At 45.9% G+C, this 72089-nt stretch overlaps 1 long non-coding RNA gene and 1 pseudogene across 1 annotated transcript; both read left to right on the top strand.

Annotated features, from left to right (window-relative positions):
- The first annotated feature begins 29019 nt into the window (after positions 1-29019).
- On the top strand, positions 29020-29340 carry LOC115381972 (uncharacterized). Its single transcript, XR_003930490.1, has 3 exons — positions 29020-29079; positions 29143-29213; positions 29287-29340. It is a non-coding gene; the product is annotated as an uncharacterized LOC115381972 (long non-coding RNA).
- A 25348-nt stretch (positions 29341-54688) lies between these two features.
- LOC115381284 (uncharacterized) lies at positions 54689-58230 on the top strand (annotated as a pseudogene).
- Positions 58231-72089: the final 13859 nt, after the last annotated feature.

The following is a 72089-nucleotide window of genomic DNA, read 5'->3' as shown; positions in this document are numbered from 1 at the left end:
TGCGGAAGTCCACAACCATCTTCTTGGTCTTCTGAGTGTTGAAGAAGAGGTTGTTTTCTCTGCATCACCATGTCAGTTCCTCCAGTTCCTGCCTGTACGCTAACTCGTGTCCATGGGTGATGAGTCCAACCGCCACTGTGTCGTCTGCGAACTTGACAACCGCATTGTTCGTGTGCCGAGCTCTGTAGTCGAAGGTCATCAGCGTGTACAGCAGTGGGCTGAGCACACATCCCTGGGGGAAACCGGTGTTCAGGATGATGTTGGAGGATGAGGTGTTGTTGATCCTGACACTGTGTGGCCTCCCAGTCAGGAAGTCCAGGAAGCAGTTGCACAATGATGAGGGGGTCCCAGTTCAGCCAGTTTGGACACCAGTTTCTGTGGGATGAGGGTGTTAAATGCGTGTAAAAGAAGGGACTTCTTTTAATTAAAGAATTTAGTTGCTCCATGCACTTGTCACCATACTGACCTCGAACTGACTTGCTAGCTCAGTGTGGCGACTTAACGACACCAACTACGCTCATGTTATGTATGACGAAAGCACGTTGGGGCAAGCCCTCCTGGAACCCATCGGGACTGTATTATAACGACTGAAATTAAGGAAAAATGATTTTACATGAGAGTCTATGAGAGCAGTCTGGGCAATTTTCATCTTGTCCGAAGTCACCCAAAAGGGGCGGTACTACATGAAGCGCTGCCCTGCACTGATTGGACAATGACAGAGAGAGCAATTCAGGCTGTCTAGAACTGTCAAAGCCCTGTAACACTGGAAGAATATGATCGAAAAAAATCCCTCCTTTTTCCCCTTTGGTGGGGCGTCGCCCAATCGCCTTTATGAACAAATTGTCCATGCTGAACACAGGTAAGAGCAGACACCAATACATCTTCAGACGTCTTAATGCATCTTCACTCAGACCAATTTGCGAGGTGGTCTGGCACGCAATCGTTCACATATGCTTTGAGGTGTGAACTTTTTGAATGGGTCGCAGACAGTGGCGCAACTGGAAAATACGTCATTCCCTGTGGAGCTGGTGGAGCTGGTGGGAAGTTTCTTAGGCAGGGGCTTCATCATTCTTCAATTTCAGCCCATATTCTCATTGTTAGTTTGCAGTGTGTTTATAAACACTGAGCGGCAGCCATTAACCTGCTGTGGTTGGTTTAATTTTATGTCAGTCGTTGTTAATCATGATATTGTGGAATTACACCTAAAGCCCGCCTCCTCGGAGTGAGTTTTCCTTCCCTTCGAGCTGTTTATCTGCTCTTTTAATACAAATTATTTATAGAAAATGAAGCACACGTTTTGTTAGTTAAATATAATTTAGTATTGGAGTTTATTTTTTATTTTTTTCTGTTTTGAGTTGAGGGTTGGGGGAGGCGGAGCCTGCACAATCCCTCAATGCAACAGTGTGATGACAGCTGCAAATAGAAACTGACTTTCCTGCACACCCAAGCAGCTAGCTTCCAGCTTCTAGCTTCTTCTGGAGAGATTCGTCATTGGTGTGGACACCTGTCACTCAAACATGCCCGACCAATGGAGAAGCATCCGCCCACTGCAGGACGTTTGTGTCAAAATGATTCAATCAAAAAACATGCTTCAAAAAAGAGGCTTCAAAAAAGAGGTTTCAAAAAAGAGTCTTCAAAACTTTTTTCACTTTGATCAAAAAAAAAGGTGTTTGAATGTCAAAACAAAGTCGAAACACTCCGAACATTTTTTTTTTTTTTGCTTTGATTGAAAAATTTTTTTTTTAATTGAAGTTATATATTTGATCGAATAATAAAGAAACAAATGTCCTCCCCATAATATGGCTCAAATCCAAAAATAGGACTTTAATCAAAAAATGTATTTTCAACCAAAAAAAAAAAAAATTCTATCAAAGAAAAAACGTGTTTATATGCAATTTTTTGGGGTATCCAATTCTTTTTTTTGGGTTTGAACAAGTTTTTTCTTTGATTGAAAACATTTTTTTTTGATTGAGTGAAGTTTTTTCTGATTGAAAACTTGTTTTGTGATTGGAGAAAGTTTTTTTTTTTTTGATTGAAAAATAAAGACACAAATTTACCTCCATAACAGAGAACTACTGATCTGAACCTGCTGGCCCTGCAATGTTGAGATGAGTTTCGCACCTTAGCCCGCAGCTGTGCTCCTATTACCTGACTTACAAGAAAAAGGCCATGTAGGGGTCTTTGACATAAACATGGCTTTGACTGTATAATATTATGAAAACAAACTTTAGAGCTTGGAACTGGAGCCTGAATTCAACTTAGATTTGATGTTGTAGGACTCTTGTCCGGGTACCTCAGCAGGAAATCTTGCTGTAGTTTTTTTGAACAACTGTGCGGGTGGTTAAAAAAAGTGTATAATGAATCATAACAATCCAGTCGAGATGAAAGAAAATATAGTATGGTCTGCATTTTTAGCGCAAATCCTTATGTACAGGTAAGTGCTGTAGAATTAATAGTCAGCCAGTCAGCCAACAGTGGCTGGTTGAATTGCAGTGAATCCCTGTGTGTGTGTGTGTGTGTGTGTGTGTGTGTGTGTGTGTGTGTGTGTGTGTGTGTGTGTGTGTGTGTGTGTGTGTGTGTGTGTGTGTGTGTGTGTGTGTGTGTTTTCAAAGTGAGAAAGAGAGGTGCAGACAGATAATTTGTGTATTGAGTTACTCACTGAAAACCTCAAGGAGTGTAGTTCACAGAGCAGGTCGACAGCTTTTATTTGAAATGGATATAAAACTGCACACTACACACACTTCTTTTATTCCTTTTCCTTTTTTTAGAGTCTAACAGTTGATGGAAAATTATTCCCATGTTGTTCTTTAAGATTTTAATGCCACTTGAGTGTGCAGGAGCTTCATTCTGGCTATGTTATTGATATAGTTGCTTGGAACCCCCTCTCCCCACCCCACCTCTTTCTCTCAGTTATATAACCATATAGCTTATTTATTATTTAGTTCTAGTCAAAGTGAATGGTAATTAGCCATGACCCTGTTTGATGCTGCAACTGGGGCCTGTTAAATTGATGCTGTGGAATAACTCTGGGACCAAAATGAACTCAGTTCAAATCTGTTCACTTATTCATGTCAGGCTCATCAGCAGTGCACTTACATAAAACTCTGCCTCTTTCATTGTTGCCAGGGCTTCTCACTTCTGTGTTATTGTTGTTGTTGTTTGTTTTGTTTTGTTTCCCTGTGCCCATAATTACACTTGAGAGCAATTCAATTCAGTACAATTCAGCTTTATTTATGAACATAGTCATCTCTAGACACTTTAACAGAGAAAACCCAACAGATCCACATGAGCAAGCATAAGTGATTGTGGAAAGGAAAAACTCCCTGTTAACAGGAAGAAACCTTTGCAGAACCAGGCTCAGAGGTGGCGGCTTTCTGCTATTCCGGTTGGGGTGAGGGGACAGAAAGAGAAGGAGACAGGACAAACAGTTTCTTGTATCTACATACAATTCATATATAAACAGAGAGTACATAGGCTTCAAGAGGAACAATCACCAGTGACATGTAGTACTAGAAAGAAAATACATTGAAACAAGAGAAAGGAGCAGAACTGGGAGCGTGTTCCACATGGTAGGAGCCCGGAGTTAAGTAAACCAGTTGCACCCACTGGGTCCGGGTTATGTCAATCAACCACTGGATCAGCTGTTTTGATTTATGCCCAGTTAGAAACTGTTTGCACCCGTTGAGTCCAGATTGTCTCATTAGGGAGAGAGAGAGGGAGAGAGAGTGAGAGTGAGAGAGAGAGAGAGAGAGAGAGAGAGAGAGAGAGAGAGAGAGAGAGAGAGAGAGAGAGCACTAGCTAGTTAGCAAGCTGGCAGCCTCCAACAACAATAAGAAAAAACATCTGGGAAAGCCTGAACCAGCCCTAACTCTAAGCTTTGTTAAAAAGGTAGGTCTTAAGCCTAGCCTTTAAAGCAGAGACTGTGTCAGACTCCCTCACAGAGACTATCTAAAAGCTCTACCTCCTGTTCTACTTTTAGAGAACCTAGGAACCTCCAGCAGACCAGCACTCTTAGATAGATAGATAGATAGATAGATAGATAAATAATTACTTTATTAATCCCGAAGGAAATTGTGTAGTCTGTTGCTCACATTCCTAAACCCAGAAATAGAAATAAAGTTAAAAAAAAAATAAAATAAAAAAAAAAAAAAAAAAAATATATATATATATATATATATATATATATATATATATATATATATATATATATGTTCGTCCTTCGCTGGCGACGACGACCACAACTTCTTGAATCACTTTGAATCACTGGGTCTTGTGAGTGCGAAGATGGCTGATCAGTCCGATCCTTGCTTGAAAAAGTCTGGCACAATGTGGACACGCAAGTGCTGGGGGAGAGCCAGGCTTAGAGGTGGTGCTCGCTCTGCATTTGCATTGCTGGCGTTTCTGCTCCTGCTTCTCCACACGCCTCTGTTCATAGTCTGACACACCAGAGCTGACCACGGTGCGCCATGCACACAGCGGTCTTGTGCCGTTGCTTCCCAGGTGTCAGGGTTGATACTGCAGCACTTCAGGGAGGCTTTCAGGGTGTCCTTGTAGCGCTTCCTCTGACCTCCTTGGGAGCACTTGCCTTCTTTCAGTTCGCCATACAGCAGTCTCTTTGGCAGACGCTCGTCGGGCATACGAACAACACGCCCTGCCCATCTGAGCTGGGAGCGCCTGAGCATCGCATGAACGCTCTCCATCTGGGCTCTCTGGAGTACCTCTGTGTCTGGCACTTTGTCCTGCCATTTGATGTGCAGCAGGTTACGGAGGCATCGCATATGGAAGGAGTTCAGCTGTCTGGCATGCTGGCTGTACACTGTCCATGTTTCACAGGCGTACAGTAGAGAGAGCAGAACAACTGCACTTTAACTTGGTCTGAAGGTTGATTCCTCGTCTCTCCCAAACTCTGTCCGAGTCAAAAGTACAGTTAAAAAGACAAATAGCAAGAGCCATAAAAAATAAATAAATAAATAAATAAATAAATCCAACAATAAAAAGTCAAATGGTACTCCATAAGGTGCTATGAAGTAAAAGTTAAGCACTAAAAAGCAAAGTACAGGACCAGCATCAGACTCTCCTGCTCCTCTCTGAAGTGGCTGCGTTATACAGCCTGATGGCATGAGGGACGAACAAGTTTTTAAGTCTTTCGGTGGAGCAGCACAATGAAAGGTACCTGGAGCTAACAGAGCTCCTTTGACCAGAGACCACAGGATTTAGGGGGTGGCTCTGATTGGACAGGATCGCCCTGATCTTAGAGAGCGTCCTCTGCTCCACCGCCTTTTCCACCGAGTCCAGGCCGAGTCCTACCACAGAGCCAGCTTTCCTTATGAGCCTGTTCAGCCTTAAAGTGTTCCTTTTCTTGGCGTTGCCCCCTCAGCACACAACAGCATAAAAAAAGAACACTGGATACAATAGACTGATAGAACATGTACAGTAGCTTAGAACAGACTCTAAAGGACGCCAGCCTTCTTAAGAAATACATCCTGCTCTGCGCCTTCTTGTACACAGCATCCATGTTTGCTGCCCAGCTCAGACTGTTTTCCAGCTGCAGCCCCAGATACTTGTAGGTGGAGACCACCTCCACCTCAGATCCACTGATGTTAATGGGCTGTAGAGCAGGGGGCGCCCAGCGGAAATCCAGCACCAGCTCCTAAGTTTTGGAGGTGTTCAGCTGGAGCTTGTTGCACTGGGACCACTCCACAAAGTCCTTCACCAGGCCCCTGTACTCTCCCTCCTCACCCTCCCTAATACACGCCACAATAACAGTGTCATCAGGGAACTTCTTAGAATGAAGCGTTCTATTGGGAAAATATGGGACTACTGGCTGTTTAAGATATGATGGGGCCTGGTTTTTCAGGGCTTTATAGGTTTTTTTTTTTTGTTGTTGTTTGTTTTTTAATTATTTTGCACATATAGTCAAAACAATGTGACTATGTGCAAGGAAGTGAAAAAAGCCAAAAGGCTTGTACAAATGCCGCTCCCGCACAAAGTCAAATTAGAAAAAAATGTACATGGAAACATGTTATGAAGTCCACCACAAAAATAAAGAGAAAAAAAAAACGCAAGAGAAAAGAAAAGGAAAAAAACCAAAACAAACAAAGATACTACAAAATAAACAACGAACACGCAGGTTAATAGAATGATTATAAATTCTATTCTAAATTTAACAGGAAGCCAGTGAAGAGAAAGCTAATATTGGGCTGATGCGGTCTCTCCTGCTGGTTCTTGTGAGAACTCTTGCTGCAGCATTTTGAAAGAGTTGAAGACTTTTTCGGCCCCCTGATAACAGGGAATTACAATAGTCTACTCTGGAGGTAACAAATGCGTGGATTAATTTCTCAGCATCGCTTTGAGTCAACAGGCATGTTTGAAAGTGAAGCTAAGATGTGATGGTACTGAAAGGAGGATAAAATGACTGCAAGATGCTATCAAAACCTTCCTTGCTGCAAGATTACAAGCTGTGTGAGCTGTGTGTGCTTTTTATTAAATAATTCAAATAAGATTATTAGTAAAGCCTTAAGGCCTATCAGATACTGTTAAACAACCCAGAACTGAAAATGAGGCTGACATAATTGTAAGTGAAGCTATTTACAGAATGACATGAGCCTATTAATAGCTTATACACCCCCCTTTTTTTAATCCACCATAACACATTAGTTGCCATTTTCATTTGCACCTAAAAATGTGTAACAGGGTCTTGAATGTTGGTTTAAAAAAGCTAATCTAATTTAATGTCTCTGATGTATAAGTTTCAAGATTCTCAAGAGCCAAATTTTATTGGGGAGGAATCTCCTTTTTTCACTGCTTTAGGCAAATATTCATCATAGTTTAATCATTTGCCGTAAAACATGCACATGGTAGTCGCAAAGGGTGGTGGTGGTGTGTGTGTGTTTGTGTGTGTGTGTGGGGAGGGGGGAGCAAATGAATATACTCAAGCTACCGTGCTCCAGGGGATATCACATATTCATTTAAAATTATTCATGTTTGTGAGACACAAAGATTCCCATGACTTCCACAGTGGAGGAGGACACACATGCATTGTAATGCTCCATTCTGATTACAATATCTTCAAATTTAAGTATATCATGAATTGCCTGCCAGTGTTAAAATATTGGCAAAACTATTCAGACCACCAGAAATTTCCTCACAGACAGACCACTTGGAAAGACTGGTAATAATGACAAACTATTAAAGAAAGCTCCCTGTGCTCAATGTGATGTAATGACCTGTGTGTTGTGTTCAGTTACATTTATACTTTATGCTACAAGGTGTCGTTGTTGTATGACGCTGACTATGATGCTGCTAAAATGCAGAAGTTTGCTCAAAGATGGCGATTACCTGTTACAACCTTTCTGTACGCCTTGGAGTTTTACACTGCTAAAGAGTGAAGAAAAAAGCTGTTCGACACCTTGCTGCCATCTTTGTGTTTCAACGTACATAACATTTGGGTGTCTGCTGCACTTTAAGCCAAAACTGAATGTTGTTATGGAGAGACACACGTTCAGAAAACGAGCACAAATGCATTATGAATCAATTCCTCAGTATGCTGCTGCATTAAGAGACCTTGCTTCAAAATGTGGATTTGAAGATAAAACTGAAGAAATGTTATGTGATCAATCCGAACATCAGATAAAGGCTGTTGCTTGTGCAAGATCTCACGCTGGAAAAACAGTTACAATTACGATTCAAATGGAGTCTGCTGTTCAGCAAGCCAAAGCAATGTCTTCAAATGACAACATACCAGTTCATGCTGTACAGCCTGCCCCTACAAAGAAACATAAACAGTTCAATCGTCCAAAGAAGTCACAGAGTGCCAGTACTACAGCCTATCGCAGCTGCTTCAGGTGTGGATCAGACAAACACTTGGCAAATCATGCTCAATGCCCTGCAGCTAAGCCTACATGTAACACTTGTCACAAAGTGAGACATTTTTCTGTTGTTTGTCGTACATTAAAGACTGTTAGTGTAGGTGAAGTAAAGCTTCCACATGTGACAGTTCTGTACTTAGAAGACCCAACCTTTGCTCCAAAGACACTCCTGTATGCTGATCAAAGCATCTGCATCATGTGCTATTGAACAGGAGTTAGTTGTAGACTCTGGGTCTGCTGTGTCTATTTTGTCAGAATGCATCCACAAAAACCACTTCAGTGGCATACCACTACTCCAGCCTACACGCCAGCTGGTGACCTACACGAGTAAGAGAGTTCCTGTGCTTGGCTGTCTACAAGTTCCGGTAAATCAATCTGCCATATCTATATTCTACATTGTGGAAAAAAAGTCACTCCTCTCATATGAAGAGATGTCATGGCTGCTTTATAAATCAGCATTAAAGGAAATACTGTTCTTCTTCCAACTGCTGAGTTGCTTGTTCCTGTGTTGACTACTGCCTCACCTGTCCCAATACAGACTACTCCTGTGCTTGTTTCCACCACATCAACTTCTAACATTGGTTGTGCACGTAACTTTGTACATAAGGTGACCCAACTTTGAAACCAGTATGCCAAAAATTCAGACGCTTGCCTTTTGCTGTAGGGGCTTCCGTCTCAGATGAACTGGAGCGCTTACTGAAAGCATGAGTTATCGAGATAATCGATGCATCAACATGGGTTTCACCAAAGTAGTCACAGGACGTAAAACTGGTGGAATAAGAAGGTGCACAGACCTGCGTGAGCCAAGGAGGTAAGGTGTTCTCTAAAATGGATCTTGGTAATGCATACTACCAATTGCCTCTTCATGAAGAAAGCAGAGACCTTAGCATTCAGCATTCATTACACATGAGGGACTTTTCAGAATTTGTTGAGTCCCATATGGTCTTGCTTCTGCCCCCTCTACGTTTCAGAAAATGATGGCTGGCAAGATCTTCCAGGCATCCAGAATGATTTGGATGATCTCTTCATCTATGATACAACCACAGAGGAACATGACCAGAGACTCAGCACAGTCCTACTGAAACTGAAAGAGGCAGGACTACTGCTTAATGACAACAAATGCCACATCAGAAAGCCTTCCCTGAGCTACTTTGGTCACATCATAACTGCCTTATGTCTTGGTACTCAAAGTTTTTGCCCAACTTTGCAACTGTTTTAGCACCATTGCCTGCGTGTGCTCATGAAAAGAACACATTTATATATACTCCTGCAGCACAGCTAAGTTTTGAAGTAGTAAAGCAATGTCTTATTGATAGCCCCGCACTTGCACTTTTCAGTCATTCTCTTCACCCTGTAATTTCACAGATGCATGTGACTATGGGCTTGGAGCTGTTTTTGCACATATACAGTACATCCTGACGGAACAGAGAAACCAGTTGCTTTTGCCTCCCGCACACGAAAAGAAAGAAAATACTCTACAGTTGAAAAAGAAGCATTAGCTTGTGCGTGGGCTACAGAGAAATGGAGAACATACTTGCAGGGACGTCACTTTACTCTCCATACCGACCATCAAGGATTAACAACTTTGCTCAGCACAAAAGGACTGGGTAAAGCTGGAATGAAAGTTTCTCAATGATCTGCACGCCTGCCCTGCTTGATTATGAAGTAATCTACAGATCAGGTTCTCAGAACTACACAGCTGATTGTCTGTCACGCCTGCCATTATCTGCACACTCTGACTTTCCCCAGGATGCTGAACCTGAGTTGGTGGCACAGATTTCTACTGCGCTGAGCACCCTCCCAGGAACTGACTTCGACGATGCCTGCTTAACCTGCCCTGAGCTTTCTGCCCTGTCCTCCTTTACGAATAACAAATGGCTGGCTTTCTTCAATAAAACCAGTAAATGACATGCTGATTCTACAGTACAAAATACGAGATGAACTTTCACTTAAGGATAACTACATCCTCAGAGGTACAAGGATAATTGTACCAAAACTAAGACATACACTGATCACACTTGCACATGAAAGTCATCAAGGAATTGCTCGCACCAAGCAACGCCTGCGTGACCTCTACTGGTGGCCAAAGATCGATTCACAAGTTCAGTCCTGCATTGCTTCATGTGTATCTTGTCAGTTAAATGATAAAACAGCCTGCACTCACCCTGCTCCCCTGTAACCCATTCCACTGCCGGATGGACCTACCGGGTCTTGATATTGTGGGACCCTTGACCCAGGCGCTCCTTCCTGCAGGTTTCCAATCACGCTGACAGATTATTTCAAGTGGCCTGAACTTGCTTTTTCACATACTGCTACCACTACTGACAGTATTCACTTTTTGACCACTGTCTTCAGTCATCATGGTAATCCAGCAACCATCGTCACAGATAATGGTCCACAATTCACATCAGCAGCTTTTTACCACATTCCTGGAAGTCAGTGGTGCTTTGCACACCAGAACGTCAATCTTATACCCTGCTGCTAATGGAGCTATAGAGAGATTCCACTGTTCACTCCGGAGCTGCACTCAGTCTGCAATTCAAAAATCAGAACCATGGCAAGAAACTGTAATGAACTCAAACAACTTCTACTTCACCATATGAACTGCTGTATGGCAGGAAGATGCGTACTAAGCTGGACAATCTTCCCCTGCAACCTGCCACGTCCTCAGTGGATGCACCTGCTCGTTTTTCAGTTCAGAAGCAACAGAACAAGATGAAGCGTTACACAGATGTAAAAGCACAGCCACCTTCTTTTTGACCAGGAGAAAGTGTGAGAGTAAAGAAACGTCACCGTGTCCCAAAAGCACATCCCAGATTTGCTGCACCTGTGACCGTAAAGAAAATAATGGGTCCAAACTCTTTCCAGCTGAGTGATAGAAAAACATGGAATGCTACTCACCTTGTACATTTCCCCTCCATGGCTCCTCAGAGAGGGAACAAAGCCATCAAAGCCATGTGTGTGTATATATATATATATATATATATATATATATATATATATATATATATATATATATATATATATATATATATATATATATATATATATATATATATATATATATAAATTTTTTTTTTTTTTTGTGTGTGGGGGGGGGGGCTTTTGTGGGTGTCATATATTGTACACAGAAATAATACTATAGAGATAAAGATTAATTGATGTGGTTTTAAACACCCCTTGGTTTTTGGTTCAGTCTGACCTGTTCTGATTGCTTGATTCGGGCTGAACTGGGCTTATATAAGAAGAGTCTCATGCAGTGGCCGGAGGCTCACAATCTGACAGGGAGACTGACGGGAAAGACTGAGACAGAGAGAGTCTGATTCCGCCAGCCTGCTCTGAAACTGAAGAACATACTGTGTTTTGTTACAGAATCCTTGAACATTGAATGTTCCAAAAAAAATGATTATTTTTGGAGGGAAACTTTTTCTTAAACATCCATCTCACTGTTTGGGCTGACCCCATCCAGGTTCAGGGTGACCACTCCACTTCCTGCACAGCTGAACATGTGTGTGTTCCCCCAGTGACAGTACAGTCTGTTGCGAGAAGTAATGTTTCTTTTTCATTTTTTAAAAATAAATATACAAAATAGCTTGATTCACACTCCGCTTTGAGCTTGTATTTTTCTTTCTACAATATTTCTTCCTGTTATGATACTACTTACTACAATGAAATTAAGCTGAAAAGCATTCATCACAACTCGAAGGCCCAAGACAAAAGCTCAAAGCCATCACAATCTCCACTTCTGTCAATTTTGCTAAACATCTTCCATTTCTAAAACTAGTTATGTAGACATTATTCACTCCAGTTTCTCTATCAAAAATCTCCATTCAAAAGTGAGCACAGATACATTTCATTAGTTTGGACTAATATTCTCCATTTATCATCCATTTCAAAAAAGAAAGAAAAAATGCATAATGCCATTAATCATGTTTGTTACCCACTGAAATCAAAGGCATTGTTATGTTACAGTAAAATTTATATAGGGGCTTCCTCACCACAGCAGCTGGCAGCAATGGCTGCTACTGACACATTCACAGCTTCCCATTTCACAACATCCTTTTATTTCTATTGGGGGATGATGTGGAGATTATGTGAAAGCTGTCAGATGGAATCAGGTTAGTCACCAGCAAGCTTGCCGTTTGGAGCTGTGACTGTGTCGCACTGACACATACTGTACCATGGACCCTCTATCTCAAGCTGATCACACTTGGCACTTCTCCCCTGATCACAACGTAAAGCAAATCAACAGAGGCAAACACGCCTGATACAAGAATAGGGGTGGGTGTGGATGTAGGCACAGCACCTGATAAATTTTACACTTCAAGTTTGTAATCATCAGCAAAAGCTGGAATTTCAATTACAGTGGTGGGCGATGGCTACATTATCAACTGCTATTACACAGAGGCCTCGGCACAGGATCTGTATAATACCACTCTGTGTGCAGGCCAACCATGTGTACAACTCATATTTGCATTGCTTTCGGTAATTTGATTCACCCCATGCATGAATGCACAAACTGCAAAACTCAAAATGAATAACCACATTTTAAATTGCTTTACTTACTGAACCTGTCCAGCCAGCAAACAGAGACTGGAGGGACAGGCTCTAAATTTCTGATCAGAAAAGACAGCAATACTGTTAAGCATCCCCTATGCAAGTTTAAATATCACTTGTGTTAAATTTGACCATAATTGTAAACAGTGTCATTCATTTGAATGAATGTGAATGTGTGAAGTTATTTGTGTCAATACTTTCAAAGGTTTTATGAAAAGAAAGGTCTTTATTCTACTTGCAGAAATTAAGTCAATATGAAACTGATTTACTACAGGATGTAAAAAAGAAAAGAAAAAGAATGAACATGATTTTTCAAAGTCACCTGAGTCTCTTATGCTGTGGCTTGAATTTCCCTGTCCTCAGAAACAGTATTGAGGGTACGGATGTGAAAGTTCCATCTATTGTTGGTGGACGTTGATAGTTGATGGGCCACCACTACGTTTTGAGAACCCCTGTTTGTTTGGGTGACCAGGAAAAAGCCTCCAAAAAAAAAAAAAACACTAAGGTCAGAAGAAAATATTCTCACCATGGGGATGTGAGAAGATCATGTTGAGTTGTTGTGCATATTCGTTGATATAGTGGGCATCTGGGTCCTCATCCTGTATCTTCCTCTGAACACCTGCAGTATCACCGCTCATCACAATGGATCCATCATATGTCAGGCAGATGAGTTTAATTTCTGCTCCATGGGAATGATGTCAGTAAGATGCTCTGTTAGTGCTTTAAGAATAGATTCAGCTGTCTGAAGACAGAGGCATGGACTCACACATCAATCCTGCATGTTGTTAGCTGCTATAACACAGCACAAGCTCAAACTGATATTGAGTGATCGTATCCATGGTCTCATCTGTCTGGACTGATTAAAAAAAAAAAAAAAAACAGTGCTCTGGGCTTCAGTTATATTTCTCCTTGAAATGGATAACCTACAGCTTATTCTGTACAGTTTTTGAAGTTTCCTAGAATACTGTATATTGGCATTGCTAATGTGCTCTTTCAAAGCTCTGTCAAGAGAAGAGACCAAATCCATCAACCCAAGAATTATTCTGGCCTTATCAGAGCTCCGGCTTTCATCATGGGCAAGTAAAGCCAACTCAGAGTTTCCACAAAACTTGACACATTCTATTATTCTGGACAGTATATGACAATTTTTGGTCACGTCTTCATTGCATCTTCTAACATCAACTCTGTAACCTTTATCTACCTAAAAGGTGTCCAGACTACGGCCCATGATTTCTTCAAGGAAATCTCCGGAAAATGTGTTTGTTGTATTTGGAGGGAAATTGTCGCTGTGATGAAAGGATATAATGTCTCTCTGCATTGTGAGACGAAACATCAGAGCTAGACATCATACAGTGGTGCTGAAGGCACACAGAAAGTCAAGCAGATGGCATCTAGTCTGCAAATTCAACAACTTTTTTTTTTTAATGCCAACAAGCTACATACAAATGCCATAGCAGCAAGTCATGAAGTTGCTAAGCTCATTACCCAGCATGGTAAACCTTTCAAAGACAGTCAGTTCATAAATCAGTGCCTCATCAAAGCTGTAGATTTAATGTGCCCAGAAAAAGCGCAGGGTTTTAACAATGTGAGCCTGTCCAGAAATACAGTGGTGTGACGAATCAAGGATTTGTTAGCTAACTTGAAAGACCAGCTGATAGACAAAGCTTGTGCTTTTGATTTTTACTCTATTACATGCGATGAGAGCACTGTTGCCACAGACACTGCACAGCTGTTACATTTTTTACAAGGAGTTGATGACAATTTCTGCTGTATGGAGGAGCTGCTCAATATGATGAGCCAAAAAGGCACACCAAAGGGGAAAGATATTTTTTAACTGGTGTTGGACACAGTTGGAAAGACGAGGCTAAAATGGGACAAGCTGTGTGGAGTAACAATGAATGGATCTCCGGCTATGACAGGCAAGCGCAAAGGAATTTCATCGACGGTGTGCTCCAAAATAAAAGAGAGCAGAGGTGAGACTGTTCGAATGCACTGCATAATCCGCCAAGAAGCACTGTGCGCCAAGACTGTCCAGCTGGGTGATGTGATGAACACTGTTGTAAAAACGGGCAACATATTTCCAGCTAGAGCACTGTACCACTGAGAATTTCAAGCTTTCCTCTCTGATATGGATGCTGAATACGGGGATGTACTCTACCACTATGACGTGCCCTGGCTCAGCCACGGCTCTGTGCTGCAGTGATTCTATTCGCCGAGATCAGAAATCGACCAGTTTTTGAGAGAGAAGGGCCGACCTCTGCATGAGGCATGCATCCTCTATTGCTTTTAGACCTGGCATTTTTAGTTGATCTTACTCATCATTTGAATACACTAAACATGAGCCTGCAAGGCAAAGACCAGGTGGTGTCACACCCATATGCGTATCTGAAACTCTTCTGTGTGAAACTCCACCTGTTGGCGACACAACTAAGACACATGAATGTTGTGCACTTCTCCACGCTGCCCGAAATTACTGTAAGTCTGCTTTTCCAAAGGCCAACATTTGTGTTAAAAAGGAAAAATATTTCCTTCCTGTGTTTGCATCTCTCATGACAGAGTTCAGCCAACGTTTTCAAGATTTCTCTGCCACAGAGAAAGATTTCAAGCTGTTCTCAACCTCCACCCTGGTGGATGCAGAAGAAGTGGAAGAGAGTCTGCAGTTAGAACTCATTGAGATGCAGTGTGATGATTCTCTGAAGAGTCAACATTAGTCTCTCCCTCCCTGACTTCTATCAGAGTTTGGTTAAGGCCAAGTGTCGTCTGATGAGACGCCACATGAAAAGAATGATGAGCCTGTTTGACTCATTGTTCATATGTGAACAAACATTTTCTATGTTAAATCAGAACAAAGGCAGACTGACAACCAGAATGACTGATGGCAATCTCTGTGAAGTCCTTAGTATCCCAACCAGCAAACTTGCTCTTGAAATGTCAGCAATCCTCCAGTCCAATGCATAGCATCACTGTTCCTACTGAGTTCAATGTTCATCACATTATAGGTGAGTGAGAAATACACCCAATATTATGTGTGATTGATTGATTGGATATGTCACCTCTAGTGTGTGGCCCGACTCTGCTTATTTTTCTTTATCTGGCCATCACTGAAAACACTTTGGACACCACTCATCTAGCTGTTCAGCAATGCTGAATCTGCCAAACAATTTTAGCTTCATGCTATTTTCAAGATGACTGCAATAGTCTGCATTTTTCAGAAATATGTTTTAGATCTTTCACTCCTGCTGCTGTCCACAACAGTTCAGTGACGACACTTTGCAGCACCAAGCAGGGAAAGCAATGAAAGGCACTGCTAACATCACATCCAGCTAGACAACTTTTATCTTCTTCTTCTGCTTTTTTTTTTGTTTTTTTTTGTTTTTGTAGCATGAACAAGAGAAGCCTTGGTGTAATTTCTTCAATGGTCACTTGTCTGTTGCGGGATTTTTAAATCTGCTTGATCTGGCCCAAGCTCCTCTATCCTCTGTTCTTCTTCAAGAGAAGACTGTATGAAAGGTTCTTTTAAAGAAATAACTGAATTTCCTCTGAATTTCTCAGAAGCTGCCGTCTTCTCTTCACATCACTTGCATCGATTCAGTTTGCCACTCTCTTCCTCCCCCAAGCGATGTGACATTTGTGCTTGCTTGGCAACAATTTTGAGAAAGTTTCATTTTCATCATCTCTGAGCACTGTTGCTCCCTGAAAAAGCTAAGTGTTCCACTTTCACTTGAAAATTCTTGTGAATAGGCCGTAAATCTCAAAATATATTTTCTGTGTTGTACCTCAAATGTCCATTTCATGACATAATTTTCCACATTCAATTTTAGTTATTTTTTTGTTTGACAGTATAGTGATTTGTTTTACCAAATTCAGATTTGTTTGCTGTAATGATCCAGTAGGAGTAATAATATCCACCACCAATACGTCCAGCTTCACATTTTTATGTTTGGACAAGATATCCCTCATAGTGTAATTTTGTGTAAATCTCCCTCAAAACACACAAATTGAAAGAGTATTCAGTTGGCGTGATGGTGGGATGTTTACTTTAAAGGGCAACTCCGGTTTTTTGACACCTGGACCTTATTTATAGGTGTGTGCATGCTCATATACTCACTCAGACAAACATCGTGCAGCTCCGAGTCCTTCAGAAGTTATTTAGATCCAACCGATTTAGCGGCGGCCACGGCAAGAGAGCTTCAGCGCTCATTTCAGCTATATTTTTTCATCCATCGCCAGTGTTATCATAAAGTCAGCTCATCTACCATCTTCAGGTGGGTCAGCTGACCCACCTGAAGATGGTCAGATGGCCAGGGGCGGCCGGCGCATAGCCCGACCGGGCCTGGAGGCTGGGCCACTGGGTCGGGGGAACCGTCCGCCACGGTGGCGGCGCTGGGCGCTGTGCCGGGCGGGAGCTCCCCGTGGTGGCACCGGGTGCTCAAAGCTCTGCTGTGCTGTGCTCTGCTCCGCTCTGATGGGATCTACTGCGCTTCGCTCTTCTCTGACACCTCCGTGCGGAAGAAAAGCCTCCTGCGGAGCCCCGCAGCCCGGCCCGGAGCGCGCATCCACCAGGCACCAGAGATCTGGGTCCTGCCGCTGCGGAGAGAGCATGTCCTGTGGCCAGCGCGCAGTGCGCATCCTCTGGGCACCGGAGCTCTGCAGCGTCCCAGCGTGGAGAGACATCCAGGAGCAGCCCAGCGGCCGTGCGCAAGCCGTGCGTCTCCGCCGGCTTTGGGCAGAGGACCAGCTCCGTGGAGCAGCTCCGGGCTGTTTTCCAACTCGGCCCCAACTCGGCCCCTGGAAGTCAGACGCCCGGGCGCCGTGACAGCCGAGGCTGACTCAAAGTGCCTCTCTGCTGGGGAGAGGAGCTCCGCAAAGTTCCCATCCGAGCCAATTGTGGCAAAGTTAGTGAAAACTGTCAGCTGAACCACCTGAAGACGGTAGATGAGCTGAATGAATGAAAATGAATGTCCCGCGCTAAAGCTCCATTGTCGTGGCCCCAGCTAAATCGGTTGGATCTAAATAACTTTTGAAGGACTCCGAGCTGCACGATGTTTGTCTGAGTGAGTATATGAGCCCACACACCTATAAATAAGGTCCAGGTGTCAAAAAACCAGAGCTGCCCTTTAAGTAGGATCTTTCGTTAATTAGATTCTGTGTGCTCTCATGCTTGGACAAAAAAATGAAAAAAAAATAAAAATAAAAAGAAGACATGCTTTTGATTTTGGATTTTCAGCTAATGGTTAAAAAATAAACTACCAGAAATCAAGACAGCAAAAATCTTCTCCACCTCCTTCTCCTCCTCCACCTACAATACTAAACTTCTATCTCAGTAATGTTTAGTTGGTGATTTGGATCACTTTATTGACCCACAGGGCAAGGTTATTTTAAGTCAGGAGTTTGATGTGCAAAAACAACCAGTTAAATGCATATTTGTCCCCTCAACATGTCTAAAAGTGGCTAAAGAGTCTAAATCGACTCCATCACTGCCAAAATGTGCACCACCTATAAATGTAAATTAAAAAAAAAGACAAAAATGGTCACGTTGGAATGTCATAGAGATGAAACCAATGCTCATGCCATTAGCCATTATCCATCTAAAACCAACAGGAAACTGACAATTTGTCTTGCAAAGTAAGGCTTTTGCTCAAATTCATTCCTCACGAAAAAATGATCTCCTCTGAAGGCATTTGTCGTAGAGATGTCAGAGTACTACTATGTGAAAGAGGAGAAGTTTCTCTGCAAAAATATAGAACAACTTTATAATAAGTCATTTGGTGTGGATTTTATAAGCCGTCAAAATTTTAACTGAAATCCTGTTTGGCTATTGGTTATTTTGGAGGCAGATGGGAGAAAAGGTTGACTCTTTCACTAACTCAGGCCTTTGGTGTTTAAACTAAAAGTCTGGAACCTCTGCAGACTGACAAACAACCAATTTTCCTGTCAGAAATGATCATTTTTGTCAAATTTGTTTAAAACTGGGAGCATTGAAAGAGGTCTTCTGCCGAGGAGACCCTTTTCTGTCTCTGGACTCACAGCTTGTTTGGAGCCAGCCCCTGGTTACTGTGATATTGCAAGATTTTGGTGAGAGAGCACGGCCGCTCGCCCAGGCAGAGGTGAGTTAGCTCTGCAGCAGCCGCCGCGCTTACCTCGGATGTATCCACTGTCTGCTGAACATCCACCGTAAACAGCTAAACATGTAGCATGCTGTAGGACTCGGAGGCTCTCATTTTCACCCGACGGATAATAGCATGCACAATTAAGGGGGCGTGGCTTGGTCGTTCATGAAAGCAGAGGGAAGGCGGAACCTGAGACGTTGGATTAAATAAAAACCTCTCTCTTTCAAAACTCCGGACACGAGCTTTAAGGTAACAGTTGCCAATGCACAATCAATGTTTTAGTCATATTACAGAAACAAGCTGTGCAGATTACTTATAATGTCAGATTTCTGGAACACACTCACAATCTCTATTCAGTTCAAACACATGAACACATGGTCTGATTCCAGGATAATGGCAGAGTATATTCATATTGTAATATTGACTTGTGACTGTTGTTCCCAGTCACATACCATGAACAACGTAAACCTGGATAGTTGACTCTACTTAAAAAAAACTTAAGGTTGCCTTAAAACAGTTAAGTAATGGTGGATTAGATGAACAAGTGAAGTGACCTGTCTTCAATGTACTTCAGCCGCCAAGATACACATACGCCAGAGTGCTGCAGCAAACAAAACACGTTGGACGCTACTTTGAAAAGTCATTGTGCAATGCTGTCAGGCTGTATATATTGGGGGATGTGAATACTCGGATCACCGAATGTCGTCATAGCGACCGAATATTCAGATACTCAGGACCAGCTGTACAGAGGTGTAGATGGATGGCATTGTTGTGTACACATCTGCCTGCTCTGAGCTGAAGATCCTCCAAGAGTTGTGCAGATGCTTAAAAGCTCTGTCGTTGACCCTTAGCTTAGCTAACTGTGAATTTGGAAATCCTGTGGTTACCTACTCAGGGAATCAGGTGGGCCAGCGGCAGGTACGCCTTGTGTTCAACTTATAGTTCGTTATATATAAAGTTATGGTTGTTAAAGTGCCTTAACACAGTGTTATGAATGAGCCAGCTATCTGTCGTAAGATGGCTGCCAAGAGCGGATCCACTGGCCAGAGGCACGAGTGACGTGTTCAGCCTTTATATACATATCTATGGTCACTGTAGTGGGGAGCAGAGCTGTCAACCGATCACCACTTGGTGGTGAGTTGGATTCGTTGGTGGAGGAGGAAACCGGACAGACTTGGAAGACCTAAACATGTTGTGAGGGTCTGCTGGGAATGTCTGATGGAGACCTCTGTCAGCAGGGTTTTCAACTCCCACCTCCGGGAGAGCTTCTCTCATGTCCCAAGGGAGGCTGTGGACATTGAGTCCGAGTGGACCATGTTCTCCACCTCCATTGTCAAAGCATCTGCCCGGAGCTGTGGTCATAAGGTCTCTGGTGCCTGTCGTGGCGGCAACACCCAAACCTGGGGGTGGACACCGGAAGTAAGAGCTGCCGTCAATCTGAAGAAGGAGTCCTGTCGAGCCTTGTTGGCTCATGGGACTCCAGAAGCAGCTGATAGGTACCGGCAGGCCAAGCAAACTGCAGCCCGAGTGCTTGTGGAGGCAAAAAGGTCTCAGAGGAGTTTGGGGAGGCTATGGAGGAGGACTACCTGTCAGCCTCGAAGAAATTCTGGCAAACCGTCCGGTGCCTCATGAGGGAAAAACAGGTCTCCACTAACACTGTTTACAGTGGAGGTGGGGAGCTGCTGACCTCAACTGGGGATATTGTTGGACGGTGGAAAGAATACTTCGAGGACCTCCTCAATCCCGTCGCCACATCTTCCATGGAGAAAGCAGAGGCTGAGGTCTCAGAGGTGGACTCGTCCATCACCCAAGCTGAAGTCACCGAGGTGGTTGGTAAGCTCTTCAGTGGCAAGGCACCAGATGAGATTCGCGCCAAGTACCTTCAGTGTCTGGATGGAGGAACTGTCTTGGTTGACATGTCTCTGCAACATCGCGTGGCGGTCGGGGATGGTGCCTCTGGATTGGCAGATTGGTGGTTCTCCTTTTCATAAAGGGGGACCAGAGGACGTGCTCCAACTATAGGGGATCACACTCCTCAGCCTCCCTGGGAAAGTCTATTCCAGGGTACTGGAGAGGAGGATTCGACCGATAGTCGAACCTCAGATTCAGGAGGAACAATACAGTTTTCGTCCTGGTCGCGGAACTCTGGACCAGCTCTATACTCTCCACAAGGTGCTCGAGGGTTCGTGGGAGTTCGCCCGACCAGTTCACGTGTGTTTTGTGGACTTGGAGAAGGCGTTCGACCGCGTCCCTCGTGTTGTAATGTGGGGGGTGCTTCGGGAAAATGGAGTCTGGGGCCCCTTGTTAAGGGCCGTCCGGTCTCTGTGTGACCAGAGTAGAAGTCCGCATTGCCGGCATTAAGTCGGACCTGTTCCCGGTGCATGTTGGACTCCAGCAGTGCTGCCCTTTGTCAGGGGTGGAAAGTAATGAATTAAATTTACTCACGTTACTGTAATTGAGTACTTTTAATGAGTAATTTGTAATTTTCTAAGTAGTTTTTGAAATATGTAATTCTTACTTTTACTCAATTACATTTTGACCAAAGTATTTTACTTCACTACATTTGAGCCCCCTCACATTACTGAGTACAATTATGATAATGAAAAAACTACGCGCCCTTCCTCTTGTATCATTTATAATCTGGATCGACATGTGGAAAGGTGGATGTTCTGAAGACTGGAGACGTTATTTGCACCGCCAGCCACTAAGGGGCAGTGTTGGCGGTGCTCACGGCTGCTGAGCACCGCTCCGTGTCAGAGAGTAAAAGGCACACGGAGAAGTCCGACATCAAAGTCTCAGCTGTCAGCGTATGGGTTGTCTCAGTATTAGTGTGCGTCCAGAGAAAGTACGTTGCCCTGTTGCAGTAGATGTTGTTTGTTGTATCTGCCAATGCGGAAGTGAATTAATTAGTGATCTGGACCAGGAAGAAACTGGTTCCCGAAAAGCCCCAACTTTTGGGAGGCGTGGTTGGTGCGAACAGAAGAACCGGTTCAATTTTGGGTGCCGGCCACGATTTGGCCCAGGAACCAGTTTGGTGGAAAAGAGGCTTTAGTGTCTTTCTTTGGACTGAGGCCTCATTCACACATACGCGGTCACTGCGCGGGCAAGGGGCGGACACGGAGACGGAGCGGGCGTTGGAGCGGCGTGTTCAGGTGTCCCTTTCACACCAGCGCGGTCTGCGTGAGCGGGTTGTCAATGGGCTACTAGTGTAATATGTTTGAAGTAATTCCAGATGCGTTTCAGGAGCAAAAGGATGTTTATTCCCAAGAGCAGGCATCCAAAAACGTGCATCAGCATCGGCAGCATAGATTGTAAATAAAGGATCGGTAGTCAAAAACACACAACACAATGTGGCTTCCGTAGCTCCGGCTTAAACTGCATAGACCTATAGATATAGAGCTCTAGATATATGTATCTAGACACACACATTCCTCTCAACTATGCCAAGTAGTAAATTCAAACGGAACATATATCTGCATATATGACAACTTGGCCCTGTCTTCATTTTTTTCAATGGGACCCTGCTCCAAGCCGTGCGGAAAAATAGACACAGCAGAACACTGGCAAAAGCCTCTTGTGTAGACCAGTTTGTGGGCAGACATGAGCTCAATGCATGCAAAGAATGCCTAGTTGACACGAGATGTGTGTTTATGCCATTGGTTTCAATGGGACACCACACACAGCCCGCTCAAGCCCGCGCAGAAAAATAGACTTGATTTCTATTTAGAAATCGCCGCGCAGATTCAAGTTGGAAACAGCTGGAAACAGCTGTGACTCTGTCAGGTCCTTAACAGCACAGACAGTGCCTGAGCATCAGCGACGGCGTCAGCCCACATAGTGTGAAGACCACAGAGGGTAAAGAACTGTGAGTCTACCTGCGCGAGTCCACCGAGCAAGGGCACCGGCTTCCACTAAAGTCTGTCTGTCACAGTCTCACTCACAATGTGCTTCTTACGTATCCCAGTCATTGTCGGCAACCGGAAAAGAGGTGTAGTCCTCCGCAAACCGCAGTCCACACGACCTGTCCGGTCTCTCTGGAAGTGGTCCCAGCCCACACTCAGTTACCTTTGGTCTTTGGAACTGTCAGTCTGCAGTTAATAAGACTGAATTCATCAGTTCTCTGATGAAATTCTCAGACATTCAGGTCCTAGCCCTGACTGAGACATGGATCCGCCCAGAAAACTCAGCTACACCAGCCTCACTCTCTGCGTCCGCTAAGCCACACCCCTCACTCTACTGGCCAAGGAGGCAGTGCTGGCATTCTCATTCCGGAAACTGGTCCTTCTCCGCACTACAGCCCGTCGAACAACAACACAACGTTTGAATATCATGCTTCAACGGTCACTACTCCCATCAAATCATATATTCTGGTTGTGTACCGCCCACCAGGGGGTAATCTGGATGGCTTTGTCTCTGAAATGGACATGTTACTCTCTGACATCCCTGATGATGGCACACCACTGATTGTCATGGGAGACATGAAGATTCACGTTGACAAACGTCAGGCACAGGACTTTTTGGCACTGATCGCTTCCTTTGCACTTGTACTGGCTCCGTCTCCTCCCACCCACAAAGCTGGCAAAATCCTTGACTTGGTGCTGAGCGTAGATCATTAATATAATGGATAGAGCTTTTGTGACGCCACCCATAGCGTTCCCAAATGCCGTTCTACAGACTTCAGTGTGTCCAGCAGAACGTCTCCATATTGAACATTTCAAACCGGATGTAAATGTGATTGGTCCAGCCCATCACGTGACCAAATCACAGGGACAGAGGAGGCGCTGTGATAGGGCGATTTATGCAAAATTTAACTAATATAAAATCAACAGATGATTTATCTGAAAATCAGAGTCTGGTGAACCCAGCATGGTTGTAGAAACTAGTGATAGAGACCAAAACATGTTCTGAAAGCGGGTGCTTTATATGTTTATTTTCACTCTGAAAATCTGCATTTTTGAATGGGTTCCCATGAGACTAGGGCTCTTTTTGAAACCAGCATCATCACCCCCTCCTGGAATTTCCCCAGAATTACAGCTTTTTTGCACTTCCACATTATCTTCACGTTTTATGAGCAGAGGTTGGCGCTTGGTGCTGACTCATAACTGCTCCATACCAGAGGTGACAGTTACTCCACTACACCTATCTGACCATTTCTTGGTTAAATTTGCGGCTGCCTTTCTGCCATTGAAGACACCGACACAGATGGTCTCCTTCCGCAGAAACCTGAAGTCCCTCACAGCAGCTCAGCTGTCTGAGGAGGTGAGCTCTGTCCTGCCGGACCACTCTCTCTTCTCATCACTTCCTGTTAATAAGGCTACAGAAACACTCTGTTCCTCTCTGGTGTCCTCTTTGGACAAACTCTGCCCCCGGGTGTCGAAACCAGCCAAAAAAACAAAACAAAACAAAGAACATGGCTCTCAGAAGTTCTGAGAGAACAAAGAGCTGGACTCAGGGCAGCAGAAAGAAGGTGGCATAAATCCCAAGAACCTGCTGATTTGTCCTCATACAAACAGAAACTTGCTTCCTTTACCTCCCGCTTGCAGTCCGCAAAGAAAGCTTTTTATCAGAACAAGATCTGTGCAGCTTCTGATTCCAGAAAACTGTCTATGGCATACTCCCCCCTGCTTTCTCCTCCAGCTGCTCAGCCATCCACTGAGCTGACTCCTGACATGTTTGCCTCATTTTTCACTGAAAAGGTGGCTGCAATCACCAACCAGTTCTCTGAGCCTGACCAGCTGAGTCATCTCAAACCTACTACTGTGCCTTTACCTGCTCTTTTGTTCCTCTGAGCGAGGATGAGGTCTCCAGACTGCTTCTGAGCTCAAAATCTACAGTATGTCCTCTCGATCCAATACCCACCAGCATTCTGCAGACCATCTTGCCCATAATCAAACCTGCAGTCACGCACATTGTCAATTCCTCCCTGGAAACCGACATTTTTTCCGTTACTTTTAAACAAGCCCTTTCTTATGTTCGATTCTTGCTTGTGTTGTACGTCGCTTTGGACAGAAGCGTCTGCTAAATGAAAATGTAGAATTGTAGAATGGAGAGTTTGGTAGTTTGTTCCACCATTTGGGAACAACAGAGGAGAAGAGTCTGGCAAGAGATTTAGAGCCGTGCTGGGCTGGAAGCACCAGGTGTCTCTCATATGCAGAGCGAAGTGGGCGCGAAGGAAAGTAGACCTGGATCAGGGAATCCAGGTAGGCCAGAGTCGTTCTTGTAAATGTTTTGTAAGCCAGGAGGAGAGTTTGGAATTTGACTCTGGCTGCAACTGGAAGCCAATGAAGGGAGATGAACAGGGGCGTGACATGAGCTCTTTTAGGCTGGTTGAAGACCAGACTTGATGCTGCATTCTGGATCATCTGTAGAAGTTTGACTGTGCATGCAGGGAGACCCACCAGAAGAGAGTTGCAGTAGTCAATGCGTGACATCACGAGAGCCTGAACCAGAAGTTGTGTGGCCTGTTGGGTCAGGAAGGGTCTGATCTTCCTGATGTTGTAGAGGGCATAACGACAAGATCGAGAAACTGAGGCCACGTGCACCTTAAAGGTCAGCTTGTCATCAGTCATGACACCCGGGTTTCTGGTTGAGTTTGTGGGCACAAGTTGGCTCGAGTGAAGTTGGACACTGATCTGAGGCTGGACAGATGGACAAGCTGGAAAGACCATGAGTTCAATCTTAGACAGATTTAGCTGAAGTTCCTTTTGCCTCGTAAACCAGCCCCGTCCACTCCTCATTCGCGTTTGGATTTGGAGTTGAGCTCAGTCTGGGTTGGAGCCCATAGAAGGGGATTTCACTCGGTCGTGAAACGGCCAAGTCAATCAGCATTGCTGCTTTTTGTTTTCAAATTTTTTTGGTGAATTCCGGTGGCTAAACCGGAAGTGACGCCATCATTGAGTGTAGCGGTGATTACGGACTTTAACTTTAACCATAGTCTGAAAGCTGCAATGAGTAAAGTTATAGGCAAAATAACAAGTATTACAACAATCACGCAAGAGCAAGAATCTGCGCTTGGTGAGTTTCTTACAGGAAAAGACGCTTTCGCGTGTCTTTGCGTTTAGAGAAGCTAGAGCTAATGAGCTAATACTAACCCTTACAGAAGCGAACGCATTATGAAGACGTATTTGTTTTGAAGCTCTGATTGGCTGAAATGCGCTGTCAGTCAGATGAGTAACTGACACCCCCTGTAAGAAGTTTCTATGGGCTCCTATCCAGACTAAGCCCAAATCCAAATGTGGATAAGGAGTGAGCGGGTCTGGTTTATGAGGCTAGCGTTCCTTCATCCAGGTGGAGATATCAGTCAGACATGCTGATATCAGAGCTGAGACTGTCATGTCGTCCGGTGGAAAAGAGAGGAAGAGCTGAGTGTCGTCAGCATAACAGTGGTAGGAGAAGCCATGGGAGCGAATCACTGCACCAAGTGAAGTGGTGTACAGAGAGAAGAGTAAGGGGCCAAGCACAGACTCCTGAGGGACCCCGTTGATAGACCATGTGATCTTGACACCTCCCCTTGCCATGACACTCTGAAGGATCTGCCTGTGAGGTAGGACCTGTACCACAACAGGACAGAACCTGAGAGGCCGAGGTCAGAGAGTGTGGAGAGGAGGATTTGATGGTTCACGGTGTCAAAGGCAGCAGACAAGTCCAGCAGCAGGAGGACAGAGGACTGACCAGCAGCTCTTGCCAGCCGTAGAGATTCTGTGACTGAAAGGAGTGCAGTCTCTGTGGAGTGGTCGCATCTGAAACCTGACTGAAAAGGGTCAAGTAGGTTGTTGTTCTGCAGGTGTTCAGAGACTTGGTTAAATACTGAGTGCTCATGTATTTTCAACAGGAATGGTAGAAGTGAGACTGGCCTGTAGTTTTCAACCTGGGCTGGGTTGAGATGAGGTAACAGGAAAAATGCTGGTTTCCAGGGAGGAATTGACAATGTAGGTGACTGCAGGTTTGACTGGGCAAGATGATCTGCAGGATGCTGGTGGATGTAAGGGTGGGTGCAAGGAGGAGTAATAATGGCTGTTAGAAAAAGCATTGTAAGAAAAAAGCACACATATTGGTTTGTCGAGTGATTTGGGTGTATGTGTAAGGATAAACCGTGACTTCTTGAATTATGATAAAGATGTATTGGTTTTGGCAGTATATATTCCTCCTTTCAACATAAGATATTCTGGTGTTACATTATTCAATGAACTGGCTCAGGTCATTTTGCACAACTCTGAAAATAGCTATGTGCTTGTGTGTGGTGACTTGAACGCACACACACAAGAAAATGAAGGTTTTTTTCAGTCTGATGACACTGAGGAAATGACAAGCGACGTGGGGACTACAGACTAGTTAGAAAAATTTGACATTCCATTACAAAGAAAATCACTTGGTTAAAATCATTATGCCAACTATGGCAAAACATTATTAGAGCTATGTAAAAACCTCTCACTGTGTATTCTCAACAGGAGATTTGGCAGTGACATACACGAAGGAAAAGCAACAACTACTGAAATTAGTCTGATTGACTATATGATCGGGTCACCATTCATTCTAGGTACATTTTTATGTACATGACTTCGACCCCCTTTTTCTGATAGGCACTGTCTGGTGTAAGCCACAAGTGAATGTTTGTAATTATACTGAAATGAAACAAGCAGATGCTGCAGTTACTTCACACTTGCAAATGTGCTGGGTGAATGAAAGAGCAACCATGTTTGTTGAAAATATAGACATTGAGCAGGTTGACGAATTACTGAATAGCATAGATAATTTGTCTGAAAGTAATCACAAAAAATATTTGTGAAATAATAATTTCAAGTGTAGAAATACATTTCAAAGAAAAGGAAGAAAGAGAAAACCTCAAATAAAGGCTAAGTGGTTTAAATGGAATGTAGATTAAAAAGAAAACAGTATAATAGAGTTAAGAGAGCCAAATGCAAGCAGAAAACAGTGAGTAGTGGTGAGCAGGTTAAGCATGAATGTAATGAATATTAGAGAACAATGTGAAAAGCTAAAAGAGACCACTTAAGGAAATTAAACAGAGACCTATCAAAACTAAAATAAAAAAACCCAAAACTTTATTAGAGGGAACTGAATTAACCTAAAAAAAACAGAACACTATACAATTTCTATTGAAGTGATCACAGACTATTCCAAAGATTCAGATGAGGATTTACAGACCGAGCATGACTTTAACACAGACCTTGTAGAAGATACATCCGAGAATAGTATCCTAAACAGTCGCTTTACTGAGGCCGAGATATATAAAGCAATAGCAAATTTAAAAATGGGAAAGGCTGCAGGAATAGATAAATTGATCAATTTTTATTTGTTCTGTAGTACTGGATGTTATTATCTCTCAGTAGACACCTATGGCACCTATGAGACACTGTGGCAGGCAAATGAATGACAGCATCCTTTGGGTTGTCAAGTGGGGGCCTTCCTTATAAGGTGTTTCTCTGACAAGCCCACAACACCTCCAGAGGGTTCAGCAGTGAATGTCAGCTTCCCAGGTTCACTCCCATGAGCCATCAGACATTTGGAGGCCCAGGTCAAGTCCTTCCTCTTGCTCCACAGCCACTGAATCCCCTTCTCAGTAGCCCTGGAGAGGTCCCTGACAGCCTGCCTATGAGCCTTACCCCACACTCCCATCTCCCTAAGTACCCTATGTTGTGGACGGATTGGTGGAAATATTCCATCAAGGAATATTAAATCCAACATGACCCGGAGTCATGTTCTGTGTGAGAACATGCTCCTCATAGAGGAGACAAAAAGACGCCCCGCCGTGGCCATGCGGTAGTAGGCCTGACCACCGAGAACAAAGGAGACCCCTTCCCCTGTCATGTGAACAAAGCATCCCGATCAAAAACAAAAGGTTTTGATCAGGTTGCAATTGAGCAATTAACATAACCTCATAGGTTTGAAAGTCACAGGTACGGCTCACCTGTGCATTTTAACACGTGTTGCACAAGCAAGCTCATCTGATATTGAGTGTAAGCCTATTATCATGGATAATCAGAGCATTCAGAGATCAGGAGCAGAGGCGTGAGCAGGTCAAGTTGTACTCGACCTACGACTCAGCAATGTGGCCAGCGTTAAAACCCACGGGTAAATGGCGGCCCACCCCGGAGGTGGACCCCGCTGACCAGTACAGCCAACTTCTGGCTCACTTTTCGAACAGTAATATGGCCTCAGAGACGACGGCACTTCAAGGCTATGACATCGAGGTCGAGTACGCTCAGAACCAGAAAATGGCAACGGGCCTAAGCCTGGTTGTGTGTCAACATCGTGACTGTGCAGAACAGTCAGACATCAAACCTCTCTTTGCCATGTGTAGTGGTAGGCGTGCACCGGCCTCCAGCACGCCCACCGAGTAACCAATCCTGCTGCGGCGGAGTTGTGATTAGGGTAACTCGCCTCACCTGTGCGTCTCCTCTCCTCTGGCGTCCACACTCCATGCAGCCGATTCCAGAGACACAGACACTTCTCCTTAATGCTAAAAGAGCTGGTCACAGATTCCTAGCTCAGGCTTGGTGACCTTGCGGCCGTTCATGAGCTTTGTGGTGAGTTGTACTCACTCGTTGTTCATTCATAAAATTATATGCATCTAATCCGCGTCATCATAGGTCTCCGGTCTCGTATGTGTGGGCTGCCTTGTAGTTCCTCGCTCTCTATTCTTGCGTGAAGCGCTTTATTGGTGAGTGTAAGCAAAACGTTCGTTCATAAAGCCATGTGCAAACTATCATGGGATGTTTTGCGCGCTGTTTCAGACTTACAGCTGAGTGCGAGGTTTGTTTTCCTCCTGCTGCTCCTGGTTCAGAGCGCCGCCTTGGTGAGTAGTGGGGCTCTTCAGTCACAAAGTTAATCCATAAAAACATAGGCTAATACAGTTTGCTTATTTAGGTTTCCAACCGGGCCTCCTCTTCTCCCCTGATTTGGTACTCCTCTCTGGATTTTTGCTTTCCTCTCCCACTTCCTACTGGCTCCTTGTCTGCCGCTGCGGAGCACTGTGAGCAGGGTGACGTATAGACTGTTGGACCGAGCGACCACTTGAGGGCGCCGGTGCCTTCCACAAAGACTAAGTGTGCGCTCTAAAACAAAATGAAACCAAAACAAACTGTTGTGTGAAAGTGTTTGGGTGGAAAATATTTTAAACCAACCGGAAATGTCTTATTTGATTAATACACTGTAAAATAAAGGTTATATTTTTTTCTAAATTGCCTCTGTCCTCTTCAGTCCACCTACTTGTGCTGCCTTATTTAACTGCGGGGCTATTTTAGTTTAGTTGCTGGTTATACCAGCTGGCGTTGTCATTGTTTACAGTTTCTAAGTTAATGTTTATATCATCCCACTTCTGACGCCACTCGGCTACACACGCTTCAAACCCTCTCTTTCACTCATCATGATCATGATGAGAACGTCTGTCAGGGTCTTCTCCGAGACTTTGTTGATGTCTGCTCATTCCACCATGACAGCCAGCTTAGGGCCGGTGTCGGTATTGTTTGGGCTGGTCAAAACAGTGACCTGCCAAGTCATTTCCAGCTGACCAGTCAGTACGCTGAAGCCGCAGCGGGGTTCACAGCACTGCAGCAGGCAGCGAAACTGTCCATCACACAACTGGTACTTTGCCCGCCATAGTTCCATCCTGCACCTCCCCACCTGGACGGCAAACAGCATGAACAATGCCCAAAACAAAAACGTTAAACAGTCAGAAGTGTTTTTGATATGCGACCAGCTTGTGACCGACAAAGGAATGACAGTGGACCTGGAGAGGGTCAAAGGTCATTCCCACGTCACTGGTCCAGACAAAGCTAGAGATGATGAGGCAGACCACCTGGCCAAGCTGGAAGTAGAACAGGGAACGGTCTGGGAATTTCAGCATGAGTGGCTCCCTGCTCTGCAGTCATGTGTAGTCAACGCCTTCACCCACCTTCAGGCCAGGGAGACGCAAGGGGGCGCCCATGTGCAGACCCTCCACCTGAGATGGAGACCGGGTGACGGCGACCTGATCACGATGCAGGAGCGGGACCCCGTGCTCGGAGTCGACCATGGCTTGTGGAGAACACATCTATGGATGGAGTCCCACAAGTCCCGCCACACGGGCCAAGTGAACTACAGACCTGTCCCTGTGATCTGTTATACCTGACACAGGAGAGTGGCCTGTTAGTTCACACCAAAGGCCAGGGACTTGCCCGGTGGGCGGTCCTGACTGACCAGCGAGGGGCCATGTTAGTCCCCGCGCATGACTCCCCCATCGGTTGCTGCCATGGTTCCCACGCAACCCTCCAAACTCACCAGCAGGTGGCATACTGTCCCACAATGGCCCAAAACACCAAGCTTTATGCCCAAAGCTGCCTCATTCATTGTCAATTTCAACCCTCGCGACCATGGAACTGCCATTTGATGGTGATGTGGAACACACATCACCATCACATTTGCATGATCACGCTGATTTTTAATCACTCTTCACATACTCGGTTACCTTGTCTTCTTGTGGTGGTCTACTACACATCACCATTAGTCTAACCACCACAAGAAGACAAGTAACCGAGTATGTGAAGAGTGATTAAAAATCAGCGTGATCATGAAATGTGATGGTGATAGTGATGGTGATAGTGATCATGCATATATGACCTCTGACCACTGAGAAGGCCAGAAGCAGGCCAGAGAGGCCCTCAGTGCCCAGACAGGAAGCGGTCATCACAGAGCCCGGATCCAAGCCGCTCCCACGGGCAGACGCCCACGCTCCAGTCCAGAAATGGGGCAGAGGAAAGCCCCGGCCGGGGACCCCGGCTGCCCCAGGGCCCCGCGGAGCCACGATCGGCAGGAGCTGGTCCACCCCGGGCAGGGCGAGCAGAGCCGAGAGCCCAAGGCCCAAGAGCCCAAGAGCCAACCCCCCACACAGGCGGAGGGCCATGACCCACCCGGGAGAACCGGCCCACACGGACGGCTACCCACCGCAGGCCAGTACACCCCCCAGTGCTCCGGCCACGCACCCCGAGATCCAGGGCATCACAAACCCCGCCCCCACCCCCGGAGCCCACAACCCCTGGCCCACCCCTCCCACCCCCTGTCCTCTCCCGCCTCACTCCCCCCGCCCCAACCCAACACTCACACCTACTCACTCACACTGACACACACACACACAAAACCACTCATCCCTAAACCTTACACACTCATATTCTGACACACTCACACACTCTGACGCACATGCTAACAAGCACGTGCTCGCATACTCACACACACACACACACACACACACACACACACACACACACACACACACACAGTCCACCCTAACCCAAACACACACACGTCATCAAACCATCATGTCCTGTGGGAGACCCCCCCGGAAGGCAAGGGAACACCAAACCCCACATCCAGGCCCCCCCGCCACCCACAACTGCCGCCCCCACCCCCAAATCCCACCGCCACATACAGGTATGCATCCCCCAGAGCCAGCAGCCCCCAAACCATAGCCGGTTCAAACTCCAAGCCTGTGGGGAAAACAACAGCTCCTCCCCCTCACCCCCCACCAGAAGGAACCCAGAAACGGGGTGCAGAAGTGAGAAGTGAGTGTTGATGGAGTATATGTTGTTTGTGATTCAAATTGAGGGACAGTAACCACACCGTCCCGCGAGTGAGGCCAAACGAGCAGTCCCATCTACCTGAACAGCCCCACCCCTCACACAGAGCGCCAAGGCCCCCAGATGTGTGTGTTTGTATGTATTTGGTCGTGTTAGATGACTAAGTGCAATTAAGACTGAGAGGCGAGCCACCGAAGGGTGCAGTGATTGGGGCCACTTATATGGCCCCCTCCACCACACTCAACTTGATAAGCCCGTCTCCCAAAGCCCTACGTGTGTGTGTATGAGAGCACACACACAATTCATATCAAGTTGAATACGTCTTGGTGTAGCATACGATGTGCGATTATGCTAGGATAACTCCGATGCACCATAGACATGCTGCACTGTTTTCGTTTCAACTTGTAGTGATCCCACACTTTGCATCCCAAAACGCTTACTATTATTATTATTATGGTAGAAAACATTCACCCGCTTGCCCCGTGTGGCAGATAACCCTGCTATTTACTCGCCAAACAGAAAATTAATCTGCCGTTGGCAGCTGTTAATTTGGGATGTTGGTGGTAATTCTTTTTTGTGCTATTCCCCTATCAGCTGATGATTTCATTGAGCACCCAACCTTAGCATCTAAAATAACTTTTATACCTAATACGAAATAAACACAGGACACTGAAAAGTCCTAACTTACCGCTTGCAAAACAGTGCCGTGCAAAATGCCGTTGGCAGACGAAGACTGGAGTATTTGTCTTCTTCTGACCCAGAAAAAGAAATCATTTCCACTGCTGCCTGGCCAATTTCATCTTCAGGAAAGCCAAATAAAACTGCCTTTCCAGGACATCCAAATAAACATTTTCTGGGAGCCATGTTCTCTGGATCTAACACCAACACATGCACACCATGCACAGAGAAGCCTGGGCTGAGTCTGAGTATGACCATATAAGGAAGCCGGATCACATCTACGTCACAACGGTCCCGGCTTGAAAAAACCTCAGTGAAACAGAGCCTTCACAGCCAGTCAGAATATTTTTCAGGGCTTGCGGGCAAAGACATGAACCGCATTACTTGAAACTTTGGCGTCATTTCACATTGGTATCAGACAATTTAATAGTGTTTACAGGTTTAAAAAAGAGGTCCACTGATCAGCGTCCTCTTTAAAGAACATAATGGCAGCAACAAGTGTTCACTGTAACAACTGGCAATATGTAAATCTGTCAAACAGTCAATGATTTACTGCGATACTACAGTTAGCTGACCCTAAATTTAGCGGATGGCTCCACAAGACTGAGTATGGTAAGCACGCCATATCAGCAATCTAATTAATTTTTCAATAATTTTTCTTCAATTTTTCATTCAAAAAGTAGACGAGGTCACACAGTCCAGCATATTCCTCTTCAGCCTCTGAGTTCCCCGTTTTCACACCTTGATCATGTTTGCATTTTTTTATTTTTTGTTAATTTATTTTACCTTTACATGTGAACAGCAATTGCTTGTTTTAAGATTCACTAGGATTTAACTTAAGTGAAAACAATTGATATTATTTATTTTAGTTGTATTTTTTGTGTTTGTTAAAACTTTGCTGCCACCTCGTGTCCCTCTTTATGCTTGAATGCACTAGTCTTCCTTCCATGTGCCCACTAGGGGGCACAGGATAATGACTGATAATAACTGCCCACTGAAATTTGGCAATATATTGGGCAATATATCTGTTTTGTTGTTTGAGTAGCTGTTGAGGTGAACTGGGCTCGAATTCAATAAGTTCTCTTCTTCCCACTCCTTTTTGAGTACTGATCAATTGATCTAATTTTTTCAACTTCTTCTATTGATGAAAAGTTGAATTGGAAATTGCATACAAACTATCTCAAAAGCAAAATAGCGAAAACCATTGGTATAATGTGTAAAATTAAACATTCTGTAAACCAAAAATCCTTGCACTTACTGTACAATACCCTCATCCTACCGTATTATAACTATTGTTCAGAAATATGGGGGAACACCTACAAGTCTACACTTCAACCAGTTTTCATCCTGCAGAAAAAAGTAATTAGAATCATCAATGGAGCTGATTACTACACTCCAACAAACCCATTATTTTTTAAATTATATATGTTAAAATTGCATGATCTAGTTGACCTAAACACAGTTGCACTAATGTACAAAGCTCATAATAATATGCTTGCTAAATGTCTCCAGGAGAGATTCAAACCAAGAGAGACACACTATAGTTTAAGAGGAACTGATATCTACCAAAAAAATAGGGCCAGGACAAACACTAAAAGGAGTTGTATCTCGATTAGAGGAGTCAATTTATGGAACAGTCTTGATAATGTGATAAAACAGGCAACTTCCATTAAAACATTTAAGAAGATGTTTAAATTAAAAGTTCTTGATAGTTATCGAGCAATATAGTGTATTTGGTTCTTACAATTGATTTTAAAAAAAAAAAAAGAAAAGATTATTCATTACTGTGATGTAATTTTCTCATTTTTTTCTCTTTACTTTTGCTGCTGTCAATAATGGCATTTTTGCTAGTTTACTACATTATTGGGTAATTAATAACATACATTTATATATAATATAGTTATTTTTATTACTGCATTGATTAACGTACTCATATCAATATATACAACACCTTGATGTTGTGGTCATTGTCGGATCATCACTATATCATTCTATATCTAGTAATCTAAAAAAAAAAAAAAAAAAAATCGGCAGTCAGGAGTAATGGTGCTGAATGTAAACATTAAGTGACACAACATAATCACCAGTGTAGGGCAGGCAAGGGGGGCCTGTACTGAGCTGAACGTAAGTTTGCTTATTAAATCTACAAAAACACGGATGTTTAGGCAATCGGCTGGTTTTTCATAAACATTCTTCTGTTTATAGCTGGCCGCTGCTGTTCTTTAAGCTCTAAATATGATTTCCTTAAGCTCTCTAATTCCAGTACTGTCTTAAAGTAACTATTGTTTTAAAAGAAGGATATCTCTAATAAATAAATTAATTCCCTCTTCCCCCTTAACACTGTTAGCCTGGCCCAATTTTGTAGTGTTTAGTGTTTTCTTTGAGTTAATGAAGGGATTGCTTTTGGGTTTTGTGGTTTAGTGTTTAGTATTTTAACATCTACCTCAAACTAAAAGCACTTTACCCTTTGCCCATTTGCACAGTGTGCACAGACTCAAAGCACTTTAACATCTCAAGCACTTTAAGCACTACAGCACTTTAAAAATAGAAGAAGATATGGGTTTTGGAATTCTTTTTGGTTTGCCATTAATTGTTTGATTTGGAGTTTCTTTACTAATTTTGTGTATTAAATTTGTTTAACTTCGGAATTCTATATTTACTTTTCGATTATTGGGCTACTGTGTTTGCCAAAAGATCTTAATTCAACTGTTCAACTTCAGCAAAAGTCGAAAATAAAAGCACTGTATTTTGCCATCACTGCCTTGGTTTTCTTTAATGCCGGATCATGTACTTGTGCAGGTGAAATTCAAAACGGGGTTTACTGCTCGGTCATTGTACCACAGAGTGGCGTTGTCGGCAGGATCTGGCAACCAGGCAGTGTGGCCTTAGTTTAGATATGTTGCTGTAGTGTTTTTTTTGTGAGAGCTTTATTTGAAGAAAAAAAAAAAAAAAAAAAAAAAAACTAGAACTTTATAAATCAATTAGAGCTTAATTGAACAGCAGCTGGCACACCGTGGGACGAGACCAATATCCCTGGTGTCTGGTGTCCATTCCATCCACGTCGAACCATGGGGGAGGAAGTGCAGCGGCTTCAAAGGAGGGTCCGTGAGCTCGAGGATGAACGAGATCGTTTGGTGCAAGAGAGGGACAGCGCCAACGCTGGGCCAAGTCGAGCAGGACAAGCGGACAGTGCTGGGACTACAGATCGGATCATCTATCTGCCTTGAGAAAGAAAGTGTCCAATCTTCAGAGGAACTCATGGGATTGGCATCAATGAATGGATCGAGGAGGTCCGGGCAAGCATGCGGGTGAAACATGTGGGCCGTGCAGACAAGGCTGGGTTTATTTTTGACCATTTAGAAGGTGAAGCGCGTGATGAAATTAAATATAGAACTGTTGCTGAACGAGAAGATCCAGAGACTGTTTTTAAAATCTTGAAAGAACTCTATGGGTGTCAGAAACCTTACATTTTGCTCCAGGAAGATTTCTTTTCAAGAAGACAGCTTGATGGTGAAACTTTACAAGAAGTCTCACATGCACTGTTTTGTTTAATGGAACGAGTTGTTGCTAATGCTCCCTACCGAATGACTAATTCTGGATTCTGGTACACTGTTGCGAGATCAATTTGTAGAAAATGTAAATAATCCTAATTTAAGAAGAGAGCTAAAGCGTTTAGTGAGGGAAAATCCTAATTACACCTTGCTTGATGTCCGTTCTGAAGCCATAAAATGGGAGCGTGAGGGCGGGGTTGTTGAGGGTAGGGCAAATTTCCATTGTGTGCCTACATTATGTGCCACCCAAAATGTTAATGTGCCCCCACAGGTCCCTCCATCCCCTGATACGGCTACCCAGCTTGCTTCCCTTACTGCCTTAGTTCAGAAGCAACAAGAGCAGTTAGCACATATCACACAAACCCTTGCCACTATGCAGTCTCCTACTCCTAGGTCCCCAGGTCCAAATAGTGTTACCTGCCATCGCTGCCAACAGCCAGGCCATATCGCTCGTTACTGTAATGCACGTGTTCGTTTCAGGTCCTCTTCAGCTTGTTCCCCTCAAGCGATGGCCCCCACTAGCACTCAGCAGACAGAAAACTAGCTCCCCCTATTGTCAGGAGCCAGACATTAGGAGGGGATGGGTTAGGCTCATCAGTGGTGGAGGGTGAAATGGAGAGTTTAATTTCCCCTTGTCCTCAGGTCACAGTGAAATTGGCTGGGGTTCCTGTTCAGTGTATCCTTGATACTGGGTCAATGGTTTCAACCATTTCAGAGTCGTTCTTCAGGCAAAATCTTCAAGGTGAATTAAAGTCATGTCACTGGCTAGAGTTGAAGGCCGCTAAGGGTTTATCTATCCCTTACCTGGGTTATCTTGAGCCTGATGTTGAAGTGGGTGGGAGAGTAATTCCACGTAGAGGTATTTTGGTTGTAAAAGACCCTCCAGAACAGGCTAGCTCCACTCCCACACAAGGTATTATTGGGATGAATGTCATAAAAGCATTCTATGAGCAGCTTTCTCATCAGTATGGCCCTGATTTGTTTGACCTCCCCTCTGTTATAGACGTCCCTGCACCCTGGTTACCTGCTTTTCAGCTCTGCCAAAAAGCTGAGGGGCACTATAGCCCAGCTCGAGCGAGTATAGCCAAAGTCCGAGGTCGAAAGCCAATTGTAGTTCAGGCGGGAACTACCATTTGTTGCAGCTACCTGTTCTGTTTTAGCAGGTTCTACTGGAGCGACACTTGCTGAGCCCTTGGGTCACGGATTTAGTTTGCCGCCTGGGTTGTTGATATCCCCATCCTTGATCAGTGTTATCAGAGGAACAGCATACATTCCGGTTGCTAATGTTAGTGCCTCCACTGTGACTTTAAAGCCTCGCTGTCCTTTCGCTTTTGTGTCCCCTGTTGAAGTAGTCAGTTTACCTTCAGGAGTATCAGAAATTCCCTGCGAGCTTGATTCTTTAGTTGCTACTGTTCGGTCACACACTGCAGGGTTGGTTCAGTGCGGGAGAAAATTTTAGGGCTTGACCTCTCAATGTTAACTTCAGGCGAACAGCAAAAAGCTAGGGCATTATTGTTCAAGTACGAGTCAGTATTTTCAGCTTTCGATGGTGACTTAGATTGCACAGGGCTTATATCACACGATATCCCTCTGTTAGACACCGTCCCTGTGCGTCAGCGTTATAGACGCATACCGCCATCAGAATGCGAGTCAGTAAAAGCCCACATCAATCAGCTGTTGGAGGCCCAAATAATCCGAGAGAGCAGCAGCCCCTACGCCTCCCCCATCGTGGTCGTCCGCAAGAAGGATGGCAGTCTGCGCCTGTGCGTGGATTACAGGCAACTAAACAAGAAAACTCGAAAAGACTCTTTTCCACTACCACGAATTGAGGAGTCGCTTGACTCGTTGTCCGGAGCTCAGTGGTTCACAACTATGGATTTAGCTTGCGGCTATAATCAAGTGCCGGTGACAGAATGTGACAAAGAAAAGACTGCCTTTTGCACCCCGTTCGGCTTATATGAGTTTAACCGAATGAGTTTTGGACTATGCAATGCGCCCGGGACCTTCCAGAGGCTCATGGAGCGAATGTTTGGTGCACAACATGGTCAGTCTCTGTTACTGTATCTTGATGATATAGTTGTCTTTTCTTCAGATGTTGATGAACACTTACAGCGACTCGAAGTGGTGTTAAATCGTTTGCAGCGGGAAGGATTAAAAGTTAAACTGGAGAAATGTGAATTTTTCAAAAAGGAGGTGCAATTTCTGGGGCATCGAATTTCCAAAGAGGGAGTTTCCACCGATCCCGCCAAGATAGCAGCGGTGTCCAACTGGCCTCGGCCGCAGACCGTCTCGGAGCTTCGGTCCTTCATCGGCTTCGCCAGCTATTATCGGAGGTTTGTGGACGGCTTCTCCAAGCTGGCTAGCCCACTCAATCGGCTCATTGCAGATCTGACCAGCCCCGACAAGCGGAAAGGGCGGAAGACATGCCTGGGCAACGCTTGGTCTGAGGAGTGGGAGGAGAGCTTCAATGCCCTGAAGTCCCGCCTTGTAAGTGCTCCCACATTAGCGTTTGCTGATTTCACTCTGCCATTTATCCTCGAGGTAGATGCGAGCCACTGTGGATTTGGAGCTGTCCTGTCCCAGGAGCAAGGAGGGAAAGTGAGACCAGTGGCCTATGGCAGTCACAGCCTGCATCCAGCTGAGAAAAACTACAGCTCCATGAAGCTGGAAATGGCAGCCATGAAGTGGGCAATGGCAGAGAAGTTCAAAGATTACCTGTGGGGCCACCGCTGTGTTGTATGGACTGATAACAATCCACTGAGCCACCTGGATACGGCCAAGCTGGGAGCTACTGAGCAACGCTGGGTCGCTGAGTTGTCCGCCTTCGACTATGTTGTGAGGTATCGGCCTAGGCGGATTAATCGAAATGCTGACGCTCTCTCTAGGCAGAATCCTCCCAGTAACGACCGAGATCAGCTGGAGCGTCACCTACCTGGCACACAAGTTCCTGAGGCGATCGCAGAAAACATCGACCAGTGTCATCAGGAGGCCCATCAGTCCACAATCACTGCCCTTCCTTCCCGCAGTCCAGGGGATCTGAAGACGCTCCAGCATGTTGACACTGCTATCGGAGCTTTCCTGTTGTTCTGGAGCCAACAGAGATTTCCGAGTCGGGCTGAGCAGGAGGAGATGATCCCTCGAGCGCGGGGTCTGATCAAGCAGTGGGATCGCATCGTGCAGAAGGAGGGACTGTTTTACCGCCGCCTGCAGAGATCAGATGGAGGTGAGGAGATACTCCAACTTCTGTTGCCTGAGTGTTTGCAGGAGGAGGTGCTGAAGGGTCTCCACCAAAACCATGGCCACCAAGGGATCCAGCGGACCACTGAGGTTGTGTGGCAGCGATGCTACTGGCCAGGAATGGATCGGGATATAAAGGACTGGTGCCAGAGCTGTGAACGCTGCGTGATCGCCAAAAGTACCCAGCCCAAGATTCGTGCACCCATGGGCCACCTTCTTGCATCTAGACCCAATCAAGTTCTCGCAATCGATTTCACACTTCTAGAGCTGGCTCGTGATGGGAGGGAGTTGATGCTCATCATGACGGACGTATTCTCAAAGTTCACGCAGGCAGTTCCCACACATGACCAGAAGGCCCAGACGGTGGCAAAGACATTGGTTCGAGAATGGTTTTATCGGTATGGTGTCCCAGCCCGAATACACTCGGACCAGGGAAGAAACTTTGAAAGCCTGCTTGTCCAACAGCTGTGTGCCCTCTATGGGATCCAGAAGAGCCACACCACACCTTACAGACCACAGGGCAATGGTCAGTGTGAGAGAGAAAAGCAAAACTGGCCAAGTCATCTGCCCCAGCTGGTGTTCCAGTATAATGCAACTTCCCACCAGTCCACCGGTGAGTCGCCCCATCTGTTAATGTTTGGCCAAGAGCCTCACTTGCCTGTCGATTTCCTCCTTGGCAATCTTCCAGAGCCTGAAGTTGGAGGGGTGTGTGACTGGGTGGTGGAGCATCGTCGGCGATTGCAGGTGGCCATGGACGTTGCCCAGAATAGAATGGAGTTGGCTGCACGACAAAGGAAAGAGCGACATGACAGCCAACCGCTGTGTGAGCCACTGCATGAAGGCCAGAGAGTGTACCTGCGGGATGTTGGTCCAGGCCGTAGAAAAATTCAAGATGCCTGGGGCTCCACACTTTACCAAATTGTGAAATCTCCCCAACCAGGAGGTGTGGTCTATTCAATAGCCCCTGTTGACTGTCTCAACCAAGTAAGGCAGGTGCATCGTACCGCTCTAAAAGCCGCTCTACCTCCTCCGGAGACCAGCCAAGAGGTATGGCCGCAAGATGTATCTGCAGAAGAGGGAGCGAGTGATGAGGAACCTGAAGCTGGAGCCTGGGTGGTGGTCAGAGAGTCTGTCAGTGCGCCATCATCACCGGTAGCACTGCCCTCATCACCTGCAGTGCTGCCCTCACGACCTGTAGCCCTGCCCTCACCTGAGCATCCTGCTGTCCAAAGTCCGCCCACTCCTCGGCCGGTTGTTCCAACTGCACGTCATAGTGCTGAGCCGTCAATCAGGAGATCCAACCGCAAAACAGCCGGCCAGCATTCCAATCCACATCGCCTCCCTGTGTCTATTAGGGATGAGGAACAAGGGGCTGCTGCCTCTCAGATTCAGGGTGCCAGTAGTTCAGCGACGGCTATATTCCGTCCCTGGTCCTAGGTCCTGTTTGAAATCGGTGGGTCCCGATTCATTTTTGGGGGGAAGAATGTAACCGAGTGGGTGATTGAAGTGTTCTGTGAGCGGAGGGGCCTTGAACGCACCACCCGGTCCCCTCCCTCTCTTCACGCTACTTAATCAGCTGATCGACCACCGGTGGGTTAGGTTCGGTGTTTGAGAGCTCGGGTGCAGGGTGCGGTCATGTCGAGCTGAATGTAAGTTTGCTTATTAAATCTACAAAAACACAGATGTTTAGGCAATCGGCTGGTTTTTCATAAACATTCTTCTGTTTATAGCTGGTCGCTGCTGTTCTTTAAGCTCTAAATATGATTTCCTTAAGCTCTCTAATTCCAGTACTGTCTTAAAGTAACTATTGTTTTAAAAGAAGGATATCTCTAATAAATAAATTAATTCCCTCTTCCCCCTTAACACTGTTAGCCTGGCCCAATTTTGTAGTGTTTAGTGTTTTCTTTGAGTTAATGAAGGGATTGCTTTTGGGTTTTGTGGTTTAGTGTTTAGTATTTTAACATCTACCTCAAACTAAAAGCACTTTACCCTTTGCCCATTTGCACATTGTGCACAGACTCAAAGCACTTTAACATCTCAAGCACTTTAAGCACTACAGCACTTTAAAAATAGAAGAAGATATGGGTTTTGGAATTCTTTTTGGTTTGCCATTAATTGTTTGATTTGGAGTTTCTTTACTAATTTTGAAAAATCCAAACACACAGTTCTTAATTTCTGCATATTAATTTGTTCTTTACCTTTTTAACCTTATATTTTGAGACAAATTTCTGTCAATGACATGGTGCTTGTAGCGAAAATCTGTGTGCCCTTAGCAATGACAAAAATGTGGACATTTTACAATTATGTGCAGTAAACCCTGGTCTGTTAAGTTACTGAAAATACCATCCTGCATATTCGGACAGCTGCTGCTCTCACTCTGGTGTCCTCTGCTGAGCAGAGGAAGCTCAGTTTGCTGTTATAGTGACTTGAAATGGCATAAAATGGAACACAATAGAGCTCAGTAGAACCACCCCTTTTCTGAAACTTTAAAGCATCCTTGATATTATATTTATATTCCATCTTCTTTCATGCAGAAACAGCATTCATGTGTTGATGTTCATTCATATTGGAACTATAAGAAGTTAAGTAGGAAGGGTACTGGAAAGTACCTTGCTGATAACTGGAGAAAACCGGAAGTATGTCCCAGGCTTGTGCACATAGTCAATACCATATTATTGCCCAACCCCTAGATACTGTCTTCAGTACTGTCAGTAATCACAGTGATGTATGAATAAAAAGGGTGTGTGCCAAGCTGAGATGTGACCCTGATGAAGCTGCAGCGTGAAGTCCACAATAAAAAAGAAGCAGTTCTATCCTCAATGGAAGCAGAGTCAAGCCCAGGTGCTTCAAATCTGCTGATTGTCAATCAGCAGCACAGGACACACAGAAGTTAATGGCAGCTCACACTATAGACAGACAAGCTATTACGGATAATTCTCTAATTTGAAACTACCAAGTCAGGAATGGAACCCAAAATGCTGTGTTTTCACTTGAAAATGTTGTCATTTAAATGTGGACTGGAAAATATGGCAATGTTGGAAATCTGCCTCAGAATGAATTCACGTACTTGAGATAAATAATGCTTTTCGTTTAAACCTAAAGTTACCCCTGCTGAGTAAATCCACAGGCTGATTTACTGTAGCAGAAAAAAAAAAAAAAAGCTGAAACATTGTTCATTGTGGAACAAAATTCCATGCACAAAAATGTCTGACGTGCGCATAACAAAAATTCAAAGGAATGTGTCTATTCTTTAAATCTGTTGTATTTTTGGACAATTTTAGTCAAAATTTAATTTTTCATGAGGGAACTTGGCTGAGGGGATGATTCCATACTACATCAAATTTGGCCAGTTGATAGAAAAGGGACTGGTGTCCGAAAATTTAAATCTTCCACAAAAGTCAGAGGGTGTAGCTGTGGCCACAAATTGACATGTTTGCCTTGTAAATAGCATGAACGCAATCCACTTGCTTTCAAACATCACACGCATCATAGTCCAGAGCTGACCAAGGCCTTATAATGACAATGACCATCAGCTATAGCACCACCTGCTGAAAGAAAAAAAAAAAAAAAAAAAAACTGAACTGCATGTTCTTTTCAAGAGCAGGCTCATCCTTGTGGGTAATTCAAAATCAGTTCAACTTCAGCCAATTGATCAGATATGGACTGAAGAAAAGTCATTAAAATTTTCACAAAACTTTGATATTTGCCATGAAAGAGGAAGTGCAATGAAAAAAACCTGAATGTGATCCAATCTGAATCACGTTGACAAGTTTTATCAGTTTCTGGATTCGACTATGGCCGTTATGGCACGTGCTGGAACAGGAAGTGCAGTGTGACTAGCCTGAGCACGCTCTAATTGAGCTCAAACTTTGTTTGAATAGAGTCTGCCTTGATGACAAATATAAGATGGCTGTGTGTTAGTTGGCCTCCCACAAGTAGTGAGGAGCCATTCAAGGCTGAATGAGAATCAGAATGCTTGCACCTTTCAATGAAAATGTATAGCTTTGTGTGCCTGTTAAATGGTTGAGAGACACACTCAATAGACTGGATGTAATCATGCTGGTGATACAGTTGTGATATTTGCTGCATGGTTAGACTGCTGCCACATGATGCAGACAGTGATTTGCAATTAAACTCTCTTACCGTGGTGCTGAGTCAACATTCGTGACCATAGCCATCCATTCCAGTAATGAGCCTTGGGTGCATAACAAATGAGTCCACATTAAGCAGAGAATGTTGTGTTTGACACATGGAGGAGTGTCTCACTGTTTCTCAGGACTAATTGTCTCTCATTAGTATGAAAAGCATGACATGATGTGGTTTACACAGCTAGCCAGTCAGATGTGCTCTAGCGTTTACCAATGTGGGTTGCTCTCAGTTTGGTTGTTCTCATTTCTTTTCTGCAGTTGAGACAGTCAATCGTGTCCCAAATTGGAAAAAAAAAAAAATGGAGGGGATGCACAGTTTGCCTGCACCTCCTAGTATAAGTAATATCATTAATTGGTTGATATTGTTAGAATTATATAGAGGCGTCATAAGTAACAGTGGAAAAATTCCTGAACATGTGACCTTCACTTTAGGTAACTTTTCAGAAATTCATTGAAACAGAGCAGCAATATCGACATCAGCCAACAGGATATAGAAATGAAGAAAGCATCAGAGACAGGCAGAGATGCTCCACTGTCTGCCTTACTGAAGTGCCTCTGAGCAAGTTGCTTCATGGACTTTTCACTCACCCTGAAGTCTTGCTCTGCAGCTAAGTGTGACAGTTGACCTCCCTGTGGAGGTTCTTGTGCCTGTTCTTTCTCTTGTTGTGAGGATCAACAAAATGTCACATCTGAAGTGCCTTTGCACAACAGTGTGGAGCGTTGCCAAGGTTGACACGCTCTTAAGATATATGCTATCAAACAAAATGGGACAGTTCAAGGAGAGGATAAATTACAACAAGGAAGATAGAGACGCCGCTCATTCAGAGTCTAGGAATTATGGTTGACTTTTAAAAAATAAAATGGTAATTTGTATTCACTGCAGATGTTTTGGATCATTACAGTGTCCCTGTTTTTAAAACCCAGCAGTAAACAAGGACATGGATGTTATGATGTGACATATCCCACCTTAACACAGCATCCCACAACCTTCAGGGTACAATTTAAGGCTGAATTTATGAACATGATGAGCAAACGATTCCAGTGATTTAGAGTTGAATATCTGATCAGATATCCGATTGAATATTGCACATGATTGGCCTGTATTGAGCTTTGATCATATTCCCCACAGAAGCACTGTTTACGCTGTTAATTACCTATGATGTAAATGACTGCAGGAATGTCTGAGTCTGTTTATATTTAGTGTGATTCGTGGGGAGTGTCTGCAGTAGAAGCATTCATCCATCAGAGACTGCACAGTGGTGCCGTGAGTAGCATTGTTACCTCATAACAAAAATGTTGTGGGTTTGAGACTGGCTGTGGTTTGCATCGTTGGCCCTTTGCCTGACAGCAGGCTGCTGAGCTTGGCATTCTCCTTGAAGGCCACATTGAGCGTCTTCTGGAGATCTGTTGGAAGAATTCTTATGTCACTGAGTGCATATGCCTTATCGTTGCTAAGATGTCTTACTCTGCACAATATATACCGTAAATCCTCTTATAGTAGCCGGGGCTTTTGTCTCAAGTGTAGCTGGCACCAGGCTTTTAATGGAAGGAGGCATGTATAAGAGGGAGGCTTATATTTTAAAATCTTCAAAAAGAGCAGAAAGATCTTTTGACAGTAATGCAGTTTAGAGATGGGGATATATCGAATTAATTCGATTTTATTTTTTCTATTGATGTGAAAAAAATTACATCTCAGCATCGAGTTAAATATTTTATGTCCCTCCGCCATTTTTACCGGACGCGTGTAATACATACAGTCGCAATACCAGGAGGACTGGAACTGTAGCACACACTACTGTCAGTACAGCACCGTAGCACTTCACAGAAAAAAAGAAAAGACAACAACAAAAAAAAACAGGCTTATATTGGGAGGCGGCTTTTGAGTTTTCTTCAGATGCACCCGGTCATTAAAGGAGACGGGCTTTTAATGGAATGCAGGTCATTATTAGAGGATTTACGGTAATCATGATGGAACCCGTACAAAGAGTACGAACATGTGTAACATCCCAAATCCCGAAGCTTTAGCGATGGTGAGCAACTCATGGAGTCCAAACCTATTTGAAAGATTTCAAGCCTTCCATAAAGTGTGTTTATCCTCCACATCCTTCCAACAATGTCAGAATGTGGAGTTTATGCAAAGCAATGCAGCGCACATGGAGTTTAATAAATTGGTGCTGCGGGGAAAAAGAAACAATGTGGCAGGATGTTTGAATTTTTTTTTTTTTTTTTTTTGCCTTTGGGAAAGTGTAAACGCCAGCAGCCATTTTGTTGGATGAAGCAGCAGTGAACAATCTTCTACGACCTGAATTTAGCTTCTTTTGCAGGTCTCCATCTGCTTTGTGCTCTGAAAGTAGAAATTCATCAAATCCATCTTCTAAAATTGAGCCTCATGGTGCTTCTTGAAGGTGGAGGCGAAAAGATTTTGTTCAGTCAATTGTTTTTGTCCTCCAAAAATCTGAAATTTTATGGATGTCACATACAAAGAGTAACATGCCCAGGTATTTTCTGTACTCCTCGCCAGCAGCCTTTTATTGGATGAAGCAACAGTGAACAAGCTTCTACAAGCTGAATTTGCCTTCTTTTGCAGGCCTCCATCTGCTTGTTTCTGTTTTGAAAGTAGGAGTCAATGAACTCAATATTGCGGAAGTGGGCTTCATGGAGATTTCTAAAGTTTGGGCTGGCGAGTTTCAGTAAAGTCTTGCTCTTTTGCAGTCGTGGGATTTTACCCAATGTTGCTGCTCTTTATGGTTTTAACTGTCTCGTGTTGCACTGTGCTTCAACTTTGTCAGACTGCTGTGGCTTTTTTCCCACTGCTTTGGGGTTCATGAGGTTTAGCCTTTTCCAAACGTAAGAGGACAGCTTCCTCCTCTGTAAGCTCCACGTCCTCCAGCTTCTTGTAGTGTTCAACTGTTCCCTCCAGTTTTGACACTTTGTCTGATGAGTGCCTGAGGACATCCATCTCATCTTTAAGAGACTGGGCTTCACCAGCCAGAGGTGAAACAAATGAACCTTTATGAAAAGCAACTGCCGATAGCTCCCAGGGACCCATCTCCAGATGTAGAGCCAGGCTAATGGTCAAAATCACCTGACTGGAGGATTGACCTTTCGTGCATGTTATCGATTGATGGGGGAAAACGGAGATTCCGGAGGAAACCTCTGCAGCATCTGGAGACACTTGTGGATTCCACAGTGCCATCAAATATATTTCGCTTGTTCTGAATCTCTGAAGTTGATTAGAAGTTATGACTATAAATGGAAAAGCATAATCAACCACTCAGTGGTGAAAGCAGCCAACAGCTACTTTCACACAGCTTTGATTCGAAAGTTTGCTTTGACTTTTCACAGTCTTGTGTTACGTGCATTTTCGAAAAACACACCCACTGGGGTTTAACTATTATCTCAAACAGTATTTATTTCATCAAAACATACAGCGATTTAGCGACAGCCTCGTCTCTCAATCGTGAACGTTTCATCACCTCGAGGTGAACCGAACGTAAAGGAAAAAAGTCACATTTCACAACCAGAAAACCTCTGCTAATTCTTCATACTGTCTAACACATACCTGTTGTTGTTGTTGTTGTTGTTGTTGGCGGCACTGACAAGCGTTATAAAGTCTTCACCCTGAAATGGAGAAGTTCTGATCCAGAGGACTCTGAACGTTCGCTGAAACACACAGCCGGTTGGATTTTAAACCTGTGAAGACCGGCCAATTAGTGCTGTGACGTCCAAGAACGAGTCGTTCATTTGAACGTCTCTTTTAAGTGAACGATGAGAGCCGGTTCACAGCTGTCCGAGAGCTGTTCATTTGAGCAAATTGTCCATGCTTCCTTCACGTGTCCCGGTACTGGTTCTTCAGCTGCTCCTTCTGTTTAAAGTTAACAAACTTGGCCACGATGGGTCTGGGTCTGGTCTACCCAGGTCTTTTTCCTCGCAGGTGATGCAATCTGTGGAAGGACATGTTTTTTACCGCTTCCCCTGCTGGCTTCAGGTGCATTTTAAGAAAACTTTAATGTCGTCTCGGGGTCCTCCGTCTGTTCTGGGATTCCAGAGAACACTAAGTTGTCCCTCCTGCTTCTACGTCCAAGTAGTCCGCAGATGGAGAAGTAGCTCTAGACAATTCCTCATTCCACTGCCTCTTAGCTTTGGATGAGGAAGCAAAGGGGCTGGATGTTTGGTTCGGCTTCCCCATGACGATCCGGTCGAAGCAGCGATCTATGCATCCCGTCAGGCAGGCCGAATCTTCCTCGCTGTGCTCCAGGGTGTCCCTAAAACACACTAAGTCCTCTACTTCTAGAACTTTTTAGTCAAATGAACAAAAACAGTACATTTAAGTGAATGAATTCATCTTTCAGCGCACTTAGCTTGAATCTGACCCTTCACAGGAAGTGGGTCACCTACCACATACCCAGCTGTTTTTTTTTTTTTTTGTTTGTTTTGTTTTTTTAAGTGGAATTTATTTTCAAAGAATAAAAATACAGAAATCATTTAAATCTACATCTTTGTTTAAATCAGAATGGATAATGGCAGACATTTTTAAAAGAACTTTAAAAAAGCTGGGATTACTTTGAATAGAAACATAAACATGTTACAACACATGTTCTCAGCCTGGTTGGTAGTGTCCAACGGAAGGGACAGGCCCATACGGTTGGTACCAACCTGACTACAGGAATTGCCGGTAGGTGCCGCAATGCGAGGACCAACCGCCTTCAGGGCTCCACTCTGGGTTTTTCTCGTAGGGGGGGGGGGGGGGGGGGGGGGGGGGGGTCTCCTTAGCCTTTGTGTAACCTCCGTTACAAATAAACAGAGCACTTAATGATTGAGAAAATGGGTCAATAAATAGGAATAAATAACTTTAAAATAACAGTTAAAAATGTTATTACATAAATATCATTTACATAAGTAATTCATTGGTTTTAATTGTTTAAAAAGAAAAAGTATTGTACACTTTTGTTTCGATAGTTTTTCAAACGCGCCCCCTCCCTCACCCATGTGAGTTGCGTAAGACAGAGAGAGCAGCCTTGCTGCAGCACAGCAATCCAGCCGTTAACAGTAAACTACGAGAAATAACTAAGAGAAATCAAAACTTGTCTAACCAAACCGGAGGAGGAGTGTGAGCCAAAACGAGTTTTAGCCACTACCAGACAACATAAAAAGGAACCAAACTAAAACTTTTGTTTGAACCTTAACTGAAAGATTAAGGTGAAGTCAATTTAAAAGGTTCTTTAAAGGTGCGTTAACTGAGTTAAGTGCCAGTAATCCACAGAACATACTACAGCACAAATATATACAAACAATGAAACACATACCGGTGAATCTTTATATCATCACAAGGCCCCTTCGTGCCCCAGGCAAAACGTCTTTCTTCTGCTTCCGTCCTTCCATTGTCTTTGTTCTGTCATCCCTGGTCTGGACTGTGTGCTGTTTGTAACTGTCCTGACATGAATTCAAGGTCAGAGATTTGTTGACTGCAGGATTTTCCTTAACCTCTGCAAACGACTTCAGTTTACTTGTGTGAGGCTTGAAGGTGAGAGGGCGTGACAGATTGGCCTTCAGGTCGAAGCTCTGCTTCTTCTGGGTGCTTCTTCTGGGTGGTGGACATGCTCGTGTTGCCTGTGAACAGGAATGGCTTTGGAGTTTTTGTTGCGGTCTGCACAGCTTTGGGTTTTGCCGCCTCAGCAGCAGGCCTCTGTGGCGTGCTGGAGGCCATGCAGGGAGACATGCGAGCTGGGGTCTTGATCACAGATCTCTTGTGCTCATCAGCCACAGCAGCTTCTGCGAACCCAACATTGATCCTGCAAGTGGAGAGGACAAATGATCTGAAAGGAACATCTTCCTGGCAGGTTACTTCAGAGGAGCTTTACTGGCTGAAAACAGAGTGTGTCTGCGAGGGTCTTCTGCTGCCTTCTTGGACGGAGCAGGACTGAACAGGCCGGGTAAACAGGGATTGATCTAAACTAATAAGCAAAAGCCAGATGCACCGATTAATAAATATGAGGTCTGATGCCAGGGGAAACAGCGGATGCCAACAGGCAGAGCAGGCAAACAGTTCATATGTACGCAGATCTGGATGGCCAGGCTGGACAGGCTGGTGGAGTCCAGCGGATCTGGGCAGTAAAGTTGGAAAACCTGGTGAGAGCACAACCAGCCAGAGCTGGAAAAACCCAGTGGAGACAAAGCAGCAGCGGTCAGACGTCTGGCCACAATGTCAGCAGCAACGCGTGCATTTAAATCACCTGCACCTGAGACAACACCCCCAGCATGAGCATGCTAGCAGCTAGATCTAACAGGGCTGCTATACACAAACATACATACCTGTCCCAGGCTGCAGACACACGCACCCACGCACACGAGGAGAGAGACAAAGAGCACAAAGGCGAAGCTGCACAGTACCTAGGCTGTGACCACATGCGAGTTGGCCAGGAGACGGCATGCGCTACGATGCTATGGGCATCGGAGAGAGCCCTTACCACAGTCAGTGTGGAGAACAGACTCGCACCAAGCAGAGATACCAGTTAATCAGCACACCGATCACACAGCAAACCCAGTTGCGCCTGATTACTTCTGCCGTAAAAGAGACACTCCGGAATACACGGATGTGACGCAGAGACGGACAGGGGAGAGACTGCAGCTTAAATAGCACTCCCAGCTGATTACTCAATCAGCTACACCTGCATGCACCACGGGCAGGGGAGGGAGGGAGGGAGAGGGGGAGACGGGGAGAGGGAGAGAGAGCTGTAAAATCCCTTTATTGCTCAGTATAGTGCACTACAGTACTATATTCAGCCGAAAAGCCAAAACCAGTAACTCACAAATTCATGAAAACCAAACACAGGCAACAAATCCCTTAAAGAATGTCCAGTTGTCAATCTCCTCCCACCTGACACAAAACCTCCCTCACAGCCCACAGACCATTGAAGGCCTGCACATCGTCCATCACGTGAAAGAACGCAAATTCCACTTTCAGCCTTGACTGAATCAGGCCTTTCAAAATGTTAACCAGGTCTGTGCTTCCAGACCCTAGGGCCTGGTTCTTACGGGTCAACCATACGGCCAGCTTGGCCGAGGCAGAGAGGAAGTTTAACAGGCAGTGCACAGCCTTTTTTCTCGCTGAATATCTGGGGCCAAAAATGAACACTGGGAAGGTGAAAGTTTCCCCAAGGGCAAGAAACCAGGATCTTAAGACGGTAAAAAGAGGAGGCAACCGCGAACACTCTATGAATAAGTGTTGCAGTGTTTCAGGTTGGTTGCAGAACCCGCACTCCTCTCGCGCCCTGGACTCGATGTGTGCTCTGTGTCTGTTCGTAGCGATCGCCCCATGCACCACCCTCCACTGGAGGTATGCTGTCTGCTTTTCAACGGGCAGCTTGTACAGGGTCCGCCAGCTGCCTTTCGGAGAAGAGTCTGGACCAAAGAACCTGGCCCACCTAGACTCCCTGACCGCAGACAGAGTCCGGAGGTTCAGGACCTTCACACAGGCTCGGTACAGGTCTTTCTTGGTTGCCTCCTTAAACCTGTCCAGGTTTGTCCCTCTGAAGGAGAGTAGCAGGCCCTCCTCCTCTCTCTATCCGCCCACCACAGTCCTGACAGACAACGGAGGAAAATCATACTCGCCCTCCTCACTCTAGTGCTGGATGACAGTCCGGTCCTTGAGAAAACCCCTCGGAGGCTGTGGCAGGGCCTCACAGAACTCCTTCACCACCCTCTGAATCAGCCTGAGGGAGGTGATGCCGCTCCTTTCTCGTCGCTCCTCCGCAGACCCACATGTCATCCTCACCAGGTGGCCCAGTTTGGTGCATCCTGCTTCTCTCAGGCTGGAACTCAGTCCCGCAGACTCCAGTGTTCGGGTCCGGATTAGTCCACTTGCAAACAGTGGCTCTTGCAGCACCCACATGCCTGGAGCCTCACCAGCCACCTAGGTATGGTCCAGGGTCTACCAGGCCTGCAGCATGGAGCTGTAGAAAGGCATGAGCCCAGTCAGGTCCAGGCTCCCTGGGTCCAGCAGGAAGAGCTGCTTGTCATAGTTCAGCCATCCGGCTCTCCTGAGCAGCAGACGGGCCATAGCCAACCAGCTAGGATCACAGTCCAATCCAATCCATCTTTATTTATAAAGCACAGTTTAAACAAACGCAAGGTTACCAAAGTGCTGTACATTAAAATAAACAATAAAAATAGACATTAAAACAGACAAAATAATAATGAAGGGTAAAAGACCTGTGCACATAAAATAAACAATTTAGGTGGTGTTAAAAGCCAAGGAAAAGAGGTGCGTTTTAAGAAGAGATTTAAAAGTGGCCACAGAAGAGGACTGCCTGATGTGCAGCGGCAGTTCATTCCAAAGCTTAGGGGCGGCAGCAGCAAACGCTCGGTCCCCTCTGAGCTTCCTCCTTGTTTTGGGAACCCTCAGGAGCAGCTGGTCAGCTGATCTGAGGGAACGAGTAGGTGTGTACGGGTGCAGAAGCTCAGAGAAGTACACCTGGGCAAGGCCATTTTGGGCTTTAAAAGCAAATAAAGAATTTTAAAATGAATTCTAAAATGGACGGGTAGCCAGTGAAGTGAAGCTAAAATCGGTGTAATGCGCTTGGACTTTTGACTGCCAGTTAAGAGACGAGCAGCTGCATTCTGCACTAGTTGCAGACGTGCAATGGAGGACCCATTTACCCCCATGTAAAGTGCATTGCACTAATCAAGTCGAGTGGTTACAAAGGCATGTATTACTGTTTCAAAGTGCTGTCTGTGCAGAAAGGGTTTAATTTTAGCCAATTGTCTTAGCTGGAAAAAACCACAGCTTTAATCTGGCTGTCAAACTTTAGTTCTGCGTCCACTTTTACTCCCAGATTATTAACAGTGGGTTTGGTGAACTGTGCCAGAGAACCCAGGTCGACTGGGGAGATCATGGGGGTGCTACCAAAAACGATCACTTCAGTCTTGTTCTCATTAAAATTTAAGAAGTTTCGAGCCATCCAGGCTTTAACGTCATCCAGACAATCTAGAAGTGGCTCAGAGGAGCCTCTGAGCACTCTAGAGTCGAAAGCCACTGATTTTCGACTGGATGTGGATCAGACCCTGGCCTCCCTCAGCCAGCGGTAGATAGAGGGCCACTGCTCTGATCCAGTGGTGTCCTGACCAGAAGAAGTCCAGGATGGTCCTCTGGATGTCCTCCACCCTCTGGGTGGAGTCACAGAAAACAGCCTGTGCCAAAGAGTCAAGGCAACCAAGTTGTTGGCTACCAGAACTCTCCCCAATACGACAACTGGGGCAGCAGCCATTTCCATTTAGACAACCTCGCACACACCTTGTCCTTCACTCCCTTCCAGTTCTTCATAAGGAACCCTACTGTGCCCAGAAAAACACCCAACACCTTCATTCCTTCCTTCCCCCACTGCAACCCTCTAGGAAGACTGGGCACTGCCTGCTCCCTCCACTCCCTGAGTAGCAGCGCCCCGCTCTTAGCCCAGTTCACCTCGGCAGAGGTGGCCTTTTCATACAGTGTGAGTGTTTCCTGCAGACACCTGACATCCTCCTGGCTACTGACAAAGATGTTAATGTCATCCGCATAGGCAGAAATAGCCGGAGGACGCTCAACGCTGCAGGACCCAGAGGAAAACAGTCCCCTGAGCCGCTCTGTCTGCACAGCATCGACTCGATGGCCAGGCTGTACAGCTGGCCAGAGGTGGGACAGCCCTGCCTTATCCCCCGTTGGACAGGAACTGGACGACTCGGCCCCGCCCCCACCTTCAAACACTGTGCACCATGATACAAGAGACCGATCCATGATACAAAACCCTCGCCAAAACCAAAAGCCTGAAGTGCAGAGAACAAATAAGAGTGATCAACCCGGTCAAAAGCTTTCTCCTTATCCACCGACACAATGCCACAGTCCAGATTAAACAATGTAGACACATCTCACATCTCTGATTAAGAAAATACTGTCCATGGTAGTCCTCTCTGGAATGCAGTAACTCTGATCAGGGTCCACAATACTGCCCAGGACCTCCCGGAGCCTGTTGGATAGAGCTCTGGACAGGATCTTGTAGTTGGTGCAGAGCAGAGCCACAGGCCTCCAGTTTTTCAAAAGAGTTAAATCTCCTTTCTTTGGAAGCAGGGACAGTACATCTCTCCTGCAGGACACTGGGAGGGATCCAGACCGCAGACCCTCCAGCAGTATGCTGTGAAGGTCCTGTCCCAGGACCCTCCAGAACCTTTTAAAGAAGTCAGTGGAGAGCCCGTCGATCCCCAGGGCTCGTCCTGAGGACATCTGACCCACAGCTTCAGTCGGCTCTTCAAGAGTCGGCTCACAGTCCAAAGAAGCTCTCTCGTCCTGACTGAACTGGGAGACCCTCCAGAAGCTCTACCCGACACTCCAGGTCACAGTCCTCTGCCTTGAGTAAAAATCCATAGCGAGGCTCCTCATCTCTGCTGGATCTGATGTAATCCTCCCACCTGGAAACTGAAGGCAGGACATCCTCTTCTTCTGGGCTGCCAACCTCTCCAGGTTGAAGAAGGAGGAGCTTGGGGCATCCATGTTCTTCAGCTGGAGATACCGGGACCTCACCAGTGCTCCTTTCACCCTCTCCTGCAGGAAGGAGCTCAGCTCCATCCTCTTCTCCTGCAGCAGGGGAGCGGTGGTGGGATCAGCCTGTCGGTGTAGTCGGCCCTCAAGGTCCTGGATCTCAGCCTCCAGGTCCCTGATGGCAGCCTTCAGATGAGAAGAAGAGTGGGAAGAGTACTGCTGGCAAAAAAACCCGAATCTGGGCTTTACCAGCCTCCCACCACAGCTTCAGTGAACCCAGCTGATCCTTTTTCTCCTGCCATTGTCTCCAGAAGGTCTGCAAGCTCTGGCAGAAGACCCGGTCCTGGAGCAGTTTGTTATTAAAGTGCCAGTGCCAGATGTGTCCAAGTTTGAGCATCAGTAGATGTATTGTTAACCGAAACCTCTGGGAGTACCAGTGACACCCAGGAATAGACTGGATGATGACTACGAAAAGGGTGGTGACATCTGGAGAGACAGAGGACGGCCGGAGAGATGGCAAACTGGAGTGGGGAGGGTTGGCAGCCCAAGCCACATCTTCTGAGAGGAAGATCCCAAAGCAAGCTACAGACACGACAACAGGAAAATACCCCCAGGGGTGCCCGAGAGTGGGGGAGGATGAGTACCCCAACAGGACAGATTTAAGAATGACGACTAAGGATAATGGCATAACGATGACGACAGTACAATGCATCTGCGGCAAAACCTGTAAGAATCAGAAGGGTTTAAAGATACATCAGGGCAGGATGAAATGTTTGTCAGTGGCAACGATGACTCAACGCACAGAAGTTACTTCTGGTCAGAAGGAGGAGGAGGAGCAGGAGGAGCTAGGCCCGGAGGCAACCCACAGTGCCCAGAGCCTCCCAGTGTCACCTACAACCACTGTCGACAGTTCGAATGCCATGCTAAGCCCCCAAGAAACAGCATCATCTTCAGGCAACCTACAGAATCTCCAAAACCAGCGAACTTCAACCAGGACAACTGGCCTGCCGCCTTCAGCTAGCCAGAGGATCCAGTGGCCCCAATCCTCAAAGAGATCTGAGTGGCAGCAGTTTGATGAGGATGTAGATCGTGTCTTGGGAGTGACAGCCAAAGGGGACGTGGACCATCGACTGGAAACTATGGCCACCCTCATTGTAAACATCGCGACTGAGTGTTTCGGAACTGAGGCTCCCAAGCCCACGCCATCGACTAATGCTCCTAACCACAGAGTAAGAAAGATCCAGGATTTCAGGAAAGACCTTAAGCTGCTAAAGAGGTGGTTCAGGTCAGCAGGGGAAGTTGAGAGAGCTGGCCTAGCAGACCTGAGAGCAATCCTACGGAAGCAACTCTTGACCTTGCAGAGGGCAGAGTTTCACAGGAGGAGGCGGAGGGAGCAGGCCAGGAAGAGAAGTGCTTTCCTGGCCAATCCCTTCAAGTTGACCAAGCAGTTTCTTGGCCAGAAGAGGTCTGGCCGCCTTACCTGCTCCAAGGATGCCATCGACGAGCACCTCAAGGCCATGTACAGTGACCCTATCGGAGAACATCCGCTGGGTCCATGTGATGCACTGGCAGTGACCAGAGCCCACATCAGAGTTCAACCTCAAGGAAGCCCTGCCTTAGTGAAGTCGAGGAAGTGGTGCGGAGGGCACGGGCAAACTCAGCCCCAGGCCCAAGCGGAGTTCCGTATAAGGTCTATAAAAAATGCCCAAAGCTTAGACATCGGCTTTGGAAGGCTCTGAAAGTAATTTGGAGGAGAGGGAAGATAGCTCATTCATGGAGGTATGCAGAGTACCGAAGGACGAGAAGTCTGAGAACATCAACCAGTTATGCGTTATCTCCTTGCTGCTTGTTGAGCAAAATCTTCTTCAGCATTGTAGCCAAAAGACTCTCCAACTTCCTGTTGAGCAACAATTACATCGACACGTCAGTGCAGAAGGGAGGAATACCGGGAGTTTCAGGTTGTCTGGAACATACAGGTGTGGTAACACAACTCATCAGGGAAGCGAGAGAGGGGAAAGGGGACCTGGCGGTGCTGTGGCTGGACCTCGCCAATGCCTATGGCTCGATACCCCACAAGCTGGTGGAAGTAGCACTAGAAAGACATCATGTCCCCCAGAAGGTTAAGGAGCTCATCCTGGACTACTAAAGCAAGTTCAGTTTGAGAGTCTCCTCTGGTGAGTTGACATCAGACTGGCACCAGCTTCAAGTTGGAATAATCACTGGGTGCACAATCTCAGTGACCCTCTTTGCACTGGCAATGAACATGCTGGTCAAGGCAGCTGAACCAGAATGTAGAGGTCCTCTGAGCAAGTCAGGAGTAAGGCAACCTCCCATCAGAGCCTTCATGGACGACCTCACGGTCACAACAACAGCTGTACTCGGAGCCAGGTGGATCCTTCATGGGTTGGAGCGTGTCATGAGGTGGGCACGGATGAGCTTCAAACCGGCAAAGTCCAGGTCTCTGGTAATGAAGAAGGGCAGAGTCACAGACAAATTCCGCTTCAGCCTGGGAGAAGACCAGATTCCATCAGTCACTGAGAGGCCAGTGAAAAGCCTTGGTAAGGTCTTCAACTGCAGTCTGAAGGATGCAGATTCTATCAAGGCAACCAGTGTAGACCTAGAGAGCTGGCTAAGGGCAGTGGATAAGTCTGGGCTCCCAGGAAGATTTAAGGCCTGGATCTACCAGCATAGGATCCTCCCAAGAATACTCTGGCCTCTCCTTATCTACGAGGTCCCCATGACGGTGGTGGAAGCCTTCGAGCGGAGGGTGAGCAGTTATCTGTGAAGATGGCTAGGATTGCCACGCAGTCTGAGCAGCATTGGACTGTATGGCAACACCAACAAACTCAGGCTCCCTTTCCGCTCAGTCAGGGAGGAATTTATTGTAACACGGACACGGGAACACCTGCAGTACTCTGGATCCAGAGATGCCAAAGTGTCCGGGGCAGGGATTGTTGTGAGGACAGGGAGAAAGTGGAGGGCATCCGATGCGGTCCAGCAGGCAGAGTCACGGCTAAAGCACAAGGCTATCTTGGGGACAGTGGCACATGGCAGGGCTGGACTTGGGAGCCAACCAGCGATTCATTTCGACTGTGTCAGTGGAAGAGAGAAGCAGAGGTTGGTGCAGGAGGAGGTGCGAGCCTCAGTCGAGGAAGAGCGAACCAGCAGAGCAGTGGCCATGCGAAAGCAGGGCTCCTGGATGAAGTGGGAGCAGGCGATGGAACGAAGACTCACCTGGATGAACATCTGGCAGTGGAATCCTCAGAGGATCAAGTTCTTGATCCAGGGGGTATATGATGTTCTCCCAAGCCCATCCAACCTCCGCACATGGGGCAAAATAGAGACATCTGCATGCCCCCTGTGTTCCAAAACAGGCACGCTGGAACACATCCTGAGCAGCTGCTCCAGGGCGCTGAGCGAGGGTCGGTATCGATGGAGGCATGACAAGGTCCTCAAATCCATCGCAGAGGCAATTAGCAAAGGGATCAAAGACAGCAGATCCACTCACGCTACAGCCAAGGCCATCTGCTTTGTCAGGGAAGGACAGAGACTGGAGAGAGCACCTAAGAACTGCTCGGCGGGTTTGCTCTCCACGGCACGAGACTGGGGGATGACAGTTGACCTAGAGAGGCAGCTGAAGATTCCATCACACATCACCCAGTCCAGATTGAGACCAGATATCATCTTGATCTCAGAAGCTACAAAACAACTCTTCCTCCTGGAACTGACGGTTCCATGGGAGGAGAGAATGGAGGAGGCCCAGGAAAGAAAGAGGGAGAAGTACCAAGAGTTGGTGGAGGACTGTCAAAGGAACGGGTGGAAGACCAGGTGTATGCCAGTGGAGGTAGGCTGTCGGGGGTTTGCGAGCTACTCCCTGAGCAAAGCCTACGGAACACTAGGCATTATGGGTGAGAACCGCAAAAGGGCCATAGGCAACAACGTGGAGGCAGCTGAAAGAGCCTCCAGGTGGCTCTGGTTGAAACGGGGAGAGCAGTGGTTGTAGTGGGGGTAGCATGCCACTTGGACACAGGCTGAGAATTGATCACCTCGGTTGGGTCGCCTAGAAGAGGGTGTCTGTTGCAAGACCCGAAACACCCAATGAATCTAGGATACAACACTGATGATGTGTCCAAGTTTGAGCATCAGTAGATGTATTGTTTACCAGTACGATGAGATCCTCTCCGTGGGGGAGAGGATCAGCTGTGAGGTGACAAGGTGGTGGTCTGTGAAACCAACCGGACTGATGGTGCAGTGAACCAGTTGTGAGGTGAGGGTTTTGGAGATGTAGATCCTGTCCAGTCTGGCTGCACTGACCCTGTTGTTGCTGACCCGGACCCAGGTGTACTGTCTGGATCTGCTGTGCTTCACCCTGTAATTGTCCACTAGGTCCAGCTGGGAGATGACGGAGGTCAGGGTGCGGGCGGATTATGGGTGGGGCTCTTCACCGATCCTGTCAATACAGAAATCTGCGGTGCAGTTAAAGTCCTCTCCGATCACCAGCTGGTCCTGGTAGTGAGTCATTAGCTGGTCTTTTAAAATATTAAAAAAAATTCTATTTGCTCCAATGGTTGGAGCATAGACGTTAAAGGGTAGACGATGTTGTCCAAAAGCACTTTTAGTCATACTGAGTGAAATGCCCCTTGCCCCCTGGGAGAAATCAATACATTATGTGGATGGAAAAAGGTGCCTGACAACTGTAGCGGCCAAAGGACAGTAAAAACTCCAACCAATTGCAAGGCGCGGACCGCTCTTAAGAAACCAATCAAATCCCTTCGCCATTCTACCAGCCCCCTGCGCGTGCATTTCAATGGCGTGCACTGGCCCTGGTTCAGTGCGCGCGCGAGCATTGCCAAGGTGCTCTTGGCGCTTGCGGGCGTGCTGCACTCGTATGCGCGTTGTGTGCAGGGAAGTCAGAAAGGTTAATAACATTGGAGGCGATCACAAACTCCGTGCGCGTGGCGCTGCCATGCGCTCGTGTGTGGCGCTTCCGCGTCCAGTGCGTTCGCTCCCAACGGGAGCTCCTCCAATGGGGTGGGAGCTGGGTGGAGCCTTGGGGAGATGCTACATTCGTGCTACATGCTAGTTTTCCAAGATTGCAGACCCTGGCTTTAACAAAACAAAAATAGTGTTCGTGATTTCTGCTCTGACCACCAGTAGCCTGCCGTGCACCACCTCCTCACAGGACAGAATGTTCACATTGGCAGAATCTTTAAACAGCACAGCGACTCCAGCACTGGAGGTTGTCCCATGGCTGAAGGTGCAGGAGCCCCCCCACCACAAAGTCCAGTCACTCTCAACAGAGGGGGAGGTGTGGGTTTCCTGGAGACGTCCACCGTCTTCTGGTTGGATATTTCAGAGATCAGAGCTCTTTTCTGTCTCTGCCACCGTTAATGTTTAAGGAGCCTATGGTAAGACTGCTCATAAGGAGGAGAGAGAGAGACAGGATAGACAGACAACAAAGGGACAGGAGACGGTATGAGGAGAGACACACCTTGTGATGCATGATCATTTATTTCTTGGTCCTTTTAACTGTTGTCCTGCCAGCTTTCCTGGGTGCAGTTGTGTGTTTTTTGAGACGGAAGCGCTTGTTCTCTTCAAGGAGGTCGAACCCAACCTGCTTCTTCAAGCTGTTCACCGTTCTAATGAATTTCTCTACACCAGGGGTGGGGAATCCTGGTCCTGGAGGGCCGCAGCCCTGCATGTTTTCCATGTCTCCCTGCTTCAACACAGCTGATTGCAATGAGGCTCGTTATCTGGCTTTCTGCTGGACTTGGCCATGAATCTTCATTCCTTTCATTCATTTTTATTATTCATTTCAGGCAATCATATTCACCATTTGGGACACACATAATGAATACCCGTTCATCAACTGAAACCAAAAGAAACAAAATTTACAATATACTAAATGAAAACAAAAAATGCCTGAAAGGGAGTGTGAGGAAGAAAACTTATTAATCCCACCCCGATAATGTTCATATATAACATACAATATTTTTCCTGCAACTCATTTCAAAACGATTTCAAGACACATACTCATCTTTTATATACGGCAGCTTTGAACAGCAAATTAAACATGTCATAAGCAGTTGAGTGAAGTTAAGAACAATATACCAGCAATGGTAATGGACATTACCAACAATGATAAGAGAAGTAAACACTCATTGACAGCACCAATATACATTTAAGACCCTCTTCGAGCATATTGTGACCAGATCAACTGTTTATAGAGCAATTTGAATCTGTGAATATTAATACATTGTTTATATTGTAAACTCAGTCTGTTCCAGAGTTTCACTCCACGTACAGACACACAAAAACTTTTGCGAGTTGTTCGAACTCTGGGTAATGTGAACTCACCATAGCCTCTCAAATTATACGCTCCCTCCCGAATATCAAAAATCTTTTGTAAATTTGCGGGTAACATATTGTTAAAAGCTTTATATAGGATTATAGATGTATTATAATTGACAAGATCCTGAAATTTGAGCAACTTTGACTTAAGAAACAGTTCATGAGTATGATCCAGAAACCCAACCTTATGAATGATGCGCAATGCCCGTTTCTGCAATTTGAATAAGGGAATTGTTGTATTTTGGTAAGTGTTCCCCCATACTTCCACACAATATGTAAAATATGGCAGAACTAATGTACAGTACAGAGCACGGAGTGCATCCTCATCAAGGTATGGTTTAACTTTATTTAAAACTAAGAGGCTCTTTGAAATTTTGTTTTTGAATGTGTCTGACGTGGGATTTCCATGAAATTTTATTATCAATTGATTCGATTCAGGTGTGTTGAAGCAGGGAGACATGGAAAACATACAGGTCTGTGGCCCTCCAGGACCAGGATTCCCCACCCCTGCTCTATACTGTCAAAGTAGTCTGTCACCTTCACCTGTTTCTTATGATAAGTGTTGTCCATGGAACTGTTAATCTCTTCCAAAGTGTAGATGTCATTCTTATCTGAACCCTCAGCAACGGAGGAGATGTTAGAATCTTCTCCTTCCTCCTCCTCCATCTCCTCCTTTCTTGCACAGTACGCCTGAGTCGCCTCAACCACTCCCTCTCCATTTTCCTCACTGGAGACCCCCCCACCTGACTGGTCCCCACCTGACTGTCCTTCACCCGAGTCCCTCACTGTGGACCTCTGGTCCGCCGCAGAGGCTGACTGGGAGACTTTCTCCTGTACCTCCTCAACCAGGGAGCCCTCGACAGGTGCGATCCCCGCATCAATGCCGCGGGCTTCCGCGGGTCCCGCCTCAGCACAACAGTACCGTGCGCCCCGATAGGCCCCGCATCTGCGGGTCCCCCGTCAGCCCGCGTGCCCCAGCGGGCCCCACACGCCTCGGTGGCAGCATCCACGGAGTGCTGTGCTCCACCTGCAGCAGCAGCAACGTAGCTGCTGCTGTCACCAGCCCTCTGCTGTGCAGCGTGTGGACAGGAGACACGTTTATGGCCCACATCTCCACATTCAAAGCACTTCATGTGTCCAGAGCTCGCATAGACCATGTAGGACCCATCTCCATATCGGACCCGGAAGGAGACCTCCAGGGTCTGGGACGGAGAGTCCAGAAACATAAACACCTGTGAGTTTACATGCCCGATTTTAGAATCCTTACAACCCAAGTTTACTTTTTTGAAGCTGCTTGCAAGTTTACCGAACCTCCGGAGCTCGTGCTCCAGCTGCTCATCCGTGATGAACGGCGGCACCCCCCGGACACGGTGATCTGGGTAGAGGGGATCGACAACGGGAAGACCTGAACAAACATTTCCCGGATGAAAACTCTGCTCTCGATTGAAACACCTGAGCCTCACTTTTCATAAACACCACCACTCCTTTTTTTTATCCTGGAAGCATACATAAGGTTCTCATAGCCTATCTGTGCCCCCCAAGCCAGCAGAACCTCCTCCACCGACACCTGGTCCAGCGGGACCAGGCGGATTCCCTGGCAGAGGGACGGAGCCGGCGGCTCAGCGGCCACCGCCATTCCTCCCCGAACCCCTGACAACACCTTTACCAGTGAGTCGGTTCTCAGCCAGGCATGGTAGGAAACAGCGCCCACATACTGCAAAACGGCTCCGCTGCGCTGCACCGCGCAGTTCACAGCGCTCCGCAGCAATTACGCACCCATTGAAGTTAATGAAGTCGCAGGTAGAGCGCGCACACTGCCTGCATGAGTGCTGCGTCGAGCGTCCGCCCGCCGTCGTACTGCAGATGGCTCTCCGCACAACTTCGGTCCAGGTCTATTTTTGCCGGAGGCGCAGCGGAGCCGGAATCAATTTCCCATAATGTGAAAGCACCAATAGGAAACCAAAAGAGTGCAACATCCGTTTTATCAGAAAAAATGACTACAAAAGTTGACTTTTTTTATATTCCTAGGCATATTATTTATATAAATATCTATATACATTACTATTGAAGCTCTCACACATGTTTTTACATGTAAATAAAAGTGTAAATATACACTTTCATGGATGAGTGTTTTATTTTGAAACCTGAATACGCTCTGGCGTCGCAAAACAGAGGAGTAGTGGAAGTTTTTAAACTCGAGCAAGCATAGTTGACGAAAAGAAACTGATCCTGGAGGTACAAGAGCACAAAACACTCTCTGACACCAGTAATCCTTTTTATAAAGACACCAGCAGAAAGGAGAACACTTGGGCAACAACAGCTGAAGTTATTGGCGTGAGTGGTGAGTAAATTGTAACGATATAAAGTGCCTGTTCAAACATGTTTACATGGAGATCGTCAAGGAAACATAATCCCACACATGCGCTGAGCGCGTGCCTGGTCAAAAGGCGGAGTGCTGTGGCGCAGCCGTACCACATCAGGTAGGCGCACTAGTACGGCTGCGTGAGTGCTGCGACCTGCACGGCGCGGCATGGCGCAGCGGAGCCATTCAGCAGTATGTGGGCTAGGGGTGTCCTCAGATAGTCGACGATTCGACAATTCGTTCGAAGGGGCCTGATTCGACTGCCAATCACGCTGTCGAAGCATCGAAAAAATGTGGTTATTAAACGAGGACGATTCCATTACAGCTGTATGGGGGTGCTGAATGACTGATTTTACATAGAATTGCTTGGTTTTTTTCCCCAAATAAACATGATATAAAGCCTATTTGATATACATGTTAGCCTATCAAATATACTGTGGAAAAATTTACTTAACTTGTAGTTTTATTCAATATTCTATCTATTTAGTGTCTGTGAATCAACCACCATGGTGAGTGGCACAATCCCATTTTGCGCAGAGCTCCGTCACAGAGCAGCATCTTGGTGGTGATTTGGCTTAACTTTAAAAGTCTTACAATGTCGGAAAAAAACAGAACTTCAGACCAAGTCAAAGATGATCCAAAAAAAGTCAAATGCAAATTGTGTCCTTTCATATCACTTCACAACAACATGGCTTTCCACATTAAACGGGTAAGTAGCCAGATAATTGGGCTATTAAAAGACAGTTCTGTTACTCAATTCTCATTTTTAATGCTGACTTTTATTTCGTTTAATTGTAATATTTTAGGTTATTATTATATTACAATTTTTTATTTATCTAAAAGGCTAATTCTATTTAATTTAGTGTTTGTTTTTGCATGGATGTTGCGCTGCGAAACGGACCGACACAGTGCAAGTAAGCCTTTCATTTAATTTGAGCAGATAATGTGAGAAACTGTTTAGCCAAAAAATGTGAGCTTATCTGCAGAGATTATAGATACAAATAAATAACATGCTTGCCCGTTTGTTAGAAGAGGGTTTGGTTCTGGTCATTTGAACTATACTTCATTTGTTTGATGTTTAGAGTTACCAACACTTTGTTCCAGTCTGTGTTTCAGTGTGTCGGAAAAAAATAAGTGTTGTTTTACCTGCCTGCGCTGTTTTTTTTTTTCTAATTATTTGTATTTTTTATTATTATTAGTGCAATCAGGGCCGGCTGTGGGTATAGGCGCCCCGACGCTCTGTGTGCTGTGTGAGCACCACTCTGCATTGTGCTGCGCTGCTCCGACTCCCGGCTCTGCAGCCCCCCCCCCCCCCCCCCCCCCCCCCCCCCCCCCCCGCTCCGCTCCGCCAAACAAGATGATAGATTCGACTATCAGTCGACTATTGGCAGAATCGGACGAATCAGATTCGACTATGGAAATTCTTAGTCGGGGACACCTCTAATGTGGGCGCTCGGCGTTAAAGACGCTTATCTGATCAGCAGAGGAACAACAGGAGAAAAACACCCGAAAAACAGGTTGAAAATCCCGCCACGCTCTTTCAACCTCCACCTCTACAGACGCTCACGCTCACACTGCCACACTTTATGATGCTGTTTTAATGCTTTAATGAGTTTTTCGGCCTTCATGTTGGCCTAATGGCCGGAAGCCTTGGTGGAGGCTTGGAGCTCCAAGCAGGATGTCTGGGAAGAACTTCTGAAGATTTCATAACCAGTGGTTTTTTTTTTTTTTTTTTATTGCATTAAACTTCATCAAGGTCAGTCAGGTCTGAGAGGGCTTTCTCAATTGTTTGAATGAGCTCAATGATTTTCCTTGGTTGGTGTGTTCTGGTGCTCTTCCACAATCTCAATAGCGATGACTGCTTTATTTCCAAAATGATTTTCCAGCACACGTCGTCTTTTGTTCGGCAGTTTCCACTTCAGGAAGGTCTTCTTTGCCGTCCCCACCAAACTTTCCAGGTGTTCAATCATGAAATCAAAGGCTTCTTTGTTTCCACTAAGTTTAAAATGTGTGGCCTGGTCTGCCTCTGTTTCTGCTGTTTGCACTGCCAGTGTCAGCTCATATTCTCCATCGTTTTCCCATAATGTATTTTGGATGAGGTCTTTGAGCTCTTCCAGTTTCTTCACACAACATTGCAGATTTTACTAAGTCGGCTTTTTGAATTTAATTTAGCGCTTCTTTGTTCCGCTCAGATTTATTTTCTGCCAGGTATTGAGCTTCACCGTCATTATTTGCTTCAATGACATTGTTTATTTCAATTGTGAGTTTTGTGAAGCTTTCCTTGAGCTCCTCCTCAGACATTACAGTGTGTGTTCTGATTACTATATTTGCCAGTCTGGAAAATTGAGGTTATGCTGATGTTCTACTGGTTTTTAATTGCTTCAAGATTACAGTCGGCCATTTTGTGTTCCACTCACTGCTGGACTTTGTTCTTTTCCAGGTTTCAGAGATTTTCACTGCTGGTTTCTTACTGTCGACTGTTAGTGTTGTTACTCCCCTCGAGTTCAAATCAAGCGACAGAAGTTATTTGGTTTCAAACGGGCATTTATTTCTCCACCAGTCTTGTACAACTTGAACAAGCTGCTTTCCTTTTACAGTCTTAGTAATGCCATCAGGACTGATAAGAAAACAGACAACTGACATTAATAATTAAAAAACATCCACATTAAATAAATCAAACAGCAACATATGAACCAAACAATGAATTACATCTTAATTGGTGTCTACAGTCACATACATTCATAACACAAACTTTTAACACAGGAAAACAAAGAAAAAACTCATACTTCTTTGGCCTCATCAACTCAAGGGGGAGTAAAGTTGATCTTTAATGTCTCCTTCCTCAAACAAAAGACGCTTGTTGTCTTTAAACAACTTATGGGCTCTATGTACAACTCAACCACTTCCTGAACTTCAGGAGGCTCCTTGTTTCCTGTCTTTCGTGATAGGATGAGCTGATTAATGCAGGTGTATCTGAAGATGTTGCAGAGGTCAAACACACCTGCATTAATCAGCTCGTCCTATTCATGAAAGACAGGAAACAAGGAGCCTCCTGAAGTTCAGGAAGTGGTGAAGTTGTGCATAGAGAGCCGTCTCTTGCAGACTTCTCCTGCACAGCACTGCCTGTGGCTTTAAATGTGTCCGCCCCTTAAAGTGGTCCCACACGTAACAGTTTGAATACACTGAACAAAATAAGTTCCTCTCTAAATTTAAAGGATCTTTCTAACAAAATAAATTAACTTTATCTAAATTAACTTACTGATAATTATTGTGTATTCGCACTCTCTTTTACTTAAATGTTAAATGATAAACAAAAAAAAAAATAAGCCAGCTGTCTGTGATGGCAGCTACAGGTGTTTTTCACTGACACGATAGTTTTTCACTGACAAGTTAGTTTTTTTACTGACAAGGTGGTTATTCAATGTCGACTCCTCTGAATTTTTGTGCTACTCCAGACTTGAACGGAGTGTTCTCTTCAGATGGATGTTGCACAGGATTACACTCAAAGAACCAGTCCAAGTTCTCTTTCAATTCTTTTATTGTCATCACATCACCGTTACCTTTCCAGTTCTTTACGCTCCTTTAGTTGTCTGGGATTTTGTTGTTTCTTTACTTTATTAATTCTTTGGATCCTTAAGGTCCTTTAGTTTTCTTTTGAATTCTTCGACCCTTCAGCAGGTTCTTCGTTTGTCTAGACTCTTCATTAGTTCTTAGTCTTTAGCTCTTAGGTGAAAAACCAGCTGTCCATCCACGGATGAAGAGGTTTTGCACAGACAGAGAGGAACACTTCTGTTTAAATGAACAGTTTGTGTGAGCTGTGTCCTGCTTTGTGAGCTGTGTCCTGCTTCATGCAGGAAGGCTGAAAAGCAGACGTCTGTCACGGGTGCGAGGTGGAAGGACCCAGGCGCAGGCAGCCAGGCGGGGTACAAAGTCTTTTATTTCCAAAATAACTCAGGAACACATGAACAAAAGGCAAACAGAGCTGAGGTGCGGGCAGGGACACGGACGCACACAGACAGACCCACAAGGAGCCGACAAGACACACCAGGAGCACGGGACTTAAATACAGGGCAGGGCAGGAGAGGCACATTAGGGAGTTAACGAGACAGAAGACCAGACAGGAGAACAAGAGGAGCAAGCAGGTGACCAGGAAGGAGAACATGAGGGCAGACAAACAAAACAGGACCCGAGTGCCCCCACATGGGTGCAGGGGCACAGGGCGTGACAGTACCCCCCTCCTAATGTGCGCCTCCTGGCGCACAACAAGGCAACCCTCCCGGGCAGAGGGGGGCAGACGGGACGGGACAGAAACCAGACTCAGACGGGGAACACACAGAACCGGGACTGGTGTGCTGCGCTCCCTCAGGCAGCCAGCACAGGACTGGTGTGCTGCGCTCCCTCGGGCAGCCAGCACGGGACAGGAACAGAACAGAGACCTGGACGGGTCGGAACCGCACCTAGCAGACAGGACGGGAACTGGGAAGGGTCGGAACTGCACCTAAGCAGACAGGACAAACAGGAACAGGACGGGTCGGAACTGCACGCCGGCAGTGAACGGGAACGCTGGCAGCAGACAGGAACAGGACGGGTCAGAACTCCTCCCTCCCCAAACGCCATCCAGGAAGGGAGAAGCGGGGGAAACAGTCCTCAGCTGATCCGGGGACGAGCAGCCTCGCCGGCACATGCCCAGTGGGCGCGGGCTTCTTTCGCCGGGGCAAGCAGCCTCGTCGGCACACACCCCAGAGGGGGCGCAGGCTTCTTTCGTCGGCGGGGGGCCATAGGCACACTGTCCGGGGGCGAGCAGCTTCGCCAACACACAATCTGGGGGCGAGCTTCTTTCGCCGGCGGGGGGCCATAAGCACAAAGTCCGGGGACGAGCAGCTTCGGCGGTGGCCAGAGGCAGATGATCCGGGGCGGGTGGAGCACCGCCACCGAAGGGCTGGAGACTTACTGCCTGCTGGGTCCAGAGATGGTCGGCTCCTTCTGTCACGGGTGCGGTCACAACAAGGCAACCATCCCTGTCTGCTGACGTGCAGCCCCGACCCGTTCCTGTTTGCTGCTGGCGACCCGTTCTTGTTTGCTGCCGGCGACCCATTCCTGTTTGCTGCCGGCGTCCAGTCCCAACCCGTCCCGTTCCGTGCTGACTGCCCGAGGGAGCGCAGCACACCTCGTTCTGGTTCTGCCTGTCCCCGTCCCCGTCCAAGTCTGAGTCCTGTCCCCATCCGAGTCTGAGTCCTGTCCCCATCCGAGTCTGTACCCCTCTGCCTGGGATGGTTGCCCCCCTATTTAAGTCCTGCTCTCCTGGTGTGTCTTGTCGGCTCCTTGTGCGTCTGTCTGCGTGCGTCCGTGTCCCTGCCTGCACCTCAGCTTTTGTTACAGCCTTTTTGAGTTTCCTGAGTTCCTGACCACCTGAGTTTCCGGAAATAAAGACCCTTTTCAACTCTGCCTGCTGCCTGCGCCTGGGTCCTTCCACCTCGCACCCGTGACAATGTCGGTGTTGTTACTGGAGCAAGGAGCGTTAGCTGGAGCATTAGTCGACCTAGTCAGGCGGGCTAACACGCTGTGGTTGGCGGACTGGCCAGTGTTTCTGGGAGGACGGCAAGTAGAAGACTAGATGGAGCTGCCAAAGAGAAAGCCCCGCAGGGAGCCATGGTGGACGTACCTCGGGCGAGGCTGGAGGCAGATGTCCAAATGAAGGTTTAAAGCTGCCGGTGGAGGTCCGGACCATTGAAAGCGGAGCCTGAGAAGCTCCGCCACCGAGGACTGCAGGATTCCTTCTAGAGGTAGATGGAGGAGTGAGAAGACAGTCCAGACTAATATGAACCACACAAAAACCCTGCAGGCCCACATTGTGGAGCGCTGTCTCCTGAGAAACCCCAGGTCCTCCAGCTTCTTCTTGTAATGTTCAACTGTTCCCTCCAGTTTTGACACTTTGTCTGACAAGTGCCTGAGGACATACACTGAATGTACAATGAAATTCATCCTCTTCATTTAACCCATCCTTCAATGCCGCTGAAGTATTCCTTAAGGAGCAGTGGGCAGCTGCCGAGAATGCCCGGGGACCCATCTCCAGATGTAGAGCCAGACTAATGGTCAGAATCACCTGACTGGAGGATTAACCTATCCTGCATGTTGGATGGGGGAAACCCATCCAGACACGGGGAGGAACATGCAAACTCCACACAGAAAGACCCACATGGCCCGGGCATCGAACCCGTGAACTTCTTGCTGGTGAGGCAAGAGCGCGAACCACTCATCCACTGCGCTGCAAACCTCTCGAACCATGCGCTGCACAACTTTTTCTGCATGCTTGACAGCTGAAGCTGAGCTGGCTGCTTTAGCTGCAAGACAAAGATCACTGGATGAAATCATGCGCTCAAGGAATAAAAGCTCCGCAAAAGGAAGGAAGAGTACAACTGGAAGAAGAAGCGGAGAAACTGTGCAAAAGGAAAGAGAAATTACAACTGGAAAGTGAGATCACAGGGAAAATGGCAAAATTAAACATTCTCAGAACACAAAGCATGTCAAGTGGAAAAAGGTCATCAAAGGAGTTAGATGTAATGAATTCTTATTTGAAAAAAGGAAAAGCACAACAGCAGCTCAGTGTGATGGCAGAAGAATTCCCTTCCTCGGCAGCTGTAAAACCAAAACTTATGAAGGATGGAAATCAGTCAAATAAGCACACAGTGGTGAAAAATATAACATCCTCACACAATGAAGTGCCACAATGCTCAGTGTTTGAAAATGTGGCAGTCAACACAGGGCCGGCGATTAGGCTGGGCATCCGGGGCACTTGCCCAGGGCGCCGAGCCATAGGGGGCGCCTGACGCCGTGAGGGGTGCCGGCCAGGGTGTGCCGCTGCGACAGCCCGTTTGAGCAGCGCACTGCTTGGCTGCCCCCCCCCCCCCCCCCAACAACAAGGGGACCCTCCGCGACACTACCACGGGGCGCTCGTGTCGGCCTTGCCCGGGGCGTCTGAGAAGCCGGCGCCGGCCCTGAGCCAACACACAGTACAGTCATCATCAGCTCAACTCAAACTCAAACAGAAATGCACCTGATGTGGAAAACAATGATGCTCTTGGCATTACAAGGAAGCAAAATGAAATAACAACCTTGCTTGTACAACAATGCCTCGAAGCCCTACCAAAGCCAGAGATCCCAATATGTGATGGCGATCCATTAAAATACCACACATTCATAAGAGCATTTGAAAACGAGTTGAGAGAAACACCACAAAAAACTCAGACCGGCTGTACTTCCTGGAACAGCACACTAAAGGACAAGCCAGAGAAGTGGTGAGGAGCTGTCAACTAGGGATGAGCCGAATACTCGTTTTAAACGAGTACTCGTTACGGATAATGCATTTTTTTCGAATCCGAGTACAGCCCGAGCATTGTCTGTCATTATTCGTACTCGTGCTGATGGGAAATCCTCATTGGTCCTTCATTCTGCTCCGTGCTCCACCGAGACGGCAGGATCCTTGTGAGAGAAGCCAATCGGAGCTGATAAATTAAAAATGCGGCATTGTATTTCTTTGTAGCGTGCATTGTGCCTGAGGAAAACCTTATAAGGTCGAAACGTCGGGCGATTGTGCTTGCTCGGGTTTTTTTTTTTCTGGGGTTTTTAAGTTTCGTTTTCCCTCTCGTTTTTTTTTTCTTTCCTTTTTTCTCTTCTTTTTTATAATAATTTGGGCTTGTGCTCCACTGGGAGGGTGTGATCTGTGGGAGAGAGATGATAACTGGACCGAGGTCCATGTCCTGGTCATGTCCGTGGCACTGCAGCCGCGGACATGACCAGGAAGCTCAGCAGGGGCGTATGAGAGGTTTCCCTGGACGCTGGGGAGATTCCGGTGGGGATAGTGGGGGGAGGCATTCATACAATTAAAATATTCATGTTCTGACTCAATAAAAAATACTTTGTCTGTAAATAGTTCCTTTACTATTGTGACCAAAAATATTCAAATTTTATTTCTGAGGGTTTTGTGTGAATAAATAATCATTTATATAACTTTAAAAATATTCATGTTCTGACTAAAAAAAAAAAAAAAAAAAATCTGTACATTGTATCATTGAGACTGTTATGTAAATAGTTTTCAAATGAAGAATCAATATAGCAACTTCTGAGCAATCCATATCAATTTCAGACTTAAAATAGTGCACCAATTTCTGCCCCAGCCCGTTTCTAGTTGAGCCACGCCCACTTCCGGTTTAGACCACGCCCCCTCCGAGTACAGATACGGATACAGATAATTTGGATGGGTAAACAGATACAGATAGTGGTGTACTCGCTCATCCCTACTGTCAACACATGAACCCAGATCGTGGATATTTGAGAGCCAAGACTTTATTAAAGGAGCAGTGTGGTAATGAGCACAAGGTTGCTTGCTGTTACATGGAGAAAGCCCTTTCATGGCCTGCAATAAAACCAGAGGACGGGAAGGCACTACTGGACTACAGTCTATTCCTCAGAGGCTGCTGTAACACCATGGATGATGTGCTGTATCTCCATGTCCTGGACATGCCTTCAAACATGCTGAACATTGTGAGGAAGTTGTCATACAAGCTCAGAAATGGATGAAGAACTCAAGCTTGTGAGCTGCAGGAACATCAGCAACGAAGAGCAAAGTTCGCTGATATTGTAGACTTCATTGAAAAACAAGTCAAAATTCTAGCTGATCCTGTTTTTGACAATATACAAAATCCAGCTATGTAAACGTACGAACCAAGGTTACAGCCTCAAGCCAAAGGATCCAGCTTTGCTACCACATTTGGACAGGTGAAGAACAACCCTCAGCCTGCAAAGAAAGACAAAGAAATCAAAACACCAGAAATGGACACGTGCATATTCTGTGGAGCAGGACACACTTTGGATATATGTGCACAGTTGGGAAGAATGGCACACCAGGAGTAGATTAAGTTTTTACAGGAAAACGGTGTTTGCTTTGGCTGTTTGTGTATAGGAAACATCTATAAGCACTGCCTCAAAAGGATTTCCTGTTTGAAGTGTCACCTGAACCACCTCACTGTCTTCCAAAAATTGTAGTGTTTATCTGCAGGAAGGAATAGTTGTACTCCTCACAGTATACGGCGAACTGTATCGGCATATTTTGCACACGGTTATTGTTTTATCCACAATCTTCTCACTGTCCT

Source organism: Salarias fasciatus, chromosome 23 (assembly GCF_902148845.1).
Source record: "Salarias fasciatus chromosome 23, fSalaFa1.1, whole genome shotgun sequence".
Lineage (NCBI taxonomy): Eukaryota > Metazoa > Chordata > Actinopteri > Blenniiformes > Blenniidae > Salarias > Salarias fasciatus.
This window is presented reverse-complemented; position numbering and strand designations above follow the sequence as displayed.